This window comes from Hemibagrus wyckioides, linkage group LG13 (genome assembly GCF_019097595.1).
Source record: "Hemibagrus wyckioides isolate EC202008001 linkage group LG13, SWU_Hwy_1.0, whole genome shotgun sequence".
NCBI classification, from domain to species: domain Eukaryota; kingdom Metazoa; phylum Chordata; class Actinopteri; order Siluriformes; family Bagridae; genus Hemibagrus; species Hemibagrus wyckioides.
This window is the reverse complement of record NC_080722.1, coordinates 22,483,622-22,543,007: the sequence shown is the minus strand read 5'-3', so window position 1 is coordinate 22,543,007 and position 59,386 is coordinate 22,483,622. Positions and strand designations below refer to the sequence as shown.

The window sequence follows — 59,386 nt, the reverse complement described above, 5'->3', positions numbered from 1 at the left end:
TATTTAACTACAAGAAATGCACCTAAAAGGAAAGGGTGTTGTGTTTTTGTTTATTTGTAAAAAAAAAAATTTAATTGTATTTTTTTGTCTTTTCTATACTATTTTTAGTGTTTAAATACTCTTGGATGTGCTACAGGTGCTTGAGAACCAGAAGTGCTGGTCCTCTATAACACATTTCTCACATAGTGCTGGGAAGCTGGAAGAGTCCTAAGACTTAGGATACACTCTCTGTCCAGAAAGAGGTGGCACTAGCAGCACAATCCTGTCATTACCCTGACAACGCCCATCACTGTTAGATCCCACAATTACAGTCATCTTTACATACAGTAGTTGAAAAGTCATCTAGTTGTAACTGCTTGTCTGTTTTGATGTATTAATTCTTGTATTCAGGGGTACAACACTGAGCAATCTTTTTTTAACTATACCTCTAGGTTAAACCATGATGGTGGCTTGTGGAACTTATGGAAGGTGGAAATGGCCTTGGCTTCAGTTTTCTGCTCTCAGCGTTGAACAAATCCCTGGGATGTGATAATAGAACAGTGTTTCCAGGCTAAACAGCAGATGATCCTGGCTCTTAATGGAAAATCACTTAAGGGGTTGCCATATCAGGTAATTTGGTGGTTGTAGTTGTAGCTTTAGATGTAAATTATATGACAGCATATTTTTTAGATCTTTTTATTACTTAAAATGACTTGTAAAGTGAAAGTTTTCAAAACATATATTTTATTAAAAAGCAAATGTGTAAAAGAAGGAAAAAGCATTACACCTGACAAAATACTAAAGTTGCTAACATTCAGGTCTAAAATATTAAATGTTAATGAAATTACATATACAATTACATAGCATATGAAAACATTTAGTACGATATGCCTTTGTTAGATTTTCTGTAGATTGCGATGTAATACACTGTGTTTAGCCCACATCATTCTTATACTGTATGTCCTGTTTAATGTTGCAGGGTAAAGTAAGAGAGTGTGAAAGTGTCTCCCAACTGCACATTTCTGAAAAATCACTCTGCAGTGAGTTATGGCTCACTATAATAAAATTAACATGTGAATTTAACTTTTAAAATATATCAGTAGTGTAGAATGCCTTACTGTATAAATAGCAACATGCTTACTGTTAGAATTCCTTTTATTTCTTGATTGTTTATCTTTTTCTTTTTCCTTTTTTAAAAAAAATATTTTTATAGATAAATTCAGGATATCCCCTGTAGTTAGCAAAATCGTTAATTAGAGCCTCAATATTTGTCACATTATTTTTATTATTGATTTTTAATTATAATGCATAATGGAAGGGAGTTTGAATGAAATAGCAGGAGAATTGCACAAACAATAAATTCAACAATAAATCTATTATTCACAACAACTAATTTATTATTATTATTATTATTATTATTATTATTATTATTATTATTATTATTGTTATTGGAAAAGAAAATAGAGCTGAATATGTGAATGTTACCAGTAGGAGGCAGTGTGACTATTAGTTTTGGGTAAAGAATTTTTGTGCGCATGCGTAATCGCAAGAAAACGGCACTACAGTATATTTGTCTTGTTTTACAGGTTAGAATTGTTTAAACGGTTGATAAATGCACAGTGAATGAAGGCAAATAGTCTATACATATATTTTCAGCCTTAAGTTGCATTCTGAGTTAGAGTAATTACTTAGTGTACTGTAATTAGTGTGAATGAAGCAGTGTTTGTTAGTCTTCTGTACGTCATTGCCTGATAGTGATTTGGCCCCACAACAAATAGTGAAGCATGCTAAATTAAGGTCAGGTGAACTGATGAAAATGTAAATATGGATTTATGTACTTCATTAAGAGAAAAGCTGTAGGTTGGATGAACATCTCAGCAAGTTTTGCTTTCTTGTCTTGTAAAAAGTGTAGGAAATGTGGACGTTCCTATTTTTATATACCAGTAGGTGGCGCAAGAGCCTAAGTCTATGAATATCAAGAACTAATAACGATATGAACTGGAACTGCATCTATTCGACATTTGGTTTCATTATCGTTATGAAGATTAATATTCTGAGAGAACTTTATAATTAAAGATTACAATTTATAGGTTGTTGACTCTAGGACATTTTTTCCTGAGAAATTAAAAACACTCTTAGTGTAAAGATAAATGTAAAGTTTATTTAAAGGGGATGCAAATATTTATAACAATGTGATGAACATTCATTCAGTTGTTTTGGAGATCTGGAGAAATCAATATAGTCTCAAAATATTGATTACTTTAAAAAAAAAAAAAAAAATTCTGGAAAACCAGAGATGATTTTGTATTATTAAAAGCTTCAGAGTGCTTTCTCCCCCCTTTTCTTCACCATTTAACAGATTCATAGCTATTCTTTATAACCTGGCTGGTGAGTGAGAAAAGTGTTCAGGCTAAAGTTCTTCTTTATCCCAACCTTTTCTGCTGTGTGTAAAATAATTAATCTAATTTCCACCACTGTATGATGGTGGAGATTTTGGAATCCGCTACTACAAAATTGTATTTTCTTATGAGTCAGCCCAATTTATTATTCGCTTAGTTATTACCCTGTTGAATTAAGTGGTTTTAGTCCAAACCTAATTAACTGAAAACGGCCTATAGGTCAGCTTATAAATAACGTCCATTTAGACTCGCTTCTGTCTAGAAAAAAACTAGAAAAAAAAAACAACTCCAATACATAGCTTGAATATTGTAATAATTATAATGAACTTAGAATCCTACTATTTAGTTCATAGAATAAATTTGTCCAATCTGTCTTTTTTTGAAAACATTTGAACATTTGAAAAAGCATTGAAAAGCCCTGGTGTGTGGGGTCACTGTCAATGGAGAATCTTTTTCATATTTCCTTTTTTGCCTGTTTTTTTATTAAATATAACCCTATCAGCATACACAGAGACTAAACCACTTATAGAAGCAACTTAATGCTGTGGCCATAGTGAGCAGATAGGCTGTCAGTAACAATGTTTCTGTTTTGCTGTATGCTGTTACAACTGTCAAAAAGGGTCATTTACTATGTTTAAATTTTCCAAAACACTGTCAAGAGACTTTCCTGAGCCCTCACTTGACACTGCCCCTGCGGCTATAGGGTTCATACGGTTATATCCTGTTCAGCTAATGTGCAATGATTTTGTGTTCATTTCTGTGATCGCACAATTGTGAAACCTTGACTGAGATGACTGAAACCTAATGTTTCACCTCTATTTTATTCTTCACTTGGGTTAGAAGTGCCTTAGGGTTTGGAATATTGAACAGTATAGTTGAAGTTGGTCTGTTTGAAAATATACAGAAAACACACTGTCCAGTGTGATTCATAATTTCATTTTATGCATCCAATGGATGATGTAATCGGTATTGTTGGGCCAATTCTGAGCAAACACCAAGCCTCATTTATCATACCAGATATGAACATTATTAGTTGAAAAATCTTTAGTCCAAGCGTTTACGGACACAAGAAGATTGGTATTCCTGAAAAAACCATAAATTTGAAATGTGGATTAAACATTAAAAATGTTGGTATCTGACTTATGCTCCTGTGTAAATTTATGCATAAGAGAACAAATTAATGTAAACCTTGCCATGCTACTTCAAATTATCTCATTTGTATGGATACTGTCCTGGATAATACTATCAGGTTGAAATGTTTTTGTTTTTTTTTATTACGTCTACAACATTTAGCAGATGTCCTAACCCAGAATGGCTTATAGAAGAGCAATCAAAAATATCTTCTCATGCTGGTTCACTAGGGCAGGGACCAAGAGCACCACAGAGATTTTGTAAAAACCAGCTGTGTTATAATATTGCCATTGATTTAAGAATATAATAAATTAGAGAAAGTGAGCCAACACAATCCCATAAACGAAGGTAAATGTAAATACCTGAATTGGCAAAACTGAAAGCATAGGATTCTTGTTTTAAAATCTTACCTGTGCAGATGCATAAGTAGTGAATTTCTGTGATGGCTGTACTCTTGTTTGATGCATGTAAATAAAAGAGGGCTTTGGATGAACACGTGTTGTGATGATGTCACACAGTCTTGCCCCAAATCTGTGGACAATCTGCCTTATTTTGTAAAATTGCTCTGAGATTGCTTGATTTTGTGTTCATTTCTGCAATCGCAAAATCCTAGAGGGACTGAATATTAGCGACTCAAAATAATGTTGTTTTTTTATGTTTTTTGCCGGATCTTTCTTTTCATGCTTTCATGGAGTTATCTGGGCTACAAATGACTACATGCTAACCAGCTGTGCCATGCACTCCCGTGGTGATTTGTGGGTGATCGACATTCATCAGCAGAAAATCTGTGTTCCTGTAACTTGCAAGTCCAGAAGATTATTAGTTGATTTTACACACAAAAGATTGAAAAATGAGGCCCATTGTTTCCATCTGTTGTTAATGGGCCCTCGGTGTGTGCTACCTGTCAGACCAGACCTTTCCTATATAAATGGGTCACTGACTGTGGCACAGCAGTCCACACACCTTGAACTTAAGGTCTGGACCTTTGCAGCGACCCCAGTATACAGGCATGTTCACAAGGGGTAAGACACACTTTTAAGACTGCGTGCTTTATGTATGCAAGCAAGTTAGATAAAAGCGATTCTTTCTGAGGCCGCTCAAAAAGTTGCGTTGTTTGGACAGTTGATGGTTTGTGGTTAGGGCCACATACATTTTCTCAAACTCAAAGCAAATCCATGGACCAGGGCTTGGTGCTAAGCAGTGCCAACCATTTAAAATCTTAAACGGATATAAAGTCACTTTCTTTTAAGACACAGTCCATGTAATGCATGTGTTATTGGTTAGCATACAATCAGTCTGCCCGATTTTGCAGTCCCCAGGCCAGCCTTGTGTCCAGTGAGAGCTCTCAAGCTCCATGTGGACATGATCTCCAGCTGATAGGTCAGAATTTGGTGTACACACAGTGTTTTAGAACGAACCCAACCTGCCAACCCTGCCATTATCTCTGTCCACTGCTCTTCGCCTGAGCATAGGGAATTGCGGTTCCTTCCCCAGTGGAACTCTATACATACCACATGCTCCCAATTTTGACCACTTGATACAATAATAACTTTACTGAGCCAAGTGAGCACCACCCCACGATGTTACAACATTTAACAGCATCTGTCAAATAGCAACATTTTTGTTGGTCAGATAAAATATGTGATTACTATTTCAACATAACCTGCACAGAGTTCTGAAGGAGACCTTTATGAAGATTAAAGCCGCCACCCTATGGTTGCATGCATAAACGTCTGTTCTTAATAATACATCAGTGGTGGTTTGGTTCTGTTTGACAAACTGAAAAACTGTTTCATACTCCTATTCTATCAATTTAACTGCTCACTATCATATCCAGCACCTTAATGACTACCTTCTGTGTTATCTGTGTTGTCATACGGTGGTTACTTGTGATGTGCCTTCAAGCAAAAATAACCCTGCGATCAAGTTCACTCTAATTATAACGGAAAAATAGAGCATGCCAGAACATTTCAAAGAATTTGCACTTCAATAAGCTTTTCTGCATTTCTACAGAACATTGTTTAAATCATTAAATAACCCAACAAGCAAATGTGTTAAGTGTATATATTCTATAAATAACAGACAGAGGTGACTATGAGAAGTTCAGTCTACCCTGAAACAAGTTTTGACCCCATAAAACGGCAACGGTGTTCCCCAGGGTCATAGTGCAGAACCGTTGTCTTTTGTGGTTCTGCACAGAGATGACTGCTTCACTGGTGTGCAAGTCTCATAAATAAAAGCTTTCTCTGTGTTGTTGAGAACTTCGAGTGTGCATCTGGATCCCATTTGTGAGCATGTTGCCTTGTAAATGCTGTAAATGATCCTGGATGGTTTCAGTTAGGCAAGCCCAATAGTAGCATGATTGCCTTCTTTTGGCAGTAAACAGTCCAGATCTGAAACTATACGGTATTTTTAAGAACCGGGGGTCAGGTGAGCAATTCAAATAATGAATGACTGCCCGTTTGCTGCCGAGTTATGGTTATTCTGGCTATGAAAGCAAAGGTAATAGGAAGGTAATGATACATGTAATGATTGTACCAATTAAAGCAAAAAGATGTTTTGTGTTTCTCTCTGCACTTGTAGCTGCTTGCTCTGGAATGTAATATATGATCAATGCAGAATACGGCTAGAAAGGTTTAAATTACAAATCAAAAATAAGACTATATTTATGCAGATTTGTAAAAAAGGAAAAAGGTTGGGGTCATTTTGCTGCCATGGTTTAGGTCCCCAACATCCATGCTCAAGCATATCAACTCTTCATAATACTCATAATACTCCAATAACCACTGCTTTGCATCACATGCATTCACAATGCAAATCACAAAGGCTGAAAATAGTAGTGTATTAAAAATGCATACCAGTTAAAGATGATTTCATTACTTTGATTGTAGAACAACAGTTCATACCAAGCCAGGAAAAATGAGCATTTCTGTGTTTTATGTATTTAGGCTTTTTACCCTTTAGATTGTGACAGATCTCAATGTCACCACTTCATTACTAATCGTTTTCATATTTAAGAGTAAACAGAACAGAATCTTCATAAGGAGATGACAGGTTACTTTGTCATAACTAACAGTAACAAACTAGCAAATTAACCTTGACTGAATGCTTCTTACTCTAGATACTAGTGAGCTACTAACCCTCTAAGGGTTTTCATTTCAAGAAATCAGACAAATGGACTAAATCCAATTAATTAGCATTTATTGCTTATCAGTATTTTGGCTTTAATTGACCATCTTCTTCATGACCAGCTAGCTTTAGTTACATTAGTGGCCTAATTTAGTTATATAAGCGTTAGTGTCTATTCATTTCATACCAAAAGGAAGCCCCCTGACCTTTTCACCGAATGGCAATAGTCATAAAAAGTTAGATTTTGCATATTATGGAGACCCCTGGTGATTTTGGGGTTCTAAACACCTGCACTCCTTATTACAAGAAACAGGCGTGATCTCAATACAGTGGAATATGTCTAGTAGATTTAGTAGATAAGAGTCTAGTAATCATAAAAACAACAACTGATCTTTCAGACTATCTTTTGGTGGAATTTTGCATCACCCCAATACAGTTCCAGAGACTTGTGGAATTGATTCCAATGTGCAGTAATGCTAAGCTGGTGGCTTGTGTTGGCCCTATTATTTACTTCATAACGTATTTATTTTTTCCTTTTGGAATCTGTGTTTACATATACATTGCCCTCCATAAGTATTAGAACAGCACCTTCTTCCATTGCTCCGTGGTCCTGTTCTGATGCTCACATGTCAATTGTGGGAGGTTTCAGTGGTGTACAGGGGTCAGCATGGACACTCTGACCAGTCTGCAGCTACATAACTGCACTGCTTAATACACAGCAGACACCATTCTCTCATAGTCAGCATTACCTTTCTGTGATACAGTAGCTCTTCTGTCGGATCGGACTAGACAGGGCTACCCTTTGCTCCCCGCAGGCATCAGTGAGCCTTGGATGCCCATGACCCACTCTGCAGTTCACCAGTTGTTTTTCTTTGGAGTACTTTTGCTAGGTACTAACCACTGCATACGAGGAACACACCACAAGACCTGCTATTTTGGAAATGCCATCTAACCATCACAATTTGGCCATTGTCAGAGTCACTCAGATCCCTTCACATGCCCATTTTTCCTGCTTCCAAAACATCAACTTTAAGAACTGACTGTTCACTTGCTGCCTAATATATCCCACCCCATGTTATTCTCTTCGCCTGTCAGTGGATGTTATGGCTGATTGCTGTGTATAATTTTTTTCCCTGCATATATTAACACATTATAAGATCTTTGGATTGAGGGAAGCGAGCTGTCAGTCATCTATAAATATTTGAAGTTATAATGCTTGGAGAACAAGTTTTCACATTTTCCACTGCTGTACTGTGCCATCCAGACAGATTTGTATGCTTTTATGGGCATTTAGCCTGTGATATCCTTTCAGTCCTGCCAGCAGTCAATTACAGTCATCTTGTTAGTGGTTTAATTGGACTGCCATGATTAAAGAGGGCTTTGGCAGTGTTTCTCTGAAGTCTTCAAAGACATACACCACTCAAATCACCTCCTTTTAGCACATGAGCAGGGAGCTGGAAAGAAAACGAGAGTAAGAGAGAGGGGGGATGTATTTGATGCAGATTTCTTTTAATTTCATGTATGCAGAACAGACACTTTTGTATTGTATGTGTGTTTGTTTGTGTATATGTGTATATTTAATAGAGTACTTTATATGAATGAACTATGTAAGTGTGTACACAGCTGGCATCAGACCCAAGTATGTTGAAATTGTTGTGTGCGGTCCTGACCACCGTCATGGATTTGGCACACCAGATGCCGATTTCAGAGTGGTTTGAGCGGAAATCCATATCATAAGCCTTTCTGCTTTAGGAGAAGAAAACAGCTGAGAGGAAAACCTTCAAAGCTTCATAGTAACTTTTGCACTTCTATGAAGAAAATGGAAAAATTTGAACTGATTGGCATTGCATTGGATTGGTGTTATTATTATTATTATTATAGTCATGATTTTAATAGACATAATATTTTGACATAATACTTTTTACTGTCCCTGCCCCTACGTCTAAGAATAATTTGCTGATAAAAGGCTGATAAAATTCTCAACATGTTAAAAAATTAAAATCTTTGCGTCACACATGACATGCGTTCAGGCTGAATGGCCACGGGAAATGGTGCACTGAGCTGCAGGGACCTTAAAATACCACATTTAATGAAGCAGCCCCAGCAGTTATACAAAGCACAGTCCATTGCTTCCATATGGTGCAGGACTCTCACATAACCTTTCAGATTAGAACATACAAATGTGAGCTCTTTTGTGTGCTGCAGACTTGATTGAGGCACCACAACAGAAACTTAAAGAGAGATTTTAGAGAACAATTTGGAAAACTTTGTAACATCATGAAATTTGCATTGGTGTACATGTTTTTTGTTATACCAGATCAGTTATCGAGTGTATCCCTTATCCTCAATTTACTGATCCCCAGTAGCTAAATAGTTGAAACCATCTCTGATATAGACACATTTCTAGGTTTCTGTTTCACACTTGGTACCATGGTCTGATTTTTAGTGTCAAATGAGAATAGTGGAAGAGGAACGGGCCACCAAGCGCTGACTCTGGATGAGAAAAATTTTTCAAGATGGCCGACGACACTCCAGTGGACAAGGGTTATCTTACAAATGTCTTAAATTAACCTAAGCTGTGTAATTCTTAATGGTTAGTAAAAAACAAATGTTCTATTCCATTTGAGAGAAGGCTACCCTTATTAAATTCATACACTAAACACAAGAGCACATGGTGCATAGGTTGTAGTTTGGGTCCTAGAGACTGTTTTCCTACAAGAATCTTGTATAACCTATTCTGGAGTGTTTCTTAAAGTCTGATGCTTAATAATGAGCCCTGAGTCAGATACTTTCCCTAAATTCCCCCCAAACTATTCCTCCATGACTACAAAATACCATCAATCAAGCTGACAGTTAAATAATGGTCATTTAGTTGTTTTATGTGGTGTTGTATATTTTGAAATCACACATGTATATTTTGAAAAATCTTAGAGTATAAAAACCACTAAGAAACATGCAGAAATATGACTCTGTTGCTAATATTGGACTTTTCCTTTAAAAATCTAGGAGAGAGTAAGTAAATAAATAAATCTCTAATGTACTCATAAAAATGTTAAAGTGCTTAGACAAAAATGAAGGTTTACTTTATATCAGTCTAACGATTCTACCACCATATCTTCAGCAGCGTGCACACTCAAACTTGGAAATACACACATGTGGGGGTGGAAAATCTCTCACAGAAGTTGACCCTCTCCACAGCCTTTTCATTCCTCAACCCACACCATAGCAACTCAAACAATGAACATCTGATTTAAAGAGTCATCATTCATAAATGGTCCCTTTGAAGAGGTTTTTGATGCTGCTGTGCCGTTATCTGAGCAGTTTTAGGTAAGTGGCAGTGACGCGGCAGAGGTGTATTTTAGATTCAAAACGGATCTGGATTTCCTAATGCGACAGGAACGTCACTCATTTTCCAAAAAAAATGTTAATCAGTGTTCACATTTGAGCTGGAGTTGGTTTTTAAGGGTCTTGTATTAGTGATGGTTATTTTATTGTACAAGTGTTGTATTGTATGACTTCTCCTTGGCCAACAAAGCCTCTTTTTAAGAAATGGTTCAGGGGAAGTAAAGCCAATTAGACTGAATGTAAACCAGAGTCCTGACCTTATCATCTATGAGACTATGCAAATCTGTCAACAGTCACACTATTTGATTAAATTATACTTGTACAGGGCTGTTAGCAATAGACTTTCACAAAGCGGCTTTACAGAACCTTGGATATAGATTTCAAACGCTACTGAGCAAGCCAAAGGAAAGAGCAACAAGGGAAAAACTCCCTGAGACGATATGAGGAAGGAGCTTTGACAGGAACCAGAGTCAAAATTAATTAAATCCATGCTCTTCTAGGTGACACCGGGTAGTGTGAATTAACTTTTACACTATTGTTACAGCAGCAGTTCTTCAAATCTACAGCATTCAGGAGAGATATGCCGAGGCATCTTGGGTGCATCCTGGACATGAACAGATTTTTATGTGCAAATCTTTAGTAGTATTCAAGCAGGATTTTTGTGATTGTTGCAGCTTCCTTTACATTTTTTGTGACAAAAACTACTTGAATTAGCAAAACTGCAGTCACATGATTCTTTTTTTAAATCCTACCGGTGAAGATACATATATAATTACTTTCTTTGATAGCTGTATTCATGTTCGACCTATGTGAATTGTACATGGCTTTTACTGAATGCTGTCTTGGCTCAAATCTGCAGTAATTTTGAATATCACAGAGTTTGGTTAATTTTGCGTTCATTTCTGCGATCACACAATCGTGACATCCTGAAGGGACTGATTAGGATCAGGGAGAAGGTGTAAACATACAACATGAAAATGAAAAGATTATTATCCAAAGGGTATGAGTTCATTTATTTAAAATGGAAACTTTCTAAGGCATGTCCACTGGTAAAGCATTCCAAATCAAACCAAATCAAGAATATAAACAACACTCAGTAGTGACTACCTGAACTCTGAGTTCTTATTTTTCTACAAAACAACAGAGTTCATGTTCATCTCAGGCAAAGCAGCTGTATAATGTACTTCCATGTTATAAAACTAACTTCCATGTTACGATTATCACAACTCATTGTATAATGGTTTATTGCAGATGTTAAGTGTTTACTAGTACAGCGTCAATACTGGAGCAACAATTGCACATCCTGAACACATCCAGTCAATGACATGCTAACGCTGTTGTAACATTTCACCACAAGGATGTAACTGCGAGAGAGCATTTCCGTCTGGTTAATTCTGAGGAGATGCTTGAGATTCCTCTGTGATATGGCTTCACATAAGTGCCACGTTGCACTTATAAAGAGCCAACTCAGAGAGCATACATTTAAATGATTCGGTGAAGGGCTTGATGATTTCAATATTTGTGTGGTCCTGAAAAGCCACAAAAATGTCATTTACCAAGGCTGCCATAGCTAGTAGCTCTAAAGCCTCTCACATCTGTTAAAAAAATGAAGTACTTCCACTTCTCAGCTACCACAACAGGATATGTTTATCACAGAAGTCAAACACCAGCAGATGGTGCAAATTAGCCGGAATGTTGTTCCAGAGGCAGTGGCTTGAGCATAGATTGCAAGTGGATGTTTTGGCTTCCCGCTAGGTCACAAAGTCATCATCAACTTGAACTGTGAACCACAATGTCATTTCTGAGTTTCTTCCACCCATGCTCAAGAGGAGACCGGAAAGAATTAGATGATGACTGAGCTAAGGCTGCTTGTTATTTGCTGATGTACGGTATGTTCAACCATGAGGTCTTTTCGCTTCTAGTTTAAATGTCAAAGCAATACCAAGTTATTAATCATGAGACTGACTACACATATTAGTTCATGATTTTGTATGATGAAGATGTCAAGTAAGCTGTTCTCTGGAGTTAAAATGATGTATTTAGGAGATTTTTTTTTGTTATGGCAGCTTTAACAAATTAGACAACTGGACATTTTATGCCTTTCTGACAGCAAATTGCCTCATTTTCCTTTCTCAAGCCTTTCTCAAAATCCTCATGTCCTCTGACCAAAACCCAAATAAAAACTGAAAAGGATTCGAACTGGTAAAAGTGATGTTCAGAAGTTGTCCATCAACTGTATGCAGGCTTTGACTTTTCCAGGAAAGAGAAAAAAGCAATACAGTGGAACCTTGGATTGTTATAATAATTCGTTCCTGAAAAATGCTCGTAATCCAATAAACTCGTATAGCAAAGCGAATTTTGCCATTGATGATCCATTCCACACACCCAAAAGTATTCATATAAAAATAATTTTTAATGTATATACAAATTATTGTCCCTAATATCTGAAACAAATAACAATGATTAATATACACTATATTGCCAAAAGTATTCGCTCACCTGCCTTGACTCGCATATGAACTTAAGTGACATCCCATTCCTAATCCATAGGGTTCAATATGACGTCGGTCCACCCTTTGCAGCTATAACAGCTTCAACTCTGCTGGGAAGGCTGTCCACAAGGTTTAGGAGTGTGTTTATGGGAATTTTTGACCATTCTTCCAGAAGCGCATTTGTGAGGTCACACACTGATGTTGGACGAGAAGGCCTGGCTCTCAGTCTCCGCTCTAATTCATCCCAAAGGTGTTCTATCGGGTTGAGGTCAGGACTCTATGCAGGCCAGTCAAGTTCATCCACACCAGACTCTGTCATCCATGTCTTTATGGACCTTGCTTTGTGCACTGGTGCACAGTCATGTTGGAAGAGGAAGGGGCCAGCTCCAAACTGTTCCCACCAAGATGGGAGCATGGAATTGTCCAAAATGTCTTGGTATGCTGAAGCATTCAGAGTTCCTTTCACTGGAACTAAGGGGCCAAGTCCAGCTCCTGAAAAACAACCCCACACCATAATCCCCCCTCCACCAAACTTTACACTTGGCACAATGCAGTCAGACAAGTACCGTTCTCCTGGCAACCGCCAAACCCAGACTCGTCCATCAGATTGCCAGATGGAGAAGCGCGATTCGTCACTCCAGAGAATGCGTCTCCACTGCTCTAGAGTCCAGTGACGGCGTGCTTTACACCACTGCATCCGACGCTTTGCATTGCACTTGGTGATGTATGGCTTGGATGCAGCTGCTCGGCCATGGAAACCCATTCCATGAAGCTCTCTGCGCACTGTTCTTGAGCTAATCTGAAGGCCACATGAAGTTTGGAGGTCTGTAGCGATTGACTCTGCAGAAAGTTGGCGACCTCTTCGCACTATGCGCCTCAGCATCCGCTGACCCCGCTCCGTCAGTTTACGTGGCCTACCACTTCGTGGCTGAGTTGCTGTCGTTCCCAAACACTTCCACGTTCTTATAATACAGCTGACAGTTGACTGTGGAATATTTAGGAGCGAGGAAATTTCACGACTGGATTTGTTGCACAGGTGGCATCCTATCACAGTTCCACGCTGGAATTCACTGAGCTCCTGAGAGCGACCCATTCTTTCACAAATGTTTGTAAAAACAGTCTGCATGCCTAGGTGCTTGATTTTATACACCTGTGGCCATGGAAGTGATTGGAACACCTGATTCTGATTATTTGGATGGGTGAGCGAATGTTCCTTGTTCTTACCACCTTCCTTTTCCGGATTTTTCTTCATTGGGGCCATTGTTGCAGTACTAACAAACAGTCACTGCACTTGGACGCAAAATATGACAAAGTTTTACACACACACTCACGTAGTTACAATGCTATAATAAGCAGTATGCTTGCGCGGATGTTGCCTGTATAGAGATGTAAAGAGATTTACGCCGAATGAGGACAAGTACACGGGAAGCTTACCCGAGCTCCATTGTTTTACGCAGTGAGAGAGAAGAACCATCTGCTCAGTTGTGAGATTTCCTGTGCGAGCTCAATGCGTGATGCTCATGGCGTGATGCTCATGGCGTGGTGCTCATGGCACAGTGCTCGTCTTGCAAGTTATTGCTCGTTAACCAAGTTAAATTTTATTAAAAAATTTTTGCTTGCATAGCACTCGTAAAGCATGTTACTCGCAATCCAGGGTTCCACTGTATATTTGCCTTAATGGTTGGTTCATTTATCCTTCACTTCACTCTTTATAAAGTCTCAGGTATAATTCCATCATTACATCATTGAAACAACAACCGTCATTTTCTGCAGTGCCACGAGATTCGATATCCATCACTGACGGTCGAGCTTTGCTTGGGCTGAGTGAGGCCAGACAAAGAAAAACAATTTCTGAGCTAAATGCTTGAAGGATTTTGTACCTTTTCCAGATCATTCATAGAGGATGTATAAACCCTATCTTAGAGGGATTTCTATTGTGTGAAGCTGTTTTTAAACCTTTCCTGATTGGTAAAGTAAACACAAGACAATAAAATAATTAATCTGCCTTTGACCACATTTACTTTGCCATTTATAGCAGTTTTAGTACATTACATAGTATTTTCCAAAACACACAAAATTAATAATTGTTCTACAAAATCAAGGATCAAGGATATGCTTTTTCAAAGTCGGTGGCAATTCAAAACATAAGTCAATATTTATCCAGGGAAAGTTCTCTGGGTTCAGAGAGGTTTTCTAAGAGGCCCATTCCGATTATGAAAATGACCTGTGCGTAGTTCACACCTCTGAGACTGACAGATTTTCCTTAACTAAAAGTGGTTTTCAATAGCATCTAGACCAACACCTTTAAACACAAAGACTTTCCTTTAAGTGCAAAACTTGCCTTCATGCAAGTCAACTGCAGTATGATTTAACATAAAATAAAGAAAATAAATAAAGAAAGAAAGAAATACTAATACAATGATATATAAATGAAGAAGGCAAACATAGACATCTAATCAGAGTCTAGTGTATGCCCAGTACAGTATATTGCTGTATGGTTAGTCCTAGTTTTAATTATTACATTAATAACCACAAATTCAGTTTAACAAGTTAGCTTTTCTGGGCTGCAATAGCTTAGTGGTTGGCATGTCTGCCTTATACCCTTGAAGTTGGGGGCTTGAATCCTCCCTCTGAGAGCTCTGTTTTCCTACCCTAATCAACTGACCTCCTTAAATTGTCTGCAGTTAAAGGCACCATTTAACCCTGTATTTGGTAAGCAGTGCAGAAGATTAAAAAAATAGCACCTCCTATTATTTTGTATAATAATCTAAGTCAGTGACAGCAACCATGAAGCTTAAACAGGGGTGGAAAAACATATCTACTGTTGAGATTTGTACCAAGTAACCAGACTGACCTTGAGAAAAAAATATTTTGTTTTTTTTTAAATGGTTTACTGATAGTTAATTGTCCTTAAAATAGACAAAATCATTAATTCCAGGGTAACATACTGTCACTGGACAAAGAAGAAAGAAATATAGAGATCATATCACAAGATGCAAACCTCTCATTAGCATTAAGAATCAGAAGACCACATTGAACAGACAAAGATCTGGATCCAAGATGAACCTCTACCCAAGTGATGAAAAAGTCAAGGTGTCGAAGATGAAAGGATCTGCTCATGATCCAAAATATACAAGTTCACTGGTCAAGCACAGTGGTGGTTGTCATGGCTTAGGCTTACATGGCTACTTCTGGAATGGACTTTATTGATGATGAGACTCATTATGGCAGCAGTAGAATGATTTCCAAAGTCTACAGAAACATTCTGCCAATTTACATAGATATGCACCAAATCTAATCATGAGGAACTGCATCATGCAGCATGACAATGAATGAAAAAAAAACTCAACACAACAAAGACTTTATCACAGCAAAAAGATGGATTTACACTGACCATGCCAATCACTAGACTTCAGTTCAACTGTAGCAGCATTTCACCCCCTGAAGAGGAGGCTGAAAGAAGTAACAAGTTGAAGGTGCTGTAGTACCAACCTAGAAAAGCATCACTGTGGACAAATGCAACAATTTGGTGGGTCTCCGGCTTGATGTAGTTATTGCAAGCAAGAGATATTAAGTGTTATTTACTTTCATTTATGTTAAGACTATCTGTTCAAAATGTTTTCCACGCCTAAAATAGGGGGTGGTCTGCCAGCGTTTTAAGACTATTTACTGACACAACAGTTATATTGAGCAGTTTTAAATAGTTGTTTCGCAAACTTTGTGAATATATGTATGTCCAGTATCTTTGTAATGCATAACATAAGTGTCATTTGGCTCCTATAGACCAGTGAGTGTGGGCAGGCACTGTGGTGGGTCTGGGTTATCGGGGAACAGTGTTGAAAAGTAAAGCTTTTCAGCTTGGGTGGATAACTGCAGGCCTCCACCCTGGCAATCCTCCCAACCCACACACACACCCCTGCTGTTTCCCCAAAAACAAACTCCTCCAAGATGCACTTTGTTTTCTCAATTACACGCTTCCCCCATTCTGGAAAGCTCAGCTTTGGTGGCTTGGTAACAAAAATTTTCTTATGATTCTGACATGCTGTGTGATTTTTGTTAAGGTAGTGCAATTCATAGCTCACTTAGATGTGCGACACAAATATCAGTTTTGCCACTTGTTTGACATTCAGATATAAGGTTATTGGCAGCTAATGTAAACAAAAACAAAGAGTACTTGTCAAAGCCAGTAACTTGATATTAACAAGTTATGGGCCAGTGCCTACTTGTAGAAATCCATAAAATAGCACAAATCATGATTATTCTTTGCTTTTTCTTAAGTCAAAGGTAAGGCATTCTAATGTTTAAATGCCAGTTTCCACTAAATGGTTGTTAGTGGTCATTATAGTACCTTAAGTAACTCAAGGACGAATGTACATGCCTTGCTAGGACAATCGCAGACACTCTTGGGTTATGAACGTTCTTAATTTCACTTTGTAAACAACTTAACTTTGATTCTATGCACTCAAATTAATTGTAAAAAATGATCTCAAATTATCGACACAAAATGACATCATATTTAGGCAAACAAGCAAAACGTCTCCATTAGCTCACCTTCTGTTTCTTCTGAATTTGTTGTCTAAATGTGTATAATTGCATATCATTCCCTGAAACTCATGACACAGTAGATCATTAAGAAACCTAACATTTGCAAAAAGAACACCTCTGGGAGAGCCACGGTCATAACACAACACTGCACAATGTCACTGTAAAAAAACGAAGCTGAGCAGCTTTGCTTTGCTAATTTATTCTCATCAGCATCACGGCACCTGTAGTCTGTAATCTTGATATGTCATCCAATCGTCTCCAAACATTCAGTGGCTGAAAATGTACAGGGAAAACATTACGACATGGGGTGTTGTAGAGGTCATGCAAAACATCTGAGAGCACACAAGATGAGGTTTAATAGCTGGCAAAACAGCTTGAAAAATTGACTGCAGCTTTCTATATTCAATAGCTAGAATGTTGAGTGAAACAATGCAAAACAAAAGCCTGTACAATGTCCTATATTAAAATGACCAAAGGTTGCTGCATTTGTCTGAATGTGCTGTTTATTTCCTTCTTTGTTTCCAAAGTATTTCCTGGCATCCATCCAAATCTTTTTGGCCTGTACAAGTCAGATGATTGCCATTGACCAGCGTGCTGGAAGGTCATCTAGATGTTGTGGTTTTGTGACTATGCCATTAAGTGCAGTTACCATGTTGCTTTCTTTCTAATAACAGGATAAAAAAAGTGACAGCATGACATAGTGATTGGGGACAAATTCCTGCTCTTGCCAAGACAACTTCTCAGCAGGCAAACACTGGCTTTGTCTAGGCAACAGAGATCTTACTGTCCCAGTAGCCTTGCGCTCTAAACAAACTGGAGAAACATCCCAGAAGTGCACACAGAGCCGAGTTCAGGAACCTCAAGTTCTATATTGTTTGTAATGGACGACTAAATCAATAATTCGTATGTAAAAGTCACTTCACCATTTGATCATTGCTATGGGGCAACAAAATGGTTTCCAAAAACTCTTGGCTGTGAGTATCTTGACTGATGTAGTCATAGCAGATCAGAAGTGTTTTGGTCTGTTTTAGTCATGCAACAGTTAGTTACTGCTTTGAAAGGCTACTGAGAAAATCCCCTGCATGATCCTCACCAGTGAGGCCATAGTCTGAAGGCCTCATCTGTCACAAATACTATTTATCATGGTATTATTTAATCTATTAAAAATAAAAGACATGTCATCACATGGATAAAATGATAGATAACTCACAGAGAAGAGCACCACTGATGTTTTGTGCATACTGAAAAGAAAAGAACATTAACGGAGCAGAGGTTGCAACTAGATTTACTTTGCAAACAGACTGAAAAGAGCAACCACAAAGATCAAAATAAAAATGAACATGGAAGACAACTCTATTAAAAAATGGGTTTGGATTCGAGTGTAAAACAGTCAAGACAGCGAGCTGAAACTGGGGCCAGAACTTTCTGGAAGGTATCCTCACAAACATCTCACAGTTGGCTCTGATTACTGCTTCTCAACCTGGTGGTCTTAGCTTCGGAAGCTCTAGCTCAAAAGGATAGACAAAGGCATGTAAGTGAATTTCCATCAAGAGATTCCAGTCTAATCTAGATTTTCACTGTTATTTTATCAACACATCACTTTTAAATCTTGGTCATATGCAAACCAGACGGAAAAGAGAAATCTTATTATTGTGTTGCACGAAGAGTTGTGTACCATTTTGAAATGTTTTCAAAATTCACAGTACGTACAAGGCAACATAATTATTTAAATATTAAAATGTATCTTTAAATCAACAAATCAATATTATAAGTATATAATAATATTATATAAATGAGGGAAAATGGCACATGACCTCTTTATATTTGCTCATTTAAAAACTGCACATCAAAAACATTATGGAAACATATTGGATCATTTCTGTCTTTTTTGCACTGGTTGAGTCTATACTGTATAATTTGCAAACGTCTGTAAATATTAGAAACATTCCGTACCATTTCAAATGATCCCATAAAGCATTTGTTAATCCAGTGAGGTTTTCACTTCTTAGCTCTGTGGCAGTTTCACTCTCACAAAGTTTGGATTTTAACCCAGTGTGCAGTGGTGTAGTAGGCTATAGACTGGAATGGCACCCATGTGCTGCTTAGATTCAATAGCATGAATATTGTAGAGTTTCAAGCTTTAAAAAAACAAGCATGTCACAAAAAATATGCATATTTATATTTTAAATTTCTGCTCTGCTCACACTGTTTGCAGTAAAAGCTGCTTTTAGTAATGTGACAGCATGTTGAATGAGGCACCACTGTGGTCTGGTGTAACCTGAGCTTAAGAGGGGCTCCAAACAGGGCCATTGCCAGACCTTATACAATGGGGTGGACTATGTGTGAATGTCCTGAGTAGGATCTTCATCAGACTTAAAAGGCACACACCTAGAAAATATGTGTCATCTAGTGCTTTAATCATAGCTAACATAACATTAGGCCACATTTTATGATATACGTTAGCATTAAATATCATTTAGGCCTCACAGCACAGAGACAGCACTGGTTAAAGTGATAAATGACCTACTACTGGCCTTTGATCAGGGTTGTGTCTCCTTGCTGGTGTTGCTTGACCTTAGTGCTGCTTTTGACACCATTGATCACACTATTCTACTTTGATAGGCTAGAAAATGTTGGAGTTAAGGAAACAGTCCTGTGCTGTTTCTGGTTTTATTTAACTAATCGTTATCAGTGTGTAAATGGTGACTACGGTAAAGTGTGGTGCTCTATAAAGTTCTGTTTTAGGCCCACTACTTGTTTCTCCATATATTCTAACCCTTTAAAAACATGGTATTAGCTTCCACTGTTATGCTGATGTACACAGTTCTATGTTTCAGCAAAACTAGATGAGAGACACCAGGAAATAAAGTTGAATAAACGACATTAGACACTGGATGCTTATTATCTTTCACCTAATTAATATTGAAAAATAATTGAGAAATAAGTAATTATACTAGGACCACTAAAGCTAGCTGTAAACTTAAGATGTATGAAAAACTGCTTTATGGCAATTATTATTATGCATTCAGTTGATAAATAACATTCATAAAAGTTTGTTTCTTTTGGTCAGCAGGGCCAAGGAGCAGTTAGAGTCTGGGTTAGCTAGCTCAAGTTGCTTGTTTCTGCATGACATTATGCTTGTTGACAATGCTGGCTGCAGGGCACCGTGACCACATGCTTAACTATTTGCCCCAACACACAAACGTAATGTCACAACAACAGTATCCCTAGAAAATATTTACACACCATGATTATTTACATTCTCTTTTATTTTACTGCAATGTCAAAAAGTACGCTCACTGTACACCTGCTCATTTCTGCAGTTACTCAATCAGACCTTTGTTTGGTGGCAGCAGCACAATGCATAAAAATAAACAGATACAGGATATCAAATATGAGAATGGAGAAAAGGTGTTATGTCTCTGCCTTTAACTGTGCATGGTTGTTGGTACCAGATGGGCTGGTTTGAGCAGTGATGGGCCATCAGGGCCAACAAGGCCTTCTCTGCTGGCCTAAACAGCAGTGATCTGAATCACTGACTTGCATTTTAATATATTTAATATATATTTCCATGAATGTGTATTAAATTATTTCCAATAGTCTATTCTCTACATTTCATAGCTTTTCTCTCAGTTGCGCTGCTTCCAGTAGTGTATATTTATGATAAGAGTATTTATCCAATCATATTTCAGCCAGTGGCTGACATCATGTGTTGCCAGGGTGAAAGAAATCTGCCTTAAGGCCTTCAGAGTCAATAGTGCAGGCGCCCCTAGCTTAAAATAAGTGGCAATGAAATTGTTACATTAACCAATCAGATTTCGAGTTCGCGTCACTGGGGCCATCTAGCAGGCATATGATTACATCAGCAATGTCCCATCCTTTGATTGATAATTGGAGTAGTCAGAGGCAGCGAACTGCACAAACTAAATAAAAATAAATAAATAAATAAATAAATAAATAATATAATATAATATAATATAATATAATATAATATAATATAATATAATATAATATAATATAATATAATATAATATAATATAATATAATATAATATAATATAATATAATATAATATAATCCTCCGGAGATTTGCACAGTTTGTTGCATACGTCATCAAGAATGTCTTTTTTGAGAAAAGTAACTGTAATAAAATTGACTATTCCTTGTGAGGCGTGAAATACTGTAGCCTAATATCTTTTTTTACTTTGCTATTTAACGGTTGATTAGTATTTATTGCTGTGGCGTCATAATGATGGTATAGAGGTGGAATGATTCAGAGAGGACACCAGTGAAGACCTAGGTGTGAAATGCATGGCCCGCCACTGGGTTTTAGTATTTCAGAAGGTGTGGATCTCCTTGGATTTTCACACACAACAGTCTCTAAAGTTTACACAGAATGGTGTGAAAAAAACATCCTGTGATCAGAGAGTCTGCAGGCTGAAACATCTTGTTTATGGGAGTGATCAGGGGAGAATAAGAAGACTGGACAGTGCTGACAGGAGTAAAAAGGTTAGAAAATCAAAAAAGATTTTGTTGTCTGAGATGAGAGCCATATGGCCTAAAGGCAAAGCAGAATGTTTTGCACAAACCAAACACAGTACAACAACCAGGTAACACTGGGATTACTGAGATCAATCACACTTGTGATAGCATCATGCTCTAGGGTTGTTTTTCAGTATGAGGAACTGGAAAGCTGGTTGCCTGTACAGGCAAAATGGATCAAGCTAAATATAAGGAAATTGTTAAGGAGAACATGTTCCAGTCAGCCAGACATCTGCAATTAAGGTGGAAATATATGTTCCAGCAGGACAATGAGCCAAAGCACAGGACAAAAGTTACTTGCCTGAAAAATAAATACAGGTTTGTATTTTGAAAAAGCTGAGTCAAAGCCTGGATTTAAATCCAACTGAAAATCTGCAGAATGACCAGAAAATTGCTGCATACCAACATTCTCTGTCTAATTTGACAGATTTGAAGAAAATTTGCATTGAGGAATAGAAGAAAAATGGTACAATCACCAGAGACACATTCAACTCTGTCGTCATGTGTTCTCAACATAGAGAGGGTAAATACTTACATGTAACTTTTTTTTTCTAAATCTCAAAATGTCTGAGGATATCTGAAAAGTGCAGGAGGGAAATAAAATTCTGATATGCTTAAATTGAAACTCACTTTAACAGCCACTAAATTATACCTAGTGTCTGTAACTACAAGCATATTTCAAGTCAATCTGTATATGAACGTATGTAGTCTATCATGTTTTTCAATATTTCTGCAGCTTCCAGCACATTTTCCGCAAAGGGACAAGCTTGTTAGACACATTGACTGTATACTGGCTTGTATTATTGTGTAGTTATGTGCCTCGTGGCAGGGTAGGTTGTTGTTCTGACCCTGCAAACCTATTTGCCTGGCTAATAAAATATTCATAGGAGAACAGGAATGCCACTTTACGGCTTCCCTTCTGTCTGTGGTCAGCTTCCTGTGGAGACCCCATACAGCGCTCTATTCTCAGAGCAAACAAAAGACCCACTGTTGAAATCTGTGTTTGACAAACAGAAGGGTGTGTTGGCCAAAAGCTAATCAGCCCCATTTAGAGTTTTATTTTGATCTGATGACTGAATGTATTGTAACAGTCATATTATCAGTATTGATATTGAGCATTGTAGGAGTTGGTCTGAAAAATAATTTGTATAACAGAATAAAATATCTTAGTACTTCCATATACTTATGTGGATCACTCCCTATACATAGTGTTTTTGGGCCCTCAAAAGGGACTGCTAAGGCACTGTAACTTGGGAATGACCCAACAGACATTAAACATAGCTGGAAAACCTAGATGTGTTGGGTTAGGGTTACACCCCATCCAAGGTGTTCCACGTTTTTGTTCCCCAAGTCCTCTGGGATAGGATCCACATTACCTGCAACCCTGTGCAGGATACATGGTACAGAAATAGAGGAAAGATGTTAGTTTATTTTTGCCACTTTGTGCCAGTTAGTGTCTATATGTGCAGAAATGGTACCTGCTGCTTACTTCATTGAAGCTCTATCATAACAATATAAAACATTTAAATTAAAATCATTAATGAATTAATTAATTTGCACTTTAGTTGATTAATCTTTTACATAAGACCTCTTTGATAATTACTGTTTAATTTTATTCAGCTTTACTGCACTGAGCCCTCCCTTCAAAAATAGACATTTGGCCAGCTCACAGCCCCCATGACAGTCTCATCTTTTACCTTTGTAATTCTTTTTACATTGTTATCAAACTCAGCATAAATTCACCCAGTGACCCCCAAACAACTGCAAACTACTATAAATGTGCATTTCTCATTCATTCTTCATTCCCTTCTCCCCTTCTGCTACTGTAACTACTGAACTAACACAAGCAGCCATTCCACATCTGGACATCTGATTTCAGTTTCTATTCACTGTCACTACGATCCAGCTAGCTCACCTGCTTTCTGATCCCAATTTTTATAGTTTTAGATTTAATGCAATGTTCCAAATTCAAACCAGTAGCTATGGTGAGGTATTAAATACGGTGTCCCAGCATTCCACACAGTAGATCACAGTAGGTCATAACAGGTACATAATGTACAGTTTACAAAGTGTCTCAGTACATTTGATTTTAGCCAAAATAAAAAACAAAAGAGAAATCCTTGTCCTAAGATAATTACTGAGTACGCCAGGTCCATTAGCAGTGAAACCACGGCAGGGGAGATGTTTTAATATGGAATGTTGAAGTAGGATAAAGATGCCCCCATGAGACCACAGGGTGTTTCCTCTGTTTACCTAATGAAGGTGTCTGAATTTATGTGATGGTACTTTTGGTATATAATCTTGACAGTCAGATGATTCTTTTGATATAGGATATATCTGTATTTATATGTCCAAAAATGGCTTCTTGAAAAATAAAATCATTTTATATTGATATTTATTCTTTATATTAAAAATTATAACATAATACACAAACATTTATAATGTTGTCAACATTAAAAGTTGAATGTTCTCCCTGTGTATATCATCATTAGATCATCTGTTCTCTATAGTATAGCTTGTGTGATGTGTGCAATGACAGCGTATCCAATATGTAAACAATGTCTGTATCTGTTTACGTAGCGACGAATGTCTTGTACTTCCACCAGATGGAGCAAATCATGAAGCAGAGGAAACCATGTCTAGGATCCACTTCATGCTGCAGGATGTTGTGAACCTAAGACAGGTAAATGCTTCCACATTTTCCTCACTTGTTTGTCACCCCCGTATTAAGGTTTTCGTTCTGGTTTTTATAGGACCAGTGGGTGGAAGTGTTGGAACTGTTGGGCATGTTTCAGTATTACATTGTGTAAATTTCTTTCAACCTGGGCTACACTGCACAGGTTAAGGAAATTGTATAAATATTATATTTATTTCTGTAAATCTGCTTTGTGACAAAAGCTAGGCAAATAAAACTGAATAGAATTTAATCGTAATAAAGGAATGCTGATCATGCATTTGGTTCATCAGTTGATACTCAGAGCTGGAATTGGTGTGTTTTATCCCCTGATCTGCATCTCTGCATGGATGTGAGGCATTAATCCTCCACAAAAGAAGAACTAGGTTATCATATCCACATCCTGCCTCAGAAAGAACACCAAGGTACAAAATAACACAGGTGTGTCTGTGTTTTGACTTTGTTTAGGACAGAAATTATTCAAATGGTAATGAACAGTAATAATAAATATAATAATTAACTCATAACACATGATAATATAAAAACAACCTCTGCAAGCAAACTATTTTGCAAATAGCAAAGATACTGAGACTTAGTAACACACCCTTTAGCAGATATTACAGCTTGCAAATGCTTATATTCTTATATAGTTACATTTTCACCCACTCTTCTTTGCATATTCAATTCAGTTGATTTGCATAGAACTTTAACAATGGTCACAAAAAAGCTTTATAGAAATACGTATATAAAAATTCATTTTCAGGCATGAGGCAGTTGCGATAGTGATGAGAAAAAGCTCCCTGAAAATGTGATGAACCATCCTTGAGAGGAACCGGACTCAAAAGGTAACCCACCGGAAAGTGAGATTATTAATCATTTCCCCTGTCATATTTTTACTCTATCTTGCAGGCACAGAATGTTTACAATCTTTCTACAAACATTATTTTCAATTATGTTGAAGTCAGGGGACTGTGAGGGCCACTCCAAAAACTTCAGCTTGCAGTTACTGATGTAGTTTGTGGTGGAGTTTTAGGTATGATTTGGATCTTGTGTCACATTTGCTTTCTGAATCTGCTGATATTTACTGAAATCCATTCTTCCATCTTCCTGTACAGTGTTTTAGCTCACTAAATTATTACAGCAATTGGCTATTTTTTAATTCTCATGTGCATACCACAAGGATGCTAGAAAATGATGAGACTCCTCTGTACTATGTGTTGACTATTCTACTTTCTCTCAATAAGAACATACAGGACTTTAAAACTGTTGCATTTTTGACAAAATTATCCAAGGGCAGGGACGATTTTAGGATTTTCATTTAAGGGGGGGCTCAGCCCCCAATGAGGGTATAATATTGAAAATAAAAAATAAATAAATAAATAAATAAATAAATAAATAAATAAATAAATAAATAAATAAATAAATAAAATAAAATAAAATAAAATAAAATAAAATAAAATAAAATAAAATAAAATAAAATAAACCTTTGACTAACAGGGTAGGATGGTAAACTTATTGCAGCATTCCACTGTATTGCATTTGAGTACTGAGCAAGCCAAATACGAGTCTTCCTGATAACACACAAACACACACACACACTTGTCCTCTGATCCTCGTTCTAAAACACCACGGTCTGTGGATTGAAGAACGCGCTGAAAGACGTGGAGGAGCCGAAGTCTGCCGCCATGTTCATATGAAATTTAAAGGGGACTGACGAGATCACAAATCTGTGTACAGTTTATGAAGAATCGCACAATTTTAGGGGGGCTGAGTAGAAAGGTTAGGGGGGCTAAAGCCCCCTAAAAATGGCCTAGCAATGCCCATGTCCAAGGGGATAACGCATTAAAATGAGCACATTAATAGAAATTTTTGATTTACCCTGCAGCCAAGCTGCCATCAGAGGTGTACTGTTATATATACAGAATACCCAATGTCTGTTATATGAACCCAATCCATGCTGAGGTAGTGTGATTATGTGGAATATTTTTGTAAAACAGCAGCACAGATCCTCCATGAACCAAGTGAGTTTCTGTTATCATTTATTTTATAGCAGCTATAAATTACCAGCCTTTCTTTTATTCTTCCAGGTAAAGACAAAGACATACAGACATACCAAGAAACATGACCGGTGTCCTGAAGATGAAAATTTACTGACTGTTACAAAGATGACACTGGAGATTCCTACCAAAAATGTTACATAAAAGTCTTTGTTTGGTAGATAACACTCTATAGGTCTTAGATTATGTGTAATGTCCACACTATAAATCCCTGTGAATTAGCTGTTACAGTAGAAATGATAATGTATCAGAAAAAGCCCATTGATATAAACCTACCATTAATATTAAAGCCAGAAATTATAGATGGAATACCAGTCCATCACACTGAACAACACACACAGTTTTGCACGTAGAGGAAGACGTTCTTCAGAAGACTCTGACTGTCATACCTGCTTCTTTTCTTGCAGATAAAATTAGATAGACTTCATTATGATTGTGGTCTAAAAAGTCATTTTTGGAATCTATGTTTTTATTGACTCAATAATGCAGAAGTCATACAATAAACATTACAAACAAAATTTGCACAGTAATGTATCTGATCATTTAATGTATAGAACACAAGTGTGTCACAAGTGTGAGGTGGAAACAAATACAAGTGCAGTTAGTTTCACTTTTAATGGAAGGGAAGCAGAAAAATTGTAAACATCCCTCAGGATCACAGTCAAGATTTGGTGATCAAAAAATAGCAATATATAAACATGGCTTGGGAATGTGTTAGTGAGTGAAAAACATTTTGTATGTATGTGACTGGGAATGGGGGAATGTGATCAGAAGTCCAGAGATTGAGAAAGGATAGGCTTTGGAAAATGTAGTACAGGGCAGCTTTGTCTGTAGACTGTGCTGTGTTCTGGAAAAAAGTCCATGGATGGAGTTGATTTGAAAAATTGCTTTTAACATAAACAGTGTTTATGTTAAAGTAAAAATCCTTGAGGCTTGAAAGGTTTGAAACCAATCCATATGCATTGAACTAGATATTGCTATTGTTTTTTTGTTTGTTTTTTCAGTTTTTTCTGCTGGAATTGAAGTTGTTTTAAGAAACAAAAGACTTTAAATCAGCTTTATATTATTATTATTATTATTATTATTTTATTTTATTTTTTTTATTTTTTTTGCATACAGAGCAAAACTTGCTGAATGTTAAATGACTACCCTTGTTTATTATATTTCATCTTGGTCAGAATGCTGGAGTAATTATATTCTTGATTGGCAAAATTCTTTTTTTTTTTCACTTTTACAGAACCAGAACACCGTTAACCTGATTAACCCTGATTAAAAAAAAAAAAAAAACATTTCTTCAAGTCATTTAGAAAAGCCTTAACTTTGAAGAATGTGGTTTCTATGAGTCAAAGCTATATAATTAACTAAAGATAAAATATATGCTTGCCTAAAACACATCATAAAACCTGATGCCATTATTTGCTGCCAGTAATTGTTTCAGTTTCTGTAATAATCCTGTGTTTTGCCAGCTGTATAAAAGCTAAGCCTGATATTATGAACTCTAATATTCCAAATATTGAATTCCGTATAACAGCTTTTAATTACAGGCCTTAGTTTAAAGCATAGTGGAACCTGAATCAAGGCGATGCTCCCCAACTGTTTCTATGCCAGTGACTTGATTATGTGAAACCCTCATATAATTGGCTGAATGCATTGTGTCAACCTTGTACCTCCAGGGTTAAGGGTGTAATTCCCACCTGTGTTTGCATGTTCTCCCCATACTTTGGGGCTTTTTTTATTGTCTCCTTTGATGAGTTGGCTTCCTGTCTAAGGTGTCTCCTGCCTTGTGCCCCAAGTCTACTGGAATAGACTCAAACCTCCATGTGACCCAGTGTCAGGACATGAAATTTCAGTCCATTTTGTCATATGTTTTTATTAGAATGAGGAATTGTTATTTATTTATGATTTATGATGGTTAGCAACAAATACCATTGATTGCTGTTGTAGAAAGGACATTAATTAGTTACATTTACATTATTTACTCACCAGTGTCACCCAAAGGAGGATGGGTTCCCTTCTGAGCCTGGTTCCTCTCAAGGTTTTTTCCTCATATCCTCACAGGGAGTTTTTCCTTGCCACCGTCGCCGCAGGCTTCTCATTAGGGACAAAATAGGGATAAAATAGTTTCATAATTTAATTTAAGAAAAAAAAAATTCTCCTTTCTCTGTTTCTCTACTTTTGTAAAGCTGCTTTGAGACAATGTCCATTGTAAAAGGCACTATACAAATAAATTGAATTGAATTGAATTGAATTGAATTGAAAATAACCATTGCATTTCTACTGCCATGATGTTTTTATGCACATACATCCTCCTGTCAATGGGGGAATGTGGGAAGACAATACATACAGCTTTCTATTCCCACATCCTAAAGCCACTGGCCTATATAGTTTCCCAACACACCTGAGTATTAAAGGCACAATGCTTAAATGACTTCAAATTAGCAAAGTATTAATTTATATATTAATATATAATATATTAATTTTAAGTTTGTCTTAAATATACAGTATTTACAATTTAAAAGTGTCTCAGAACTAAAGATTCAGATTTTTCATCCCTATTTGTGTCATTGTGTCTATCCTACACTGAATCAAACCTGTGTGGTGTGGTGTTACAATAATATTGTCTTTTCAACTGCCGGTAGTCAGAGTTTCGGATCATTTTGCTCCTGCTGCAGAGTTGTGCTCTAGCCACAATATAAACGTGTCATTCGTCACTTGGCTCATGAATGCTCTGAGCAATTCATCAGGATATGGGGCCCTGAGGGACCTACTGGATGCATTAACACAGGGGCTAGATGTGCATGCTGTACATAGATGTGTAGGAAATATCCTTAGCCACAAGCTTACTCAACCACAAACTGATTTAAAAACAAAAGCCTTGTGCTAAAATGGAACTTTGGGGAAAATATTATAATATTATCTGTCCCTATTTTACCAGACCAGGTTCCAGTTGTGAAACTTTTATAGACTAGAATCAATCAGCTTAAATGAATGCACAGGCACAAATACCATTAAACCAGCACTGTTTAAACAATTAAAAGGCACTCCACTTCACTTTAAATGTAAAAACACTCATCACATGAAACGTATTCGAGGAGAGAAGAAAAACAAACAAAAAAAATATCTTCATGGAAATTAAACCCAGGAATGTATTTCATCCTCAGACAATTTAATTACTGAATCTGACTTTGGGAATCAGACACCAATGTCTGGAAAATCCCCAGATGCTAATAATCAAATATATGAACTGTGGAAAGCTGGTCACCCTGCTGCAGATCGGATTTTTACCCAAAAAAATACATGAGTATACCAAGAAGCTAGATCACAGCTGGAATATTGCTTTACCATGCCTTGGATTCAAAGTGCTTTTGTGCGTGTGTGTGTGTGTGTGTGCAATTATTTAAAAATCCTTTTAATATAGCATTTAGTACTGATGTTAAATGTGCTATTTGGGAATATTTTAGGAAGCTGTACTATTGCTCTTGCATCAGGGAAATAAAGTGTGTTTAAACTTATTCAGGAAAGACATTTCTATATAAAATGCATAATTTATTTACCCATATATCAGTTAATATAATCTTTTTTATTGTATAGTAGTTCATGAACAGCAGAGAGTAGTAACCACTATAAGTCTGACAAGACTACAAGATTTGTTACGTTTAATTGTCGCTCAGTTTTTTTTCGTTAATGTAATTGCGTCATGCCACTTAATTCCAATTTGCGGCTCCACGCTGTTTTCCAGCTCCATACCATCAGGCTTCCCCCAGGGAGTGAAAAGCATTATCATGCTACAGTGAATCATATTTCACTCCCCTGGTAAATATTTCAGGGTTGATCTTTGTAGGTCGTATGAGAGATGCAGTTAAAAACGAAACTCAACAAAACTAATAAAAAATAAAAAAATAAAAAAGCCTTGGCTTGCCTGCAGATGCTCAATTGAGGCCTTCTGGCTTTGGCAATTGGGTACTGAAATGGCTAGAAATGCAAGTCTTGAAAATTCATCCTCCAACTTGCACAATTTATTTTACTTTTTGAGATATTTAAGTCTACATTATGGGAGTTTGCCAGAGCTGGAGACTTGAAGTCTTGTAGTCTGTGTAAAAGATTCAAGAGTATGAGATGAAAGATTCGAAATGAATAAAGTCAGTTAGGTAGATATTTCAGTCTAATGACAAAGACAGCATTAAAGAATACAGCACATGTGCTCATATTTTCTACAAAACGCAATTCCTTTCTGTTAACTTTTTTTAATTTTATTCAAAACAACAGATTGCTGGCACTCTGCTGACTGACATGTTGTTCAGTAATAAAAGGGCAGTGTGAGTCATATACATATAAATATACGGTACTATGTGTAAATATACTGATGTTTTATATTTCTAATAATGTTTTTGTTAATTGTTAAGTGTACATATTATGTGATTCAGGATTCTTCTTTTAACTTCTAACAGTGAAGAAAATTTGATCGCTGTACTCATGTGATTGAATGCATCTTGGCCCATCTGCAGAACATCTGTGGTGCTTTTGAAAAATTTCAAAATATAGCAAAGTTTGTATTCATTTGCATTCATTTCTGCAAAATCCAGAAATGTCTGCCAAAAAAAGAAATCAGTTAACCAATATGTCCTATTTTGTAGAAATTTTATGACACAATATGTTGCTTTTAAATCCAAACATTTTGGCAGATTCCAGTTAAATATCTATAATATTCATCATATCATGGGTTTTTTGTGGCTGCAAGGATGTTCTTTTTACTAACACTGGTGCATGGATAAATGGCCAGGTATATCAGTGTGTCTTATGAATGTAGTGGAGGAATTGATATGAATATATTTATTGCAACCTGTTCTCAGCAGGTCAGTAAGTCTGCACGCAAAGGGCATAATCAAAAATACAACACAGGTTCAGCTTAATTATACATCACTGATCCCTTGATCATTAGGACAACACAAAATATGACCTGCTCCCTCACCATCCCCACCACCACCACCACAGAGATTTATATATTGCTGTAAAAAACTTATAAAAATTAATAAATAAATAATCACAAATTTCTACATTCAACCTGTGAATTATTCAAGGTGTAGAAAAGGCAGTTCTTTCAGGGTGGAGGTAACTATGAGACAGAAAGAGACAGAGAGAGAGTTATTTAAACTAATGGAAGTGCATGGTCTATAACAGCTATATCACATGGTTTAGAAATTAGAAAAAAATAAAAGTGTAAGTTGAAGTTATTAAAACACTCCTATTCTTACTAGCCACAAAGTTTCCTGAATTTCATGTTTATTCTGAGATGGAAGAAGAGGACTTTGTTGATCTTTCCGTTTACCATCTACAGCTGAGTTTTTCCATACATGTTTGATTGAGCCTAGAGAAACCTCGAAATACCCCAGTGCCAAGTGCGGTTTGCTGTTTCTAAAAGTGCCATAACACAAAGATCAAGATTTAAAGCAAAGCTTACAACAGTCTCTTTTTAACAATGAACTCATAGGAAATACCCCCAAAAGACTGCAATTGCCCTGTTTTGTTGTTAGAAAGTGTTAAAATGCCACATTTGAGTAAAGAATTTCAGATTATTTGTAGGTTAGAGATCAGGGAGAAGGGAAAAATCACTGACTGCCCTTAAGCTACTTAGAATAGTCTGATTTATAGTCAGTGAAATGAAAAGGCAGAGTAAGAAGGAGTGCATGTTGTGAGGCCATTTGGTGCATTAACGTGGAGTTTAACGGTCTAGCTGATGATGGGAAACGATGATGGGAAAATGGTTTTCCTGTTCGAGAACCCCTTGAAGTGATTGATAACAGTGAGGTAGAAGTGCACTGGCCTATGAGCCGTCACGCTCCCTTTTAGTGAAAGCACAGATAAACAGACAAGCAGCCAGTAACTGGTTTGGCTGCTGAAAAGAAGAGGAAGCAAGACCAGATGGCCTTTGAGATGCAGTTGTGTCATACGTAAATACAAGCCCACATCTGTAGATCTGTAGTATTCTAAGTAACTCTTGTTCGTTTGGTAATGTTTGATCTAAAAGTACTGTAAATGGACTTGTTGATAATGTGCTCGTTATCATTTTTGTAGCAATAACTTGTTCACAGTGATTTGGATGAGCTGCATAATCTAAGGCTAATGCTAAACAGACGTTTTCTGTATGAGAACATTTAACATTTTATGGAAGGAGTCTCCAGTGTCAACTCTTTACAGCAGGGCAGCATTTTCAGGCTTTATGCTTCCTGATTATTCTGTAATATGATAAACTGTTTTTTTTGTTTTGTTTTGTTTTGCTGACTTCAAGAAATTGGCAAATAAGTTGATGAGGGGAAAATTTATAGCTATTATAACATAAGCTATAAGAAGAACTAACTTGTATTGTAAGTGTTCCACAACAACTTAACACAGTTGAAAAGCATGGCATGTTGTTCCTTAATATACTGTATACTGTTTATATACTGTTATATATGCAAATTATTTATATATTTTTGTATATTGTTTATATATGCAAATTATTTATTGTTATATACTTATTATATATGCTAATTATTTGCACTGCGAAATGCACTTCTGGTTAGATGCTAACTGTATTTTGATGCCTTGTACCCACATGTGCAGTAACAATAAAGTTGAATCTAATCTAATCTAATCTAATCTAATCTAATCTAATCTAATCTAATCTAATCTATTAAAACCTGAGCAGAATGAAATACTTTGGGATTATTGGGACTTTTGGATTATTGGAAAATAATCTGCTTCACATCTGGCTACGCATGGTGTGTATTATTTTCCTATAACAGCATGATCCATTTTCTTTTTATGCCTTACAAAACTGATGAGTCCTTGGAGATATATATATAGTACATGTAATAAAGGATTAGGAATTAAGAGTTTTATGAGAAGCAACGGATATTCCAAGTTAAAATCCACATCTGTAATATTTTTTTTTGTTCAACTGCTTTTTAAAAAAGAAAAAAAGAAAAAGAAAAGCAGAACAAAGACAAATGGCCATCTGCAATGCATACATCATGTTCATGTCAACAGAACGCCTTCCTGATGGGATTCAAGCTTTACTTTAAGAAAAGTGTTGTTCATCTTTGTCATTAATGTCTAAAACTGATTATGACAGAAAAATTGCAGTGAATTACTGCAGCTTTTGCTGCAGTGAGTGAAAACATGGAAATGTGGTTTGGGGAGAAGAGGGTAGTGTCTTAAACTGGTTGATAATTGTGGTTGTTTTGTGTGGATTTGAGCAACATCTCTCTGGAGAAATGGTGTGCCACAAGGCTGGTGAGAGCACATTATTGCTTTTGTTATGGAGGCCAAATGTCTAAATACTGATGATGGATGATCCACTTTTCATCCCTATAGCTGATAGCATGCAGAGCTGGGTCAAAGCTATTCACTGCAGGCAGACAAAAAAATCAAGTGGAACCAGGCCCCTGCAAAGAAAAATAAAAAAAAAATCCAAAATGTGTTGATTCTCAAACTTAACCTGACACTAATAGTTTTGTTAATATATCAATGCTTGTCTTGGCACCGAGTTTTACTATGTCTCTCTAGCTATGTTAGCGGCATGTTTTCCACTTTGCTCTATTTACCACTCCCGTGATGTAGCTGGCTGTTGTAATCCACCACATATTTCTGCAACACTCTCTCATCCAGATCCTGACAAGAACCAGTCAGAGAGAATGAGGTGAGGTCCAAACCCTGATGAAAATTGTGTGAGTGACATACAGAGATTTTGGCACAGGATAAGTAGTTAGCAGAGGTTTCATGGCCTTTGGATGTTCATGACAAAATCAACCAAAATGGCCATTTAGTCAGAGCCAGCAAAAAGGAACCCCAATTGCAAAGGAAGTTGGTGAGAGGCCAAAATCCACACTGTCTTTTAGTTTAGATAAATGCCCTGGGCAAACGTTTTAGACATTCTAGTCCAAGTCCTCATCAATGTGTTAAAAATGAATAATAATATAAATAATAATAATAGTAATTTGACTGGGGATCAAAAACTCCTCCTTGGATTACAGGTAAGGCGAGCAGATTGTGAGAGCACCAGATGAATTTGTAATTTGTATTTTCCAGATAAAAACCAGGGAAAACTGCTTTGTCTATTTGGCATAATTGCTATTCAAATACATCTTCTAAGTACCCCTGCAAAACAGACCTGTCCTTGTCTTTTCCCTGTATATAGTGTATGCTTCATGAAGAACCAGAATAAAGTGGAAGCAACCCCTTTTTGAATGTTGGTCTGTTCCGTATCTAGTCCATCAGTGCTGACAACAGATTTATGAGGTTTACACTTCTCATGAGTACAGTAAAAGATCCATATCAGACAAACAAGATTATATGTAATGTACAAATGCTTCAACTGTGAAACCTGAGGAATCATGTTATACTTATAAAACAAGAAGGTTATGCATGTAGCCATGGTTCTATAATTGAGTGTAAGACCGCCAGGGAGGTTTCCTTTGGAACTACTGTAGTATTTAGATTGGACTTGTGGCTGGCTAAGAGGTTCATATGCCAAGTCGCACATATTGCTTAGCATCAGGTCTAAGTCCCACTGTTGGATGGTAGTTTTCTGAAGAAAGGATAAATACGTACCCCATCTTTAAGAACTGGCTTTGACCAGTTCATGCATGCTCATCAGCACACTGTCAATCTGTCACTTTTCTAAAGTCATTGCAGACAAATGTACTTTTAGTCATTTGCATAGTCACTTCTAGCCAACTTCTATCAAAAGCTTCAAACATTTTTACAGTGCAAAATAAGGGGTCAGTAATCCATTTCACATCACAGTGGAAAATTTTCCACATGTCTGCATACAACCAGTACATAGATGAAGCATTCACTCACACAAGCATGTATCTTATTTTTTTTACAATGCCAGTATGGTGGCAAGGGCTCACAAGGGCTCAAGTGTGGTCATCTGGTCCATAGGACAGAAGGTCCAATCTGCTAAGTAGAATGCATCATGGCTTTTCAGTGATGGCAGCAACAGGCAACAACAGAGAATGCTGTTGGTCAGCATTCCCAGTTTTACTACTGGGCTTCTGCTGCCAACATCATTGCCAGAAAGTCTGTATAAGGTGTGTGGCCACTCAAAATTTTCTGGCGGCACACTACATAATTGACACAGCTCTCTCTTCGATTATAAAGGCTCATTTGGCAAGTGAGACAAACTCCTACTGCATAGTCTCCTTCCAGACGTTCTGCTTTTACATGTGAGTTCTGCTGGCTCATCACCTGCCCTATCCAGACAGCAGCCAGTCATCCAGAAAGGGGAGTACTTACCTTGCCATTCTAGGGGTTCTAAGGCAACTTGCACACACTTTGTTTAAAAACTAACCCAAAGGGAAAGATTCTACACCTGTACTGTCAGTATGGGGGAGGAACTGCCTGTGCTTTACACCATCCATGTTCTCAGTCAGTATAACCAAATGGCTGGGGTCTTGTCCCTCTGTGGGGCAGACTTCTGTGTTTGCTCTGGTTTGATGGTAAAGCAATACCCTGCACGCAAAACATCTCAGTGAATGTTCAGGTCCTTGTATCAGCGAGCAAAGAATGATTTTACCAGCCTCCATCAATGGTTCTGAGCCAAAATCTGAGCCAAACCTGTGTTTTCATCTGTGTTAACAGGCCCTGAAATTTACAGCGCATTATGTCTCCCATAGTGTCCCATAGTCTATAGAATCTCTCTGTATATTACATTTTCTGTTGTGAGCATTTCCTTAAGGGCCAGGAGCAAATGTGTTACTATATTTGATATGCAATTTTTGCTACTATGTAATTAATGCATAAGGCATCAACCATTGTCTCTAATAAGGCAACTAGTGTTTAAAAAAGATACAATGCTCCCAAGCCTAGGGATTCAGCATCTACATTGCAGCCAAAATACATGCCTTTTTACAAGGTAATAGGTGAACATGCATAAGAGCATATATACTTAAATAGTATATTGTGGAATTGGCCAGATATTAGGTTGGGATGATGTACTATGTAATGGATTAAACAAATGTTGTTTTGGTCTGAGGATGTGCCATGTCTTACCAGCAGTCTTGTAGCTTGTTCACTACCACTGCAGTGCTGTATTACCTTCTGATCTTTTTAAACTCCTTTGATAATGGACTACCATCAAGCTTGCCCATGGTATGTCTAAAGATTGTGACTATAAGTATAAACCACTATAAGTATGTCTGAGACTGTCAGAGCTCCAAATTTCGGTTTTGTGCTGTTGTATTTTTGTTTTCCCAAAACGTAAAGGAACTTCCTGCCATTGCAACACTGTGAAGGAACTTTTTTACAATCTTGTCTGCTATGGTAATATAGCATCAGAGGAAGGTAATGAATATCCATAGCCTTTAAGCCATACTTTGTACAACACTATCAGCATTATGTTGTAGCTTGTGCAAGGCTTTAAATTGCATCACTACCAAATAATTAGGGCACAGACCATGTCTATCATCTCTCAATCTTTATCAAAGCCTGGCAAATCAAACGGCTCACTGTCCTGCCTTGAGTTGCAGTTGTAAAACTATGTTATATTAATCCACTCTGTCAGTGAATATTATTATAAGATTATTACTATTATTATTAGCCAGAAATAAAGGATTATACTCTGGAATTCTAAATCCAACAGTCCAACAAGACAAGCTTGGGAAAGAGGATAGCCATGATCTTCCCAGCTAGAAAGAATGACTCTTGCTTGAGAGGAAAATTCTGCATAATCTATTCATAATTTTGTGTAATGTTTATTTTATACATCAAACATGTTCACTTGAAGTGTGCCAATAAATCTGGAGTAGACAGTGTAGATCTGCTTGCATCTAAATTCATTCAAAATACACACTAGCTTAATAGACATTTCTTTACAGGATCTTTTGATTGCTTGCAAACTACTACTGGTTCAAAACCACATCCATCAATTGAAAGACACTGTCAAAATTATAAACACTGTTACATGGTGTATGTCAAATGTTTGTGCTGCACTTTCCATACCACTCATCATGCAACGCATAAATTGGCACTGACCTCAATCGGCACATCTGAGGTCATGTATGTATACAGAAAATGATCACTAACTGAACAAGTCTTTGCTGACAGAGACAAGGAAATGCTCATTAAGGCAACAAGACGAAGGAATCGTAAGAGCAACAAGGCCAAAAAGAAAGATTCTATATGTGAGCTCTGTCTGGCTCATCACCTGCCCTAGCCAGACAGCAGCCAGACATCTAGAAACGGGAATGCTTACAGACCCAGGTGCTTAAAAACAACTTGCATACAGTTGCATACACTGTTTAAAAAGCTACCCCAAAGGGAAAGATGTACTGCCAGCATGGGGGAGGAATCAGCTGTGCTTATTCCACCAGCCATGCCCACAATCAATCCCTAACATTAACCAAGAGGCTATTTTTTACCTGTAATTTTTTAATTTAGCAGGCATGGTGGATCATAGAAGAAGAAGAAGAAGAAGAAGAAGAAGAAGAAGAATTTATTTGTTACATATATATTACATTACAGTAAAATTCCCCACTTTTTAGAAAGTTGTGTGTCAGATCACACAGTCAGCAATGATATGACAACCCTAAAGCAGACAGGGTTAAGGGCCTTGCTTAAGGGCCCACCAGTGGCAACTCAACCCCCAACCATCTGATCAGCAACCCAGAACCTTGACCACCAGGCCCCCACTGCCCCATTCAAGCCACTGCTGCCCCACTGTGACCAAAAGATTGCTAATATGATAATATTTTGTACTGGCAGTCAATGGAGCAGAGAATGTAATGAAAATTTACTGGTTCTAGAAAGAAATCTGCCTGCTGCATTTGGGACTAACTGGAGCTTCTTTTTACACATATCTGATTTTCAATTTGTTTGCTTGCTTTACAGTGTTTGTATTATATTTCTTAGCTTGTCAGAGAAAAAGGCTATCCTATTAATATTTTCATTAGCTGAGAGACTGGCGTCAATAACCACACCAAGGTCCCTTCAGAGTAATTCCATAATCAGAAAGCATACTTCAAACTCCCTGTGGCACTAATAAAAGCACATTCAGTAACAGGAAGTAACTCAGCACTCAGAGTCTAATGGCCTTTACACATTCCTCACACTAAATTTATTAAGGTGGTGTCTGAAACATACAGCTGTATGTCATCAGCATAAGAGTGGAAGCTAATAATGTTTTGCAAATAACTGTGCCCCAAGGTAGCAGTGAGTCTTAGAGAGAGTCTGTCCACAAGAGCAGTGGTCCTAGAACAGAGACTTTTGGTATACCAAACTAGGGCCACAGGTACACAAGGTATGTCCTTTTAAAAAACAAAGTTCATCAATGTGGAAAGCAGTGAACAAGCACAACAAAATGGAAGTGGATCGACGCTGTACTATTTAATTCCACTCTTTTTAACCGTTTAATTAACAATGAAGCTCCACTACTGGGAAATTGGACCCCAATTTCAGGCAGTTCCCTTCAAGCCATTCATCTGGAGATTGGTGGTCAGTTACATAAGTAATGTGGACGTTATATTGGATTATGTGCCCTTCATTGTCTAAATATGAGTCAGTTTCTAGAAAAGCTCATTAGAATGATTCACCAATGTGAAATCTTTAGCAGTTCAGTTCAGTTCAGTTCAGTTGCTGTATATTGCAATATTTGCCTATATTTAAACTTACTGCCCACTCTGTAAGTGAACATTAATTGAAACTGAAATCATTCCTCTTGATCTTCCACGTATTTTACCTATAGCTTGTCTTTTCTTCTTCTTTTCAACTTTCTCATTGTACAACAGTCTGTATTTTTATCAATCTTTTTATTCATATGTTTACGTCCAATAGTTCAGAAGTATGAACGCTCATTATCTCTGTATGGTAATTTTTCTAGTATTAGAATAGAAGTTTGCAAACAAGCTCTTTACTGCTTGCCTGGTAGAAGCAGCACTGTTTCCAAATTTAATAAACATTTAATATTTCACTAAAAATACACATTAATAATAAACTTGCTTGGTGTAGGTCCTGGTGTGATGTTGTTTAGCAATAAAATGTGTAAGGTGTTGTAATGAAGTTTAATAAAAATGTCTTTAGTGAATTGCATAGTTGCTTCAGCTTTGTTTATTGGGAAAATTGTACCAACGCACCACCAACTAATTTGTGGAAAAACTGTCGAACACAACAATTACATTTTAGTATAATTGCAATAAAAACTATATTATTTTTTTAACGTGTGTGTGTGTGTGTGTGGAGAGAAAGAGAGAGAGAGAGAGAGAGAGAGAGAGAGAGAGAGAGAGAGAGAGAGAGAGAAAGAGAGAAGGTAAATTTAAGGTTACTTAAAGGTATATATGACTTACCTTTAAGTGTGTGTGTGTGTGTGTGGTGGAGAGGTCAGTTTTATCTGACCAACTGTGCTGTCATTTGGGATGAGAAAAAAACCTGCTTTTTTTGCAGCTTGTATTTAAAGAAATGTATTTATATATTTACTGAATGAATAATTATAATCTATGAAAGTTGCTCATGAAGCTAGAAAAACAAACTGGACATTCCTAGACTTAAATTTTAAACTATATTACTTTTTAAACTTTACTACTACTACTACTACTACTACTACTACTAATAATAATAATAATAATAATAATAATAATAATAATAATAATAATAACAACATATATTATTTTGTGATATGGACCAAATTAAAAAAATCTGTACGTGTAAGCTGAAGGAAAACAGCACGTTGATTTTTTCTTTTCTTTTCTTTTCTTTTCTTTTTTTTTTTTTTTTACTACGCCCTCCTTGGTCTCGTGCAGGGTGAGAAAACAAGTGCATGAGGCACTTCTGTGCGCGAGCCTGTAAGAGCCATCCCTCCTGGACTGCAGAAACATCAGCACGCGTCTGAAGCGCTCTTTGCTGTTTGATCGGATACTTCTGCTGAAACAATCGGCGCAAACGTGCATGCATGAATGAAACATGGCGCTTATTTTGGTTTATGCGTTAAATATTGTACTACTTTTTGACTTGGTGGAGGTAAAGCAGACAGACTCGTCTACACGGGATGCGGATGCACCGAGGGACATGCTGGCTATGCATATGTTTAAACTCTATGAAAAACTGAACAAGGAGCAGCAATCACACCGGGACGACAATACAGTTAGGAGCTTCCAGGCACTCCCGGGTAACAAGAAACAAAACAAATATATATATATATATATATATATATATATATATATATATATATATATATATATATATATATATATATCACAGCAATATATATATATTTAAAATTATTATTGTTATTATTATTAATGCTGCGTTGCTTTTATTTAAGTGTAATTAATATTTAATAATATTACACCCATTAGAAGAAAAAAGTGTGTACCTGTGAGTGTCTATTTGGTATATTTTCCTAATGGTGTAAAATAAGATTTTTGATTGCTTCTTTGTTTTTCTACTATCTGAGCTGCATCCTATACTTGTAAACTTACTAGGCTGTTTTCTGGACGTTTATCTAGTCTAGCATTGACTCCACAGTAAAGTGAAAGTATCTTGATTATACAGTAATCTTACAAAACTGCAAAATCAAATGCTACCATGCAATTCGCTTATTTCCAGATCTATTGCATTTTTTTTTTATTTGCTTTTTTCCAGGGTCTTCCCACAACAAGGTCCTCTTTCTTTTCAATCTGACCTCCATGCCTGAGTCAGAGGTGATCCTATCTGCAAGCCTTCACTTCCTCAGGCCACAAAGCCGGCTATGGCCCTTCAGCTGCCGGCGTTCCAGAGGGCCCTTGTGTCACAGCCAACACCTGCAGCCTTCCACACCAGTAAAGCTGATTTTTCGAGGGATGTCACAAAACACAACCTTCCCACCCCATCTGGGTAACATTACATTGCCCCCTCTGAAAAAAGGACACTGGCAGATGTCTGACATGTCCTCAGTTGTCCAGTGGGCTCGTGCTCGAAACGAACTCATAATTTCAGTGGAGTTTGATTTTGGAGAGAGGCCCCAATGGCAGCAGGATCACCTCACACCTCACACTTTGCCTTATATTCTCATTTTTGCTAATGACCTGACCATAAACGAACCAAACAGCATTGCCCTGAGCTTGCAGAGGTACAGCCCTGTGGGAGAAGACAAAGGAAACAGACCTCCCATTGTCACTCCAAGCTCCAGGATCAGAAGAGCAGCAGAGCAATTGCAGAATTTCCTCCCAAATGTCCAGTATGATGATCAAAAAAACAAGGAACTGTGGTACAACACTTACTTTGCATTAAAGCCCAAAACCTTGTCAAAGGGTCAAGGTGGGAGACAAGGTCCTGAAGTCAGCAACGGAGGAAGTAGGACTCAGGAGCTGAGCTTTGATAAAAGAACCATGAAAAAGGCTCGGCGTAAACAGTGGAGTGAGCCTCGAGTCTGCACAAGACGTTACCTGAGAGTGGATTTTGCAGATATTGGTTGGAGTGAGTGGATTCTAGCCCCGAAAGCGTTTGATGCCTATTACTGTGCAGGAACATGTGGATTTCCCATGCCCAAGGTTAGATAATTAATAATTTATTAGTAGTCAATATTTTTCCTGAAATTTGCAGAACTTATCCAATTTAATGTGACTAATCTTTGTACAGAATGATGGAGGGAATTGATTTGTTACTTAAAGATATTGTTATAATGATATTCCTATAGATATTGATTACACTTGATCTTCTTAGTCTCTGAACTTTAGATCTTTATCCTGCTCAATTTGTTATATAACAGTGAACAAATCTCTGACTCAAACCTCTCCTCTTCTCATCTCTAGGTGGTTCATCCCTCTAATCATGCCACTATACAGAGCATTGTGAGGGCAGTGGGGATTGTTCCCGGAGTTCCTGAACCTTGTTGCGTTCCTGAGAAGATGAGCGAACTGGCTGTGTTGTTTCTCGACACCAGCAGGAACATGGTGCTGAAGCTCTACCCAAACATGTCTGTGGAGACCTGCGCTTGTCGATAAACATGATTAGCATGGGCATTCATTTTTTAATAAAAACACTATGGACAAGACTGCAAGACTTCTCCAAGGCTTTGGGAAGGCAAGATATGTATTAGTTGATAAGATGTAACAGGCAGTCTACATCTAACTAATGTCTGAAGCAGCTACTAGAACGATGCTGTTGAATTTTTTTTATACTGGTTTTGGGTACAGTTGCGTAGTGCAATACATCAACTATACAGAGAAATATTCCTTAAAGTCACAGTAGAATTCTTTCTAATTTAATAACAGACATCATATTTAAACCACTAAGCCTTTAGTTCATTTGTATACATTTGGCATAAAAAAATAAAGTATCATTATAACCCCTTAATCCTATTATTTTCAAAGGGAAAAGAATTGGAACAGTAAAAAAAATGTTATTAATGAAACCTTTTATTTGGTTCAAAACATAGCTGGAAACACACATTAATCTCTGTGAGATCTGCTTTGTAACAATAAATGCCTTCAGACAAGAGAAATCCTGTATGCTGGAGGGGTGAAATACTGCTGCCACCTAGTGCCATTTCATTCAGAATTCAACAAAAAATCATTTTCATTCATATTCATCCTGAGGATCATACACTGATTTTGCTTTGCCTCATAAATATATAGATATGAACACTATATAACTCGATTAACTAATAAATTAATTTACTACTTAATGAATGTTGATTCAGTACAGCCCCGAGTGTGTGTGTGTGTTCATGTGTGTGTGTGTGTGTGTGTGGGTGTGTGTGGGTGTGTGTGTGGGTGTGTGTGGGTGTGTGTGTGTGTGGGTGTGTGTGGGGGTGTGTGTGGGTGTGTGTGGGGGTGTGTGTGTGTGGGTGTTTGTGTGTGTGTGTGTGTGTTCATGTGGTTATGTGTGTGTGGGTGTGTGTGTGTGTGTGTGTGTGTTCATGTGTGTGTGTGTGTGTGTGTGTGGTTATGTGTGTGTGTGTGTGTGTGTGTATGTGTGTGTGTATGTTACCAGTAAGTTAACAGTAAGTCTCATAAGCAGTGTGTGGAAGAATGACAATAACTACAAACCAAAACAACCCAAAGAGAAATGGTGGAAATTAGGTAGATCACGTAAATAATAATGAAAGCTTTAAAAGATATGAGTATGAATTAAGTGTAAACACTGAATACAGAGTAAAGAAGGTATAAACTACAGAATCCATATTCTAAAACAAAGTGTGAGAAAGGACAGAACTGAGCAGCAATTTTTTTTGTTAGCTGATGAAATAACTATGTTCCTTGACGTGTATGTGTTTTGAAATCCCAATCCACAGTGACTCAGACCAGGAGAAAGCAGTAGATAAATGAATGAATGAGGTAAATGCATCGAAACAGCTCATAGAAAAAGCTGGATCCTGATGAATGTTCGTACTCCAGGTCAGAGGGGTCGCAATATATTTTTCATGGATTGAAATCATTTATTAAAATTAAAATGTGTTCAATTTAAAATGCATGCATTCAGTCAAATGTAGATGTTTTACAAAGAAGCGATGTTTATTATAGTTTCTAATTTATCTATGCTTGTATAGCCTATTCATAGACCTTCCTTATATTCACTTGGAAATTCCTTTAAACAGAGACCCCATGCTCACAATCTAATTATGTGATTGAGAGACAAACCATAAATTGGTATGACAGTACACAGGCCAATGTCCTTAATCGCACTAACCCAACAACGGTCCAAAATCATGAAACCATAAAGAGAATGATGGTTTTGTATCATATAATGGATTCACGCCCGTTATTCTCTTTAATATTTGAAAAAATGTAAAAGTATTTTGTAGTATCCAAAGTTTCCAGCACTTAAAATATAATATAAAATATCACACAATAGAATATAAATCCTACATCCTACTAAATCCTCCTAAATCCTACAGCTGACCCTGGAGGGGGATCAACATTCTTGTGTATCCTTGCATCACATGAATCTCTCTCATTAGCCCCCTAATGTCAGTCAAAATGTTTACAAAAACTTCATTAACCACAAGCCCTCAAATGATAACAAACCTTAAAACACAACATCAGTTTTCCAGATAAGAATGTCCAAGCTGCTATTTCGGTCGTCAAAAGCATGCGCTGTTTAATGTACGAGTATGAGATTGAACTCGCAACTGAGGGCTTTTGAACCAGGAATCTCAATTTCAACATTTCTTCTTCAAAAGAAAGCCAGATGTAAAACCTAGAGCTAAAGAACAATGCAGGGATTTCGATATTTATTGTTTCACATTTGCCTCAGCTTGGTTTGGCTCTGTGAAGGAAAATCAATAACTCAAGTCACTCAGCATGAAGGTGAGACCCTGGAGGTTGACCTAGAGGAGCAAGACACCTTGGAAGGCTTTTCTGAGCCTATGAAAGAAGACTTTCTGAAGATGCTGAACTTGTCAGGGGTTCCAAAGGAACAGAGGAACGTTCAGCCTCCTCCGTTTATGATGGAGCTATACAACAAATATGCTTCGGATATGTCCTCGGTTCCACGCTCTGATGTCATTCGGAGCTTTGTCTTACACGGTAAGGTCCATTCACTGATGTGTTGGAATATTGAACTAAAGTGAGGCACTTTGAGATCAAGCCCTTAGGTCAATCTCTGTGCTTTGGCTTGTTAAATAATTAATCCAGGTTCACACTGTACCTCATAGGTTAGAGCCCCTTAATCCCAGTCCTGTAATTCTACGTTTTGTCTGGGGTTTTTTTTCTCTTCTTTGAAGGCTCAATTGACTCAGCTCATGATGAGACTGATTCTCAGCTCATGGTTTCAGTAATAAGATCTGAGTAGATATTGCAAACCTGCTGCTCTAACTGTTATTTAAGATCATATCATCAGGTGAAATGTCTACAGCATGGAATGTTGATGTTTAGGTTCATTAGGTAGAATTCTGTGCCTAGTTAGAAATTTCTTTAGTTCTCTAGAGCTGCTATTAAAATGTAAAATTTCTTTTGCAGAGGTGACCCACTCAGTCTTCAGTGAGAATAAATCTTCACAAAGGCTGCTATTCAATGTTTCAATCCCTAGCTATGAAGAAGTCACAGTGGTCCAGCTCCGACTGTTTGTGCTGTGGCACAGAAGTCAATCAGCCTGCGATGATACTTCCATTACCATTTATAATGTCGTACACATGAAGAACCAAGAAATATTACAACTTCTGGACAGGAAGGACATCAGTCACACAAAACACACATGGGAGGCTTTTGATGTGACAAGTGCGTTCCATAGCTGGCTTCAGTCAAAGCAGGGAGCAGGTGAATTGGAGGTTCAGGTGCAAAGTCAGAGCTGTGGGTCACACCAAGGTGGAGGCTACAAGATCAGCCTAAATTCGGAGGACAGCACCTCACCTGTTTTAATTGTGTTTTCAAATGACCTTGAGAACAGGAAGAGAAAAGCCAAAACTGAGGTGCAAGAGATGATGGCTCATGAAGATGAAAAGTTTTTATTGAGCGTCAATCCCACAGAAGAATATTCCAGTGAGGATCAGCATCGTAGAAGAAAGAGAAACGCACGTAAGAACTACTGTCGGAGAACGTCGCTTAAAGTGAATTTCAAGGATATTGGATGGGACAAATGGATTGTTGCGCCGCCTGAGTATGATGCCTACGAATGTAAAGGCGTGTGCAATTTTCCTCTGACGGATGACGTAACCCCTTCCAAACATGCCATCATTCAAACTTTGGTGAATCTGAGCAACCCAAAAAAAGCCAACAAAGCTTGTTGTGTTCCAACAAAACTGGACCCCTTAACTGTCATGTACCAAGAGAATGGCATTATCACTGTCAGGCACCTGTATGAGGAGATGAAAGTGGCAAAATGCGGCTGTAGGTAGTGAGGGAAAAAAGCTGCTTCATACCTTCAAACTAATATATCTGAATGCCTGTAAAAATGTTTTTAAAAAAATCTATTTAAATTAAATAATATTCATTCATGTATAGAAACTGCTTTATTCTGGTAATACAATTGAAACACTTAAATAATAATAATAATAATAATAATAATAATAATAATAATAATAATAATTAATTCATTAATGAACAGAATTATATTTATGTATTTAATGTTGGCCTTAAATGCTATTCGATAGTTTAATAGTGTATTTTTGTAATACAAATGCATTTCAGCATGGTTTTTATATTGACAACAGTTAGACAGTGATGCTAGACTTAATACTGCTTCTCACACGACCTGATTTATTTTATTCATTTTCAGTGTGTTCTTTAAGCTGGTTAGGGTCACTCTGGATTCTGGGAAACACCCTGGAAATGGAACACCAGTCCACCACGTACACACTTTCACACACTCATTCATACCTAGGGGCAATTTAAAGTAGACAGTCCACATGTTGGTGTGTTTTTTTGGGAGGTCAGAGGAAACCGGAGGAATCTAGAAGAAGTCTGCATGAACACAAGGAGAACATGTATGTATAGACCTACAGAAATCTGGGCTTATGATTGAACCAGCAACACTGTGAGGAGGAAACAGCACCCAATGTGCAGCCATGCCACCTTAAATGAATCATCGACTATTTTTCTTTTATTTCCAATTTTCCACTGCTTTTCTTTTTTAATCTCGCTGAATACTAACTTCATTAAATGAAAGCATGGTAAAATGATGTGTCTATTGGAATTTACAAGTTTCTATTTAAAACATGAATAAAAATATAAGAACATTAAATATTATTTATTCACAGCATCGTGTTAGCAGTGTCATGTGTGATGTTCATGCAACATTTCCTGTTCAAGTCCATGGCAACCATGTGACAGCTTCCTGATCCAGCTTATGCATGGAGACATTTGGGACACCTTGTAGCTGTTACATAATAGTATAAAATGATTGTGTTGTTGTGTATTTATTTTACCTCACATGCAGTTTTCAGTTTGTGTCTAGAACATATGCTCTTTGGGGAAGTATTTAGACTTTACACCTAACACTTTTAATATGTTGATACTGCCCTCTACTGAATACTTTGGGCTGATGTGTACCGTCCTGAATTAATGCTGTCTCTGACATGCAGGCATTTGTCTTATATACTGTATGATTCTGATATATTTTTAAAAATGTCTTAGTAATAAAATATTTAATCAAACATCTCTTCTGGAGTTCTTCTCAGGTTCTTTCACACACTTGAACATAAAGCTCCTTCATTTTAACACATGTATCAGTTAATTTGCTATAAAATGTATATGTTGAATAGGTTTTGGGATGTTTGATGACATTAAGCATTAATTTTGCACAACTGTTTACAGCACGGTTTTTACTATAAATATATTATTGTAATAAACTTTTAGTGTATTTAAAAAATTTAAAACAGCCAATATTCCATTATAGATCAAGTTGAATTCGGATGTTGTTGTTTTTTTGGTTCTCCTCTCTTGGTTCCTGTTTGCTTCTTTCTGTTCCCACGTATCTGTATATAGGTCAAAGCTCCTGAGGTCTTAAGGTGAGACTCTTACTTTCCATTGGCTGTGTGGAATCAGCAGACAGCACTGCATAAGACACGGGTATTAAAAGATCAGACGGGATTAAGAGTACAGTTCACCAATTAGCGTTGTGTGAAAGGGGTGTTACATTATTTTGTATTGTTAAAATAACAAAGGGCTCTCAGTTCCTGAATAAATCTTCTACAGTATTATGAAAAAAAAGCAGCTGGGACAAAAATTGACAAATCAAAGCCATTTTATTCGATTTATTTTAGTTTTCCTAAATGCAATTTTTTTTTGTAAGGAATAGAGTGATACAAAGTCATTAATCGAACCCATCATACTACAGATTTCTGCTATAAATTTGAGTGTTCTGAACCAAAACTATAATGTAATTACATCACTCATTTTGGGTGCGGAAAGTAGGCACTGAACCATGATGTGACTTTCTATTTCCAAATCCTGTTGTACTTTTTGTACTGACCTTTTGTACTGACCACTGTTAAAATACATTATATACTGTTTATCTCACACAAAGCATATATTTAACCAGGGTTGGAACATACTTTGTGGGGTATACAGTGCTTAAATTACTGAAATTAAATATGTTTATTTAATTACATTTCTAGGACAAAAAAACTTTGATTTTTACTCTTTACAGACCTACAAATCTCAAAGGTCTCTTTTCTCATCCAGCCAATGACTGTATGCTACACATCAGTCGACTGGGTTCAGCATCCCATAAGGTACTGTGGTGTAGAAAAATAGTATCAAGAATTGCACACTACACAATGTAGTTAATGCTGTAACTATGTATCTGTGTGTGTCTGAAGATGGATAAACCACCAGACTGCTGTTAAGGAAGCGTACCCCTGGCCCTAACCTAACTAAAATGATTTAATAATGTTAAATATTTAATAATAATGGTAAATATTGCAAAAACAATTGACCTTCTCACAGTTTTAGATAAGTTACTTTTCACAGGAAAACCTGACCCCAGTACCCCAACCCAATTTACTCAGTTAAGAATATTTTCTTTGAACTACCTAAGTACATTTAACATTTCTTAAATTCATTTGTGGCTGAATATTTCCAGTAAGATTTTACACATACTCAGTACTCTATAATCTCACTTAAGTATAGAGTACTTCATCCACCATGTTGTTCTTATATAAATTTCAATTTAGAACTAATCAAAAGATTGACATGTGGATCAGTATTATATTTGCAATTTGCATTTATTTTACCAGTTTAGCATTTAATACAGAGATAAATCTATTAGACTATGTAAGAAAAGATCACTCAAAAGTAAAGATCACTTAAAAGACACAAACTTTACATGTATAACCACTGCTGCATTTTCTGTTCAGGATGTCTCATCAAAAAATGAACTGAAAGCAATGAACAAGAATTTTTGACAATAAATTAATCAGCTACTGTGAATACATTCACCAGCTGTCACGGTTAATCCAAAGAAGCCGTTTTAGACACCACAGATGTCCTAGCTGCCAGGCGGTTCATTGTCTGTGTAAGTATTTTGCCAAATATAATTTTTAGATATTGTCAAACATATTTCAACAATAGAATGAATAATAGAATTGAATTTATCCAACAGCTCCTTTGGCTGACATCCAAAACAATTACCATTGTTTCAGAGACAAGATCTCATTTGATTAAAACAAACCACCTACTGAATTTAACATTTTTAATTATTGTTTCTGGACTGGTGACATTTTCCAGCAGAACATATCAAATAACACAGAGTATCTGAAATGCCCCCCTCTGCCCCCTATTCCCAACCAGAAGTACAGAATGTTTCTGGACTTGAGCCATGTGTTTGTGCTAGTGACGCTCTGAATGTTACCCCAAAGATATCTGCTGGAAAATGCCAGAAACTTGCTTGGGAATTTTTTATTTCAGGCATGTTAATTGCATAAGGCTGCAGAGATCTAAAATATAATAAAACAGTACACGCATGTTTGTAGAAATGTTTCTAAATGCATTTAATGGAGGGTTTAAATAAATATGACTTATCCGATATGAATGTATCTTCATTTAGCTATGATTTTATTTATTAAGTTTGTGTTTATAACAGGGGCCATGATTATTGTATTTTCAATAATTATTTATTGCTTAAAAACAAGTGCTTTTGCATTTCGTTTAAATATTGTCCCATATATATACGTTTTTATTCTAAAGCATTTTGGGTGATCGATTTAGAATCACATACTAATGCCACTATTCGTTCCTGAAGTAGCTTATTTGTGCTTAGTGAGTGTAGTGTGTAATGTATGCTTTCCGTGCCACTTAAATGAAACACATTTACATTTTCCTTACATTTTATTATTGTGTGTATATACAATCTATATACAATCTATAGCAGTTTTGGGCTACACGTGTGCTACAGAATAAGCATATATTGTGTGTTTGTTATTGCCGTACTGATGCAACTGAGATAATGAGATTAAAGGTTAGTTGCAAGGAAAAGCCTCTTATGTGTGTGCTAACAAAAACCTGACTGTGAAAATAATCCCATTTAATAAACCTCTCTGCAGGAAGAACGTTTACCAGCCCTGACACCATTGTAGTTCCTGAGCACAACCAGACAACATGGCTCAAGGTTTAGTACTGTTAGCAACACTGCTAGTGTTTAGCAATGATGTCCAGTGTAATTTTTCACCTGAGATTATTACGGATTTGGCTAAAGTGCTTATGGACAACTACTGCTCTCCGGAAAAACTTTCTGGTATGGAAGAAGTAATAAGTACTGCCTCCAGCAATACAGAGATCCTCAGCATCCAAGATCCCAGTATCCTCGCCAGTGTGCTGACAGATGGGGTTAGGAGTACAATTGGTGATCCGAGAGTTAAGGTCACTTATGACCCAAATTATGTTCCAGCAGCACCTCCAAGAATTCCTGACATCCCACCAGAGCAACTGGCTGCTGTGGTCAAGGGCACGGTAAATGTAGAAGTCCTGGAAAATGACATTGCCTACCTAAAGATTCAACACATTATTGGAGAAGAGGTTGCTCAGAAGATCGGGCCACTTCTGCTACAGCATGTTTGGGACAAAGTTCTCCCCACCTCGGCTATGATCCTGGACCTCCGTTATGCTGTTAGTGGGGAACTGTCCGGCATCCCTTACATTGTCTCATATTACACTGATGCTGAGCCTCTTATCCATATTGACTCTGTGTATGATCGTCCATCAAACAGCACCACTGAGCTCTGGTCCATGCCCACCTTACTGGGAAAAAGGTATGGAACCTCCAAGCCGCTAATTATTCTAACCAGTCAGAACACTGTTGGCATTGCAGAGGATGTTGCTTATTGCCTGAAAAACCTCAACCGAGCTACTGTAATTGGAGAAAAAACAGCTGGAGGATCGGTGAAAATTGACAAAATTAAGCTTGGAAATACTGATTTCTATGTTTCTGTACCTGTGGCTAAATCGACCAATCCTATCACTGGCAAAAGCTGGGAAGTCAAAGGAGTGGCACCAGATGTAGAAACCAATGCAGAAGATGCCATTGATGCTGCAGTTGCAATTATTAAGCTTCGTGCTGAAATCCCTGCAATTGTCAAGTCTGCAGCTTCTTTGGTTGCAGAAAACTATGCTTTTGAGGACATTGCGGCTAATGTAGCAGAAAAACTAGAGGCTCTAGTGGCCAGTGGTGAATACAACATGATTTCCTCAAAGGATGAACTGAAAGCAAAGCTCTCAGCTGATCTCTTAAGACTGTCAGGGGACAAGTGCCTAAAAATGACAGACAACAACCCTGTGCTGCCTCCAATGGTAAGAAGTGGTGTAGTGGATTTTATTTAGTTGTGTTTTTGTTTTTTTCAATTTTACTCACATATTTATCAGATATATTTGCTGTTTCTATGTGTGGTGCAAAAATGTTTTGTCTACAGAGCCCTTCACCAGAAATGTTAGTTGCACTTGTTAAAGAATTATTTCACACTGAAGTTTTTGAGAACAACATCGGTTACATGCGCTTTGACGTATTTGGAGACTTTCCACAAGTTGCTTCAGTTGCTCAGATCATCGTGGAGCACGTTTGGAACAAAGTAGTGGATACAGATGCTATGATCATTGACCTCAGGTAAACCCTTATTTCTAGATGTCTAAACAGATGTGGTGTAGAACTTGGTTTCATTTCCATGTTGTACTATAAGAAACATCTAGACCTTCTTCTTTAAACACAAACAAATTCATGGATAGAAAATGACTGAAGAAGCAGATCATGTTTTTACCCTTTATGTAACATAAAAGCAAGAGATAATGAGATTCTGATCTAGACATTTATTATGACTCAAACTGTTCTGAAGGAACAACATTGGAGGGTCCACCAATCCGATTGCAGGACTCTGCTCTTATTTTTTTGATGAAGACATGCAGATTGTATTGGACAAATTACATGACAGATCCTCTAGCACCACAAAAGTACTCGAAACCCTTCCAGAGTTAACAGGTTGGGCATATCTCATATTCCTCTAAATCATATTTAAACAAGTCATATTCTTATTAAACAATTTACCAGATAAAATGTTTATGTGATATGAAATGTATGAACCTTGCAGTAACCGAACATACCTGTCCTGTTCTCAGGTCGAAGATATGGCTTCAATAAAGGCCTGCTGATCCTGACTAGTGGAGTGACAGCTGGTGCAGCAGAGGAATTTGTTTATATCATGAAGAAGGCTGGCCGTGCCATGATTGTAGGTGAGCCAACACATGGCTCCTGCCAGCCACCAAAAACTTTCCAAATAAGCGACAGTGATGTTTTTCTGGCAATTCCAGTCACCCACTCAGACACTACCCAAGGTCCGGCCTGGGAGGGAGCCGGACTTGCCCCTCATGTTACAGTGTCTGCAAATGAAGCCCTGGATGTAGCCAAAGATATACTTAAGAAGCACTCTTTAGGCCAGAATTAAGTTTCCAAAAATGGACATATTGGGACAGCCAAATGGTCTAGGAGAGGAAAGTTAGAAGTAAGGAGGCCATTGTATTTACTTGTGCTAGATTTCTAAAGAAAGCTAGAACGCTCATGTCCTCCACTAAATATTCTCTAGCCTCTTAGACCTTTCTTTCATCCCATATTAATTAGAGAATAGTGGCATGCACTGAAACACAAATAAATTGTAAAATGGTTTGAAATAAAACTTAAATGTACAATTTCATACCTGTTGAACCATAATTACATGCATGTTTAGTACTGGCTGCGGTGTCCATGGGAATGGAAATGTTGTTTTACCCTGTAATTTCAACATACTACTCTGATTACTTATTAAAAAAAATGCATTAAATGGAATTTTATAGTCTGAGAACTTTCCATGTCTGAAAAGTACTTTCTATTCATGTTTTATTAATATTTGGAGAAGCTCAACTGTATCCAAATGACTACATTGGAGCAAAAAAAAACAAGCAACCAAGCAACAAAAAAATGCAAATCCAAGTCTTAATAACAAAGAATCAAATGATTTAATAATCTATTCCAGACCTTAACTCAAAGAAATGTTCAGCAAGAAAGATCAAGTCATCCAGAAGATGGCAGTACAACACTTAAACACAATGGTAAGAAACAAAACATTAAGAGTGGGGAGAATGCCATGTGACGTCAGAAGAGTTGAACACAACAGTGAAGAATTTCATGTATTTAAGTAAATGAAGTGCATAAGACTACAAGCTGGAAGAGAAGAGAAATCAAGGTTCAAGGTTCTTTATTTATCACAAACATAATCACATTCATATGACCTATGAATGTAGTTAAATGTTCTTCCATGTTCTTTCCCATGCTGCAACAACAAACAGAACCAACAATGATCTAAGGACATACACACACCTAATAAAATATATATTCTATAATGGAATTGTAATGGAGTGTTTTTAAGCTGATATTCTAAGGTGCATATAGTCACACAAAGGAAAGGCCTAATGTGTGAAATTAAATGGTCAATATACAAAGTCACTTTGGAGCAAGCAGCTGCAATGGGTTATGAGTTTAGAGCCAAGTGAGTCTAAGAATAATGGATTGTTTAGGCGACATGGGATTGTGGAGGGTACAGGGCTGTTATTGAACTGTCGCTAAAGGCACCAAAGGTTCACAGATACACTATATTAACAAAAGTATTCGCTCACCCATCCAAATAATCAGAATCAGGTGTTCCAATCACTTCCATGGCCACAGGTGTATAAAATCAAGCACCTAGGCATGCAGACTGTTTTTACAAACATTTGTGAAAGAATGGGTCGCTCTCAGGAGCTCAGTGAATTCCAGCGTGGAACTGTGATAGGATGCCACCTGTGCAACAAATCCAGTCGTGAAATTTCCTCGCTCCTAAATATTCCACATAAGAACGTGGAAGTGTTTGGGAACGACAGCAACTCAACCACGAAGTGGTAGGCCACGTAAACTGACGGAGTGGGGTCAGCGGATGCTGAGGCGCATAGTGCGAAGAGGTCGCCAACTTTCTGCAGAGTCAATCGCTACAGACCTCCAAACTTCATGTGGCCTTCAGATTAGCTCAAGAACAGTGCGCAGAGAGCTTCATGGAATGGGTTTCCATGGCCGAGCAGCTGCATCCAAGCCATACATCACCAAGTGCAACGCAAAGCGTCGGATGCAGTGGTGTAAAGCACGCTGCCACTGGATTCTAGAGCAGTGGAGATGCGTTCTCTGGAGTGACGAATCGCGCTTCTCCATCTGGCAATCTGATGGACGAGTCTGGGTTTGGCGGTTGCCAGGAGAACGGTACTTGTCTGACTGCATTGTGCCAAGTGTAAAGTTTGGTGGAGGGGGGATTATGGTGTGGGGTTGTTTTTCAGGAGCTGGGCTTGGCCCCTTAGTTCCAGTGAAAGGAACTCTGAATGCTTCAGCATACCAAGACATTTTGGACAATTCCATGCTCCCAACTTTGTGGGAACAGTTTGGAGCTGGCCCCTTCCTCTTCCAACATGACTGAAATGAAATGAAAATGAAAATGAAACAGCCTTTATTGTTATTTGTGCACCAGTGCACAAAGCAAGGTCCATAAAGACATGGATGACAGAGTCTGGTGTGGATGAACTTGACTGGCCTGCACAGAGTCCTGACCTCAACCCGAGGTAACACCTTTGGGATGAATTAGTGTGGAGACTGAGAGCCAGGCCTTCTCGTCCAACATCAGTGTGTGACCTCACAAACGCGCTTCTGGAAGAATGGTCAAATTCCCATAAACACACTCCTAAACCTTGCGGACAGCCTTCCCAGAAGAGTTGAAGCTGTTATAGCTGCAAAGGGTGGACCGACGTCATATTGAACCCTATGGATTAGGAATGGGATGTCACTTAAGTTCATATGCGAGTCAAGGCAGGTGAGCGAATACTTTTGGCAATATAGTGTACTTACAGGGCCCCCTGGTGGCTGGGTAGTTATGGATACCTTTAAAAGTCTAAACAGTTAATTAGAGAGGAATGAACAGTATAATAATGATACTGGAAGGCGAAAGCTGGATATCTGTTACAATAATACAGAGTGGTTGGGTGACTAATTAACCTGAGGAGATACTTGTGATTGACTTCTGTTTGCCCTTGTATTAGTATTCTTATAAATCTTTAAGTATGTATAGAAGGACTTGAATGTTTACTCTTGTGTACAATACCAGATTACCATTACAAAACTAAACCCTTAATGGGTATCATTAAACACAATGGTGAAATAATTGGTAGCAATGATGAGATACACCTTAGAATGTTCAGGGAGGCATCTTGAGTGATGTTTCCCGAATTAATCAAGTGCCGAAGTTTACTTATCTTTCTGGTAGCCACATAGGATGTGTTCTAGAGACCGTCTTCCATTACAGAACAGGTATGCGGTGACACACTCTTGCCCCAAATGAGGAGATGTGATGGACTTGACAAGACTTCATATATAGCCTGGATCAAAAACTGTGTACTAGATATCTGACTACCAGATGTCCGTCCAGGTGATCTACAGTTGCAGCATGCTCTCCCATTTTATCCAGTCTCTCTAGTTCTGCTTCCTCCAAACTGTTTGCACTTCTTTTTGAACTGGCCTCTGACTGTCCTTGCCCAGGGTCTTGTCATTTTGGGTTGGGTCATATGGAAGCTAACTAGACCTAGCTACCACCCCCTCTACTGCCTTGTGCCTCAGACATGCCTTAGTTATACTGACTCTTTGTGGGCCCTTCTGTCTGGATCTTTGTGCCTGAAATGGATATCTTGGGTCGTGGAATGCCTATAAAGCGTGACTTGAGCTCAACAATAGTTGACTAGATAGCAGCTTCATCTCTGAAAAATTGTTGGATTAAAACTGCACTTAAACTGTGCCTAAATTTGACAAAAATAAGGCAACTCAGTGGGTAGCTTCCTACCATCTGGGACAGTGCTCATTTCAGATGTGTGAAATTGCTGCTCAAAACACATAGAAGCTTTATTATCTGTAGGCTATATGTGCCAATTCTTTTAAGACAGCTTGTGCACAACCAGTATCAAAACTATACCTGTGGTTGAGCTTAAATCGCTAAGGAAGTGTGAGAAAATGCTCCAGTCTCCATTATTATTTTAATATGTAACCTAATACTAGAAATTGGAGCCAACCATGTTATATACATAGATAATAACTCATGCTGGAGATATGATGTCTCTCATTAGCCTGTCTTTTGTAATAAACATTGATAATGATGTAATTGAGTTTGCCACTTCTGCCATTCTTCTGTATTCTGGAGAAAAGGAGCCATGGTCTAAGGAGTATAATTTTTTTTATTTTTCATTTAAAATACTGATTAAAATGTGGCTGGTGAGCAATTAATTGAGAGAAATGCTGTTCCAGTTTGTCCCTGTATTAGTATTTAGCCTAATGGAGTACATCATTAGTACATCGTTGGCCTCACTACTGTAGCACTGCTCTTGGCAGTTTCCCCAGCTCAGCAACAAATCTGGGTTTAATATTAGTGTAACTGTGACCCATTATTGTTTGAATGCATGTCTCCAGAGAATAAAAATAGTGGTCTACATAAACATACTAATCCAAATTCTTTCTTTTTTTATTGTCTCAGTCCAAAAAGGTCACTGGTTTTACTTACTATGTGGAAATTATAGGAATTTCCCAATAAAGATGATTGCCTGCTATCTGTTTTTAATTGTCCAGTAATAGGGGTCTTTTTGTTTTCTCACTTGTTCTCAAAGACGTGAATGAATGAAGAATCATGACTGGATATTCAGATCATTTCACTTCCTTATTTTGGTTAACCAACTATTGTTTTCCTGAGTAAGCAGTGGCTGGTCAAAGCGGAAGATTTTGCCCCTGCCAGTCTTACAAAGGAATCTTCATGGAAGGATGTAGCAGCTGACATCACTTTTTCACTTCCTCATGCCTTTGTTTTGAAAGGATGTTTTTTTTAGATTTTCTTTTCTTGCTAAACCTTTTTTTGTTGTTGTTTACTTGATGCTTTCTCACAGAATACTGGCATGAGCTTGCAGAACAGAAATTGACTTTCAGACATTTTCAATCAGCAAGAACAATTCTATCATCACCGCAACTGTCTTTTATTAAGATTAATCAGGATACTGTTGGGTTTCTCTGTATAGAGTATGATGACTCTGCATTTATCTGCTGATGAGCAGGGTGATAGGGGTGCGACAGAGGTAAAATAGATAAGTAACAAGATTTTTTCTTTCATATGGATCATTAATCACTACTGTGGAGTGTGACATCACAAATACATACAGTATTGAACCGAGGCAATTCTCTTTGGGAAATAATCAGTAATCATGATTTTTCGATTCAATTTAATCTTGATCCTTATGGTCTTGTCTTAGGACACATGTTCTTTACTGAATAATGTGTTGATGGAGTTTTTTTTTTTTATGAAGCAGTTTTTTGTTTTATGGTAGTTATTAGCCTATTTGAAGTAAATACAATGGGCTTAATCTAAACCACAATAACTTAAAAAGGTATTTTATAAATAATGCAAACTTGGACCTAAAGTGGTATCTGGCCACATCACAAGTCCATTATGGTTTTATGTGTCATTCCCACCCTTCTCCATTCTTTCTTTGTGTGGCCACAATGGTGTGATTTAATAGATTTCTACATTTCCATTTCCATTCCTGGCATTTGGAAGATGCTCTTATCTAGAGTGACGTACAAAAGTGCTTCGAAATCTGTATCAATGAAATGGTTTCTCAAGTGTCTCCAGCATTCTAAAACACAATAGCTTCCACAAGCCAAGAAAGTTGTGGCCGCAAAACAGATCTCTGAATAGAAAAACACCTTCAGGCATGCCAGTTTGCTGATCTGCTGAGGTGAGTTAACGGTTTTGTGGTTGCAAAAGTATGACAAATCCTTTGCACGAAACTAGGATCAACATTCTGCTGAAGAAATTGGCTTTTGGTCTAAAATAATATGTTAAAATCTGGTCACTGGCAAACTGTTTTGAAAACTAGACTACTAAATCATCATTTATCAGTTGGTGGTGGCATTCATGTTGAAAGAAATGATGAAATGTCCTGAAAAAGTGGCAGAGCTTTTTTTCCCCCTGCAAGGGTCGAAATCTGACACCGGGGCTCTTTCTCTCGACCAAGTCCTTGCCTCTGCACTCATTTTGTGGAGAGGGTTACACGATAGCAACTTTAGCATCAACGTCCCGTGAGGAAAAGGTTTACTTTAAGTTGTTACTCTAGTTGGTTTCATTGTAACACACAGCGGTAATGTTTTAATGTCGCTCTATTGTCATATATTTCTCAGTGGCTTCATTACAGTGCGCTAACGCGTTTCTCACCACAGCCGTCGACGTTTTAGTCAAAGGAGGAGCGCCACATCTGTGAACTTTTGGGGAAACCAGTGAGAGGAAAGACGGACTCAACATCCGTCAGCGTTCTTTTGTGTTTCATCCCTTTTTTCCTCTCGACGTCCTCCTTGTTTGTTTGTTTGTTTTTTTCACGAGACGTGCCGTGGATAATGTAAAAAATCGGTTTGTTTTACTGAGGAGTGATTGTTTTTGCGCAGCTAAATCTAAAGGATGGCGAGCTCTATGAAGAATGTGTTTGCTGTACTGGTTGTTTTGGGGATTTTGCTCTTTACTATCAGTGGTGTGGCCGAGGGACAAGAAGAGGACCAGGAGAGGTCTTGTCAAGGTGCCTTCGACTTGTATTTCGTCCTTGACAAGTAAGTGCCCAAGCTTTGTTTAATCTGTGTATAATGTTTTTCTCACTCTTTCCATCGAAAAGCACTGTTAGTCAATTAATTTTCTCCCACATTTCTTTTCCAAACAGCCTGATGACAACAAAACTATCTAACAATCTGCTCTCATTTGTCCAACATTATTTAGAAATATTTCATGTTTAATTAGATTAAATGCAATTCTTTCTTTCTTTCTTTCTTTCTTTCTTTCTTTCTTTCTTTCTTTCTTTCTTTCTTTCTTTTAATTATATTTATCATTTTGCTTTGCATAAAAACATCTTGCAGTCCATCCCTGTGTTTTTGTATAATGGCACAAAAACGGCTGGGATGTGTTTAATAACTTTGTGCTGAATAAGCAGTTCAAACAATCACAATCTCCTTGTGAGTCCACCCCTCCGCTTTCCCTTGAAGGTATAGAGTCCAATGAGATGCCTCATTTTCTCATATGTTTCTCAGGATCTTGTTTTACAGGATGTTTGAGTCAGCCAGGGTCTTTAAGTATCCATGGCCTACTTTTGGGCACAGA

At 37.4% G+C, this 59,386-nt stretch overlaps 4 protein-coding genes across 4 annotated transcripts in view; all 4 read left to right on the top strand.

Moving 5' to 3' along the window:
- The first annotated feature begins 40,092 nt into the window (after positions 1-40,092).
- On the top strand, positions 40,093-42,931 carry gdf10b (growth differentiation factor 10b). Its single transcript, XM_058406778.1, has 3 exons — positions 40,093-40,432; positions 40,909-41,795; positions 42,057-42,931. The coding sequence occupies exons 1-3, from the start codon at positions 40,228-40,230 to the stop codon at positions 42,246-42,248; spliced, it is 1,284 nt and encodes a 427-aa protein (XP_058262761.1). The 5' UTR covers positions 40,093-40,227; the 3' UTR covers positions 42,249-42,931.
- A 1,329-nt stretch (positions 42,932-44,260) lies between these two features.
- Positions 44,261-47,339, top strand: gdf2 (growth differentiation factor 2). Its single transcript, XM_058406682.1, has 2 exons — positions 44,261-44,774; positions 45,207-47,339. Exons 1-2 carry the CDS (start codon positions 44,462-44,464, stop codon positions 46,079-46,081), a joined length of 1,188 nt encoding a protein of 395 aa, XP_058262665.1. The 5' UTR covers positions 44,261-44,461; the 3' UTR covers positions 46,082-47,339.
- A 2,937-nt stretch (positions 47,340-50,276) lies between these two features.
- rbp3 (retinol binding protein 3) lies at positions 50,277-52,915 on the top strand. The gene is made up of 4 exons (XM_058407035.1): positions 50,277-51,470; positions 51,590-51,780; positions 52,007-52,149; positions 52,287-52,915. The coding sequence occupies exons 1-4, from the start codon at positions 50,283-50,285 to the stop codon at positions 52,610-52,612; spliced, it is 1,848 nt and encodes a 615-aa protein (XP_058263018.1). The 5' UTR covers positions 50,277-50,282; the 3' UTR covers positions 52,613-52,915.
- A 5,326-nt stretch (positions 52,916-58,241) lies between these two features.
- antxr1c (ANTXR cell adhesion molecule 1c) overlaps positions 58,242-59,386 on the top strand; it is a 16,717-nt gene continuing 15,572 nt past the window's right edge. The window contains exon 1 of the mRNA XM_058406681.1: positions 58,242-58,845. Within this exon, the coding sequence (XP_058262664.1) occupies positions 58,700-58,845 (146 nt within the window). The 5' untranslated portion in view covers positions 58,242-58,699. The remainder of the gene's footprint in view (positions 58,846-59,386) is intronic.

What these genes read in the sequence shown, in the direction of transcription:
- gdf10b (XM_058406778.1), top strand. Translation starts at nt 40,228, where the DNA reads ATGGCGCTTATTTTGGTTTATGCGTTAAATATTGTACTACTTTTTGAC. An exon ending in GAGCTTCCAGGCACTCCCGG is followed by an intron (nt 40,433 to 40,908) that starts GTAACAAGAAAC and finishes GCTTTTTTCCAG; the next exon opens with GGTCTTCCCACAACAAGGTC. An exon ending in GTGGATTTCCCATGCCCAAG is followed by an intron (nt 41,796 to 42,056) that starts GTTAGATAATTA and finishes TCTCATCTCTAG; the next exon opens with GTGGTTCATCCCTCTAATCA.
- gdf2 (XM_058406682.1), top strand. Translation starts at nt 44,462, where the DNA reads ATGCAGGGATTTCGATATTTATTGTTTCACATTTGCCTCAGCTTGGTT. An exon ending in TCGGAGCTTTGTCTTACACG is followed by an intron (nt 44,775 to 45,206) that starts GTAAGGTCCATT and finishes TTTCTTTTGCAG; the next exon opens with AGGTGACCCACTCAGTCTTC.
- rbp3 (XM_058407035.1), top strand. Translation starts at nt 50,283, where the DNA reads ATGGCTCAAGGTTTAGTACTGTTAGCAACACTGCTAGTGTTTAGCAAT. An exon ending in GCTATGATCATTGACCTCAG is followed by an intron (nt 51,781 to 52,006) that starts GTAAACCCTTAT and finishes ACTGTTCTGAAG; the next exon opens with GAACAACATTGGAGGGTCCA. An exon ending in AACCCTTCCAGAGTTAACAG is followed by an intron (nt 52,150 to 52,286) that starts GTTGGGCATATC and finishes TCCTGTTCTCAG; the next exon opens with GTCGAAGATATGGCTTCAAT.